This window comes from Aegilops tauschii, chromosome 2, assembly GCF_002575655.3.
Source record: "Aegilops tauschii subsp. strangulata cultivar AL8/78 chromosome 2, Aet v6.0, whole genome shotgun sequence".
NCBI classification, from domain to species: domain Eukaryota; kingdom Viridiplantae; phylum Streptophyta; class Magnoliopsida; order Poales; family Poaceae; genus Aegilops; species Aegilops tauschii.
This window is the reverse complement of record NC_053036.3, coordinates 156,383,466-156,455,069: the sequence shown is the minus strand read 5'-3', so window position 1 is coordinate 156,455,069 and position 71,604 is coordinate 156,383,466. Positions and strand designations below refer to the sequence as shown.

The window sequence follows — 71,604 nt, the reverse complement described above, 5'->3', positions numbered from 1 at the left end:
CATGATAAGATAGATCTTCTTGGAGGTCAATCTCTTCGAAGTTGATAGTGCGCTCAGGCGTCTTGAAGCACTTGCGGAGCTGTGACACGTGGAACACATCATGCACGTTCGCGAAGTTGGAAGGAAGCTCAAGTTGATAGGCGAGGCCGCCTCTTTTGCCAATGATCTTGAAAGGACCCACGTATCTAGGGGCAAGCTTCCCTTTGATACCAAAGCGACGAGTGCCTTTCATTGGAGAGACGCGGAGGTTGACATGGTCTCCGATCTCGAAAGCCACATCACAGTGCTTACTATCATAGTAACTCTTCTGGCGCGATTGCGCGGCTTTGAGATTTTCACGGATGACTTTACACATTTCTTCAGTCTCTGTGATTAAGTCATTGCCAAGAAGTTGGCGTTCACCAGTCTCTGACCAATTGAGAGGAGTACGGCACTTTCTGCCATAGAGAATCTCGAATGGGGCCTTGCCCGAACTTGCTTGGAAGCTGTTGTTATAGGAGAATTCGGCATATGGAAGACAATCTTCCCATTTAATGCCAAAGGAAATTACACAAGCCTTGAGCATATCTTCAAGAATTTGATTGACTCGCTCGACTTGGCCACTAGTTTGAGGATGGAAAGCTGTGCTGAAACGAATGTTGGTGCCCATGGCCTTCTGGAAGGAGTCCCAGAACTTAGAAGTGAAGATGCTTCCATGATCTGAAGAAATCAATTGTGGAATGCCGTGCAAGGAGGCAATTCTGGAGGTGTATAGCTCTGCCAACTGAGCTGCTGTGATAGATTCTTTGATTGGAAGGAAATGAGCCACTTTAGAAAGCTTGTCGATGACAACGAAGATAGCATCATTTCCGCGCTTGGACTTTGGAAATCCAGTCACGAAGTCCATTACGATATGATCAAACTTCCATTCTGGGATAGCAAGAGGTTGGAGGAGACCAGCTGGTCGTTGGTGTTCTGCTTTCACTCTTCGACAGACATCACATTCGTTCACGAATTGAGCAATTTCTCGCTTCATTCGAGTCCACCAATACGACTGCTTGAGGTCATGGTACATCTTCGTACTTCCAGGATGAATGGAAAGAAGAGAATTGTGCCCCTCGTTCATAATGACTTTCCTTAGATCACCTTTAGGAACCACAATCCGGTCCTCGAAGAATAAAGTATCTCTGTCATCAATGTGATAGCACTTGTATTTGGAAAGACCCTTGTCGATACCACGTTTCACCTTCTTCACCATGGTATCCAGGAGTTGTGCCTCACGAATTTGATCTTCCAAAGTAGGAGAGACTATGAGGTTGGCAAGAAAGCCTTGAGGAACAACTTGGAGATTCAGCTTGCGGAAAGCTTCACAAAGATCCGGTTGGAATGGCTTGAGAATTAGGCTGTTGCAATAAGCCTTCCTGCTTAAAGCATCTGCAATGACATTGGCTTTGCCTGGAGTATATTCAATACTCGGATTGTACTCTTGAATAATTTCGACCCATCGAGTCTGCCTGAGGTTGAGGTTGGGCTGAGTGAAGATGTACTTGAGACTCTTGTGATCGGTGAAAATGTCCACTTGTTTTCCCAACAAGAGATGTCTCCACGTTATTAATGCATGGACAACTGCCGCCAACTCAAGATCATGAGTGGGGTAGTTCTTTTCATTAGGCTTCAACTGACGAGAGGTATAGGCCACAACTTTCTTATCTTGCATTAACACAGCACCGAGACCTTGGAGAGAAGCATCACAGAAAACTTCACATGGCTTGGATTCATCAGGAGGAGTTAAGACAGGAGCTGTGACGAGTTTCTCTTTGAGAGTGTTGAAAGCAACGTAACACTCAGGAGACCAGACATACTTCACATGCTTCTGTAGGAGGTTGGGAAGAGGCTTTGCAATCTTAGAGAAATTCTCAACGAATCTTCGGCAATAGCTTGCAAGACCAAGAAAACTGCGAAGCTGCTTGACATTCTGAGGAGGTTCCCAATTCACAATTGCGGACACCTTCTCGGGATTAACAGCGATGCCCATGGCAGAGATGATGTGACCAAGGTAAAGAACTTCATCAAGCCAAAACTCACATTTAGAGAACTTCGCATAGAATTGATACTCTCTGAGCTTGTCGAGCACCAATCGCAAATGTTTGGCATGATCCTTCTTATTCTTGGAGAAGACCAAGATATCATCGAGATACACCACGACGAATTCATTGGTATAGGGGTTGAAGATGAAATTCATCATCCGAGAGAATGTTGGAGGAGCATTGACAAGGCCGAAAGACATGACAGTATATTCATAAGAACCAAAGCTTGTTCTGAATGCTGTCTTGGGAATATCTTCTTCACGAATGTGAATCTGATGATAACCCATACGAAGGTCAAGCTTGGAGAATACTTTAGCACCTTTCAGTTGCTCGAATAGCTCATTGATGTTGGGAAGTGGATACTTGTTCTTGATTGTCTTCTTGTTCAATGGATGGTAGTCGACACAAAGTCGGTCCGTGCCATCCTTCTTCTGGACAAAAAGAACAACACAACCCCATGGTGATGAACTCGGTCTGATCAAACCCAGATGCTCTTGTTCATCGAGCTATTTCTTCAATTCCTTCAGCTCCTTGGGTCCAAGCTTGTATGGACGCTTGCAAACGGGTTTAGTGTCGGGCTCAAGATCGACAACGAACTCAACTGGCCGGTAAGGAGGCATACCCGGAAGATCTTCTGGAAAGACATCTTGGTACTCACAAACGACTGGAATTTGAGAGATGGCATTCAATTCGCCCTTCTCATTGAGAGAAAATAACCGAATGGTTTCATCACGAGCGGCATAAATGATCACATCCTCAGAAGAGTGTGTCAAATGAATTTCCCGGGCAGCACAATCAAGTTGAACCTTGTGCTTAGAAAGCCAGTCCATCCCGAGAATAAGATCAATATCCGAGTCACCAAGAACAATTGGAGAAGACAGAAATTTATAGTTTCCCATCTTGATGGAAACATCCGGAACCATCATGCTGGAGCTCAAACGCTTAGCCAGAGAAATAACTTGCATTGCTCTAGATAATTCCTCTGTGTCAAAATTGTGCTTCGATGGAAAAGGGTATGACATGAAAGAATGCGATGCACCAATATCAAATAAAACTTTTGAAGGGATATCATTAACTGGAAGATTACCCATTATCACATCAGTAGATTCCTCCGCTTGAGCTGCATTCATCATGTTCACCTTTGCAGACTTGGGATTATGCTTGACCACTGCATTGCTGGAAGATCTCACAGGAGGAGGAGGCGGAAGGCGCCTTTGATTGAAGCACTTGTTTGCATAGTGACCTTTCTGCTGACACTTGTTGCAAGTCACCTCTGAGAGTGGACGATGATAAGGAGCATTGGACTTTGAAGCTAGATTCTGAGACTTGTTCTGATAGCCAGAGTTGGAAGAGTGGGAAGATCCATGGCCACCTTTGTTCTTCTGTTGGTAAGGCTGACGAAACGGAGGAGGAGGAGGCAACCAGAACTTCTGTTGCTTAGCAGCCACTATTGAGGAAGAAGAAGACTGAACTGCGTCCCTGACTCTCTTCTTAGAAGCCTCACACTTGAGCTGAGCAGCCTCTTGCTTCAGTGCCATATTGTAGAATTGATCAAACTGAGTAGGCTCAACAAGAACGAGAGCTAACTGCAGATCCTCTCTAAGGCCACCTCTGAAGTGATAGATCATGCTCTTTTCATCAGGAACGTCTTGTTTAGTGTTTAGCGAAGCGAGCAAGTTTCTGAAACTGAATGTTGAATTGATACACAGACATGTTGCCTTGCTTGAGATTGCGGAACTCCTCACGCTTGCTCTCAACAACACTTTGTGGAATGTGGTGCGCTTTGAAGTCCCGACAGAAGTCAGTCCAAGTGATCACACGACCTCCTCTGGAATCTTTGTATTGTTGATACCAATCAGTAGCTTGGTCCTTGAGCTGAAAAGAAGCGAACTTGACATAGTCCTCAGGCTTGACATTGCTACATTCAAAATGCTTGTTGATGTCCACGAGCCAATCATCGGCATCCGTGGCCTCGGCACAATAGCTGAAAGACTTGGGCTGATTTGCGAGAAACTGGTTGAGGGTAGCGAAGTGAGACTGATTGTTGCCTTGACCTTGATTTCCTTGATTGCCTTGCCCTTGGGTGCGTTCTTGCAAGAGTTGCAGAATCATCTGAGCATTGGCGTTGGTGGCTGCCATGATAGCTTGCCATGCCTCCGGAGGCGGAGGTGGTGGAGGAGGGTTCGCCTGACTCCCTTCATTGCGATCCGGATTCTGACGCGTTGGCGGAGCCATCCTGAAGAGGGTGACATCCGTTAGCATCTTGATAGACAAATAGGCAAGTAGAATCAACGGATAGAAATTGCAACATATAGTCTTCACAATAAACATTCGAACGAAGATGAACAAATGAATTCCATAGTAAATCATCACACTTCCATTAAGTTGAGAAGCCACTTAGAAAAAGGTATGGAATCAACATTTGACTTCGAAGCAACTCGAATACCACAATTCAAAACAAAACAAAGTATTGCCTTGCAGAATAAGCCGGAACAAACATATGATAGAGATTTCGTCCGAAGTTTTCGTGGTGGGGCCCACACGGGCTCAATCGTACAGCACCATCATGTACAAGGCAGTGCACATGACATACGAAGCGTCCCCGAGCCGGCATAGCCAAGGACTCTTTAAGACACTACGAGACCACTGTAAAACCAACCGTGGAAAGGTGGACCACTAGACGTCGAACCCCAATCTCATATCATGCGTCTGTAGGAAAGATATCCTAAGAGATACTTGAATTCCCACTTATAAACTCCCGAAACTTTCTAGTTATGCAATCTGGTGTTGGGGATACAAGGGACACAAAATATATCACCCAAACTAGCAATCCCTAGATCAGTTGTATCCATCCGTCAACACATAACCAAGAAACCTTCGGAAACCGTGTACCTCAACCTTCGAAAAACATCCGTTATACGAGTTATGGCAATACTCCCAAACTCCCGCCCCAGTACTGGGTGGCGTCGAGGTGATCTCACCAACAACTTCATAAAAGAGATTTTCGATGTCGGAAAAAAACTCAGGTATTCTAGAACTGCAACGATAAAATTGTGACGACAACACCTCGGAGCTCAACTCCCGGGGACACTGCCACAACCCCTAAATGTCAGGAGGCACCAAGAACAATGTTCTCGTCACAAAACCATCGGAACGATTCTAAGATACCCGCGTGATCCTAAAAAAAATTTAGTGAAATTTGAGGAGAGAAGAGTCAAAACTTCTACATCAGGAGACCTCACCAGAGCGACGAAGAGACTGAGGAGTAAAAAGAATCCTACTCTCTGATATTTATATAATCCTAAGACTCAAAACATTTTTGTTCTAGACTCAACAACGCCAACGATTCGATCAAGCAGGGGGCTCCTAAGTCGGGGATGGCTCTGATTACCAACTTGTTACGCCCACGATGCGGCTATATCTCCCACGTGTCGAGGCACGACTTAGAGGCATAACCGCATTGTGGTTTTGTCGCAAGAACGGTCATCTTCACACAATCCCATGTAATGAACAAGAATGGGATAACGAGAGTTGGCTTACAATCGCCACTTCACACAATACATAAATATAATTCATACATCATCCAAAATCCACACATGGACCGACTACGGTCAAATCTAAATGAAAAATAAGATAACCCCAAATTCTAGATCCCCGATCGACCCAACTGGGCTCCACTACTGATCATCAGGAAAAGACACATAGTAACGACCACGTTCCTCGTCGAACTCCCACTTGAGGTCGATCCCATCATCTGCACTGGCATCGTCGGCACCTGCAACTGTTTTGGTAGAATCTATGAGTCACGAGGACTCAGCAATCTCACACCCGCGAGATCAAGACTATTTAAGCTTATAGGTAAGGATGGTAAAATGGGGTGGAGCTGCAGCATGCACTAAGCATATATGGTGGCTAACATACGCAAAAGAGAGCGAGAAGAGAAGCAACGGAACGGTCGTCATCTAGTAATGACCAAGAAGTGATCCTGAACTCCTACTTACGTCATTCAAAACTCAAACCGTGTTCACTTCCCGGACTCCACCGAGAAGAGACAATCACGGCTACACACGCAGTTGATGTATTTTAATTAAGTCAAGTGACAAGTTCTCTACAACCGGACATTAACAAATTCCCATATGCCTCATAACCGCGGGCACGGCTTTCGAAAGATAATACCCTGCAGGGGTGTCCCAACTTAGCCCATCATAAGCTCTCACGGTCAACGAAGGATAAACCTTCTCCCGGAAAGACCCGATCAGTCTCGGAATCCCGGTTTACAAGACATTTCGACAATGGTAAAACAAGACCAGCAAAGCCGCCCGAATGTGCCGACAAATCCCGATAGGAGCTGCACATATCTCGTTCTCAGGGCACAACGGATGAGCTAGACGTCAGGTTGGCATAGACCCTGGTTGCCCAGGGGGCGCCGGACATCGCTCGATTTGGGCCAGCACTTGAAGGAGCACTGGTCCGGGGGTTTAAATAAAGATGACCCTCGGGCTCGCGAAAACCCGGGGGAAAAAGGCTTAGGTGGCAAATGGTAAAACCAAAGTTGGGCCTTGCTGGAGGAGTTTTATTCAAGGCGAACTGTCAAGGGGGTCCCATAAATCACCCAACCGCGTAAGGAACGCAAACTCAAGGAACATAATACCGGTATGACAGAAACTAGGGCGGCAAGAGTGGAACAAAACACCAGGCATAAGGCCGAGCCTTCCACCCTTTACCAAATATATAGATGCATTAATTATATAAGAGATATTGTGATATCCCAACATATCCATGTTCCAACATGGAACAAACTTCATCTTCACCTGCAACTAGCAACGCTATAAGAAGGGTTGAGCAAAAGCGGTAACTTAGCCAAACAACGGTTTGCTAGGAAAAGGTGGTTAGGGGCTTGACATGGCAATATGGGAGGTGTCGTGGAATTGTCACGGCAGATGTCCTCGAGCTAGGACTTAGTCGTGGAGCCATCGCAGCTAGGAAGTTTGAAGGGGTTAAGCGGGACAAGGAACACGAGGGTTTATACTGGTTCGGCCCCTTATGGTGAAGGTAAAAGCCTACGTCCAGTTTGAGGTGGTATTGATCAGGGTTTCGATAACCAGGGAGCTGAACCGCTATGCCTGGCTCTCGATCAGATTGTTCCCGTCCTTAAACCGCTGCCGGGTCGTCCCTTTATATAGGGAGGCGGATGCCCTGCAGCTCTCAGAGTCCCGGCCGGCTCATAAGAGTGTCCGGCTCGGACTCTCAACTATTCTTGCCTTACACTACAAGTTCTACCATAATAATGATTGCAACTACGAGCCTTAAGCCATATCCGGGTCGTAAGCCCATCTTTGGCCCACCGTCTTCAAGCTTGGCGCCGGGCTTCTGGCAATGACCATATGAGTAACCCGGCCCCTCCTGGCAGGTGACACTAAGATCTATATCCTCAACATTAGGCCCCAGATTGATTTGAGCCGGCTCATGTCAATCTTCCATTCCTTCGACAGAAAACCTCCGGCTTACAATTGTGTGAAGGCCATAACCCGGCATGACATCATCCTCTGGACTCCGGGTAATCCGCTGTGACGTCATCTTCCATTAAGCCCGTTTTTTACTCCGCCAGATTCGCAACGGATCTTTACCTTTACTGTCATCCTGAAAATCGAGGCGTTTCGTGGGGAGATAACCACGCCATGGTCTCCTTGATTCTCGCGCCCACTTATGAGCTCGCCTTATAAATAGGCCGGCCCGATGGGCTTTCAGCCACTTCTCTCTCCTTTGTCTTCTTCCTCGCGCCACTGCTCCCCTGCCCGAGCTCTGCTACTGCCGCCGCTGTCGCACCCCCGGTCTTCGTCAACCTTGGCCGCTGCATCACCCTGACTCGGTCCAGACAAACGGCGGCAACCTCCGCTCCTCTTCAGCTCCGGTGAGTCCTCGCTACTCCATAGGGCAGATCCGCACTAGGGCTTCATAGTTCTTCCTCTGTTCTTGGTAGTTCATCGCGGCCCTCAGTAGATTTGAATTTTACTGCCCCTTTTTGATCTTAGCTCTGTATAGACTCACTGCGATAGATGTTTAAGACCCATTTCACATGCAAATAGCCCTCTTTTTACTGCATAAGAGCCTTGTTCGAGCTCAAGAACTTCCCCGCGTCTGTTTCTAGGTCTAGAAACTTTTCTTTTGCCCGACCATTTTGATCCAAAATATTTACTGCCATGTGTGAAACTTGTTTTACCACACTTAGTAAAAAAAACTGCAATCATTGAATCTCGGCGGTTTACATTTCCGGTAAAGAAACCACGCGCCGTAGAACCTTCCGGCTTAAATAAAACCATGCGCCATAAAAATTTCCGACTTAGCTGTGATAAGGCCTGTAGACAATCAAATTACTCTCAATCCCTCGGCGGCTTAAATAGCCCGATGCACTTAGGTGTATACCATTAGTCCCCTTCATAAGCCGCCACCTTGACATTGAACTGTAGATTTCTTCCGGCTTATAATTAACCCGGACGTTTTTCCTTTTATCATAGACCGCCGACTTTCACCATGCCTCCCAAAGCTCCCAAAGCCTCCATTACTTGCAACTGGATGAGGTCCAATGTCACCAATGAGACCCTAGCGGATTTTGTTAAGTCTGGATATCTGCCCAAGAAGGACATCATGTCCTACCGTGCCCATGACCCATCAGAAGAGAGACCACAGCCAAAGGACGGGGAGGTAGTGATTTTTGCGGATCATATGAGCCGGGGCTTCGCACCGCCCGGTTCAAAGTTTTCAGAGACGTTCTGAATTTCTTCGATCTGCGGCCTCAGGACATAGGACCCAACTCAGTGTCCAATATCTGCAACTTCCAAGTGTTCTGCGAGGTTTACCTTGGAGAAGAACCTAGTCTGCTGCTCTTCAGAGAGCTTTTTTACTTGAACCGTCAGAATGAGTGCGCCAATGGGCCAAGTCTAGAGCTAGGTGGCATCTCCATTCAGCGGCGAAGGGACTGCCTTTTCCCTTACGCAGAGCCGCCCAGCCACCCCAAGGACTGGAATCTGACGTGGTTTTACTGCCAAGACACGTCGCCGGCTGATGAAAGTCCGTTGCCCGGCTTTCTCCCCTCACGTCTGGAGCCGACTCACCCACTATCAGACAAGCTGACTCAAGCGGAGCGCCAACCTCTGCTCCCCACTATCAACAAGATCAAGGCTCTCCTGGGCAATGGTCTGAATGGAATCGATCTGGTCCGGGTCTGGATCTCGTGGCGGGTGATCCCATTGAGCCGCCGCCCCGGCTTAATGTGTGAGTACACGGGCCGAAAGGACGACCCTCAGAGACACAGCCGCAATGATCTTCCTGAAGACGTTGCAGAGGAGATGACCAAGGCTCTCTTGAACGAGAGCCTGGCAGACTGCGGAAGGACCGGGTTAGCCCCCTTCTGCAAGACCAACCCAGCCCCGGCGGTAAGCTGCTGATCTGAACATCTTATCTGTACATAACTTTCATCTGAATCATTTTAAGAAAACCTCATTATATTCTTTCAGGCTGATGACAAGTTCTGGCGGGTCAAATATGACCACGAAGCGGCCAAGAAGGCCAGAAAGGCGAAGAAAGCCGCCAAGAAAGCCGCTCCCCGCAAGAAGGGGAGTAGGCCAACTGCTTCGGAGCTGATGCAATTAAGCGACAGCTCCGAGTCAGAGGTAACCCCTGAACCTGTAAGCTCTTTGTTGTGTTTATTGTTTATTTCTTGTCCGCCTTACCAACACTTGTTCATCAACAGGATGACACCGGAGCCAGTAACCCGGTGGTTGAAGAGGTAATGTCACTTTCCTCCGACTCGGAGCCCTTGCCAAGGCTGAAAGTCCGAAGGGTAACCCGGAAAGTAAGCTTTTCACATCCTTTAGCTTATCAAGATCCTCAATTTATTTTGAAGCGACAGGTTCATGAGAGCCGGCGTCACACCCGGACCAACAAGGACACCGACCTCTCCTCTGGGTTACCTGACGCATCGAGTAAGCGCCGAACTGAGGTTATTTCCCACTTGTACCCTTTTCATCCGTTAGCGGGTGTTATCCGTCAGCCACTCAATTCTTCTGACTCAAATTATCAGGAGACCTCCCCCTCTTCGGGCGACTATGCAGTCGAGTCTTCCGGATTTCAAGACCGCGCCCGGGTAATGATAACCATCTCATGTTATACTTGTCTTTACTTACCCTTTTGTGCTTAACGTTTCTGTCCTTTCAGTGCCCAAGCCAAACTCACCAAGAGGGCGAAGAAAGCCAAGCCAATCGAAGAGCCGGAGTTGTTTGAGCCGGAGGCAGCAGATCAAGAACCGCCAGCTGCCTCCGCTCCCGAAGCCGCCGCTCCAACTAACAAGGCAGCTGCCGAAGCTTCTGCTAACCCGGAGACCTCCGGCTCGGCTCAACCAGCAAATGATCCGGACGTGGTAATCACCCGGACGGAATTTGTTGAGCCGGGGAGACCTACCGCACTGGCCAAGTGCTCCGCTAAGGGGGAGTTGCTGCAGCCCCACCGGGTGAACCTGGACCTCTCCGACTACGCCAACCTGAGCATTGGAGAGCTCGTCTCTGGCTACATCAGCCAAGTGCACAAGAGCCGGGACGCAGAGGTTGCCATGGTGAACCAGATCCAGCAGAAATCTGAGGTATCATTCTGCTGTCCTCGTACTTACTGCATAGTTACCTTTACCATGCTAGCCCCCAAGTCGACGACTTATGATTGAATATGTTGTAGACTTAGGTTCCGGCTTACCCAATTGAACCGGCCATTTGTAGATAGAAACGTTCAATATGCATTAGCCCGCAAGTGCCAAGTGTCTTTGCTTGGAAAACGCTTGGGACTTGAAATTTATATAGTAACTGTTCATGTCATAACCCGGAAATGTATGTAGGCTGCTGGCAAGAAGCTAGAGGCTGACATGGCTGATCTCAAGAGCCGGCTGAAGATGCAAGAGATGGAGACCCGGAAGGCAAATGCCAAATTTGTGTCTAGCATCGCCGCTCAAGAGAAGCTGAAGACGGAGTTTGACGCTGAGTGGAAGGCGTGGGCCGAAGAGAAGGCCGCATTGGTGAACCGGGCTGAACAGGCGGAGAAGGCTCTCTCCGAGAAGACCGCCGAGCTCTCCGGCCTAAAGCGCCAGGTGTCCCAGATGGTGGCCGCAATCTTCGGTAAGTCGCCTCACCGGCTTTCATCAAGTTTAGAATTTTTATATCTCATAATTCATCCTTGTCGGCGGCTTATCTGATTCTGTTAAACTGGTCCCAGAAGTGCCAACCTCAACCAAAGCGTCGTAACCAAGCTGAAGGCCGTGTATACCCTAGTGGAGCAGCTCTACACCGGGTCACAGCATGCCTTAGCTGTGGTGGCCCTATCCAACGAGGTGTCGACTCACCTGGCAGAAGTCCTTCGCCGGCTCGCTGTTCTGCCTCAACGGATCCAAGAGCTACGACGGGCCTCTGCAAGAGCCGGAGCGATCGCCGCGCTGAGCCGGGCCAAGGCGTTCCTGCCGGAGTTAGACCCAGCGGACATCGCCCTTGGCTATCCAAGCCTGAAGATTGACCCGGAGATTGACCCGGCCGGGTTAATTGACGAGGAAGCCCAATTCAAAGCTCTCAGCGGCATCGACTGGAAGTCATCAACTTTCCAGGTCTTGGGATCAGCCGGAGGAGAAGATAGGAACGAGCCGGAGACTTCAACTCAACAAGCGTTGTAACTCGGCTGGCGGCTTAGCAAACAATGCCTCTTGAATGATAAAGATAAAGTATTGGTCTTGAATGAGTCTTGTAATAGAGTAGGACCAATACTTTATCTTTTTCGTGCCATCGTGCACGCCTTGAATGCTGAAGTCTGCTGAAATTGTCCCCTTTATGTTTCTCCGGGTCATAATTAATCATTTGTTTTCCTTACTCTCAAAATAGTTACCTGTAACTATCCTGCAGAGAAAGACAAATCACAAGCCTAGAGGCGGCTTACCGCCCTGAGAATCATAGGTTTTAGATAACCCGGAATATGAATCAAGAAAGGACTGGTCTTCAATAATATCCTAAATATAGCCGTAATAACATACTTAGCGGCCTGCAAGCATACTTCCGGCTTAGATAACCCGGGTAGGAAGGTTGGTACCGCAATTCCGGTTTACCTGTCTTAATAACACCCATTGTGTTCAGCTAATACTGTAAACCAAAGTTAAGCCGGCAAAGTGAGACCTGGCCGTACACACTTGGAAATAAACAGACGGAACTTGCTATAAAGCAGAGGAACTTAGGGGCTCCGGTTCGAATACGACCAGAGACCCGGCCCAAAGGGGTTATGCTAGGATTCGAATGCGATCATATAGCCCCCAGTGGGTGTGGCGATGCCAATCAAGAGGGTACCGAGAGCTATGTTCTCTTCGGTTCGAATACGACCCATGTTTGAACAGGAAGCCCCCAAGTGATTTTAAGAATTGTTTAACGACGCTGATTCGAATACGATCCACGTCGGTTCTCAAAGGGGTTAAACTATGATTCAAATATGACCAAAGAAAACCTCCCAATGAGCTCGGCACTTTGCCAATCAAATGGGTATCGACAGCTATGTTCTCTTTGCTTCGAATACGACCCATGTTTGAACAGGAAGCCCCCAAGTGACCTTATTGCTTACAGCTAGATTCGAACACGATCATAAGCTGGATCCTCCTTCAAGTTATCATGTAATCTTGTAATGAAAAACAACACGTACATATTTGGAGGAGGAAAAATGACAGAGGTCCTGCTTTATTGGTTATCATAATATATACATGGCTGAGAGAAATATGTACATTACGAGAGCCGGGGGCTCAAGTGTAGTAAGGCCGAAGCTGAGCTATGTTCCACGGCCGACGGGTCTCTTCCTCCGACTTACGTGAATCTTTGCGCTCCCGAATGTCAATGAGGTAATATGACCCGTTGTGCAAGTTCATGCTGACCACAAAGGGCCCTTCCCAAGGCGGGGACAGCTTGTGTGTATCTGTTTGATCCTGGATGAGCCGGAGCACGAGATCGCCTTCCTGGAAGACCCGGGATTTAACCCGGCGGCTATGATAACGGCGCAGGTCTTGTTGGTAAATTGCCGAACGGGCTGCTGCCACATCACGCTGTTCGTCCAACAAGTCAAGAGCATCTTGGCGCGCCTGTTCATTATCCGTCTCAACATAAGCCGCCACTCGAGGTGAGTCATGACGGATGTCACTGGGGAGGACTGCTTCTGCCCCATAAACCATGAAGAAAGGCGTAAAACCTGTAGACCTGTTAGGAGTAGTGTTGATGCTCCATAACACGGAGGGCAACTCCTCCACCCAACAACCCGGCGTCCGTTGCAAAGGGACCAAAAGCCAGGGCTTGATGCCCTTCAGAATCTCCTGATTAGCTCTCTCAGCTTGACCATTGGATTGAGGATGAGCTACTGAGGAAACATCAAGTCGGATATGCTCTCGTTGACAAAACTCTTCCATGGCGCCTTTGGAGAGATTGGTGCATCAGTGATAATGCTGTGCGGAAAACCAAAGCGAAAGATCACCTTTTTCATAAACTGAACCGCCGTGGCTGCATCGCACTTGCTAACTGGCTCCGCTTCAACCCACTTGGTAAACTTGTCAACTGCCACCAAAAGGTGGGTCTTCTTATCCTTGGACCTTTTGAAAGGCCCAACCATATCAAGCCCCCAGACCGCAAAGGGCCAAGTAATTGGGATCATCCTCAGCTCTTGAGCCGGTATATGAGCCCGTCGCGAGAACCTTTGGCAACCGTCACACTTACTGACCAAGTCCTCTGCATCAGCATGAGCCGTCAACCAATAAAACCATGACGAAAAGCCTTGGCCACAAGAGACTTTGAGCCAGCGTGATGGCCGCAATCCCCTTCATGGATCTCACGCAAGATCTCTTGACCTTCCTCAGGGGAAACACAACGCTGAAACGCTCCCGTAACACTGCGGTGGTGCAACTCACCATTGATAACGATCATTGACTTAGCCCGCCGGGTTATTTGCCTGGCCAAAGTTTCATCCTCAGGTAACTCGCCCCGGGTCATGTAAGCCAGATAGGGCATTGTCCAGTCTGGTATGATATGGAGAGCCGCCACCAGTCGTGCCTCCGGGTCGGGGACAGCCAGGTTTTCCTCTGTAGGCAGCTTAACAGAAGGATTATACAGGACATCTAGGAAAGTATTAGGCGGCACCGACTTTCGCTGAGAGCCTAGCCGGCTTAAAGCATCAGCCGCCTCGTTCTTCCTGCGATCAATGTGCTCTACTTGGTAGCCCTGAAAGTGCCCAGCAATGGCATCAACTTCACGGCGATAAGCCGCCATGAGAGGGTCCTTAGAGTCCCACTTGCCTGATACTTGTTGAGCCACCAAGTCTGAGTCACCGAAACACCTTACCCGGCTCAAGCTCATCTCCTTAGCCATCCGAAGACCGTGGAGCAAGGCCTCGTACTCAGCCGCATTGTTAGTGCAAGGAAACATCAATTGTAGCACATAATGGAACTTGTCACCTTTAGGGGAAGCCAATACAACTCCAGCCCCCGAGCCCTCCAACTGCCTGGACCCATCGAAGTGAATAGTCCAATATGTGTTATCCGGCTTTTTCTTGGGCACTTGTCACTCTGTCCAATCATTGATGAAATCCACCAAGGCCTGAGATTTAACAGCAGTGCGTGGCACATATTTGAGACCATGAGGTCCGAGCTCGATAGCCCACTTAGCCACTCTCCCTGTGGCCTCTCTGTTTTGAATGATATCACCAAGAGGAGCAGAACTGACCACGGTTATGGGATGGCCCTGGAAATAATGCTTAAGCTTCCGGCTTGCCATGAACACACCATAAACAAGCTTCTGCCAATGTGGATACCGCTGTTCGGACTTGATAAGCACTTCGCTGACATAATAAACCGGCCGCTGAACCGGATGCTCCTTACCCTCTTCCTTGCGTTCCACCACCACAGCCACACTGATGGCTCGTGTGTTCGCCACCACGTACAGTAATAAGGGCTCCTTATCAACCGGAGCAGCAAGGACTGGGGGCTCTGCCAGCTGCTTCTTCAAATCCTCAAAAGCGGTATTAGCTGCATCATTCCAGACAAAGTTATCAGTTTTCTTCATCAACTGATATAATGGCATGGCCTTCTCACCCAAACGGCTTATAAACCGGCTTAAAGCAGCGATGCGACCCGCCAAGCGCTGAACATCATTTATACACGCCGGCTTAGCTAGGGAGGTGATGGCTTTGATCTTCTCCGGGTTAGCTTCAATGCCTCTGTCAGAAACCAAGAAACCCAAAAGTTTGCCTGCAGGAACACCAAAAACACACTTGGCCGGGTTAAGCATCATCTTGTAGACCCGGAGATTATCAAAGGTTTCCCTTAAATCATCTATCAGGGTTTCCTCTTTTATGGACTTAACCACAATATCGTCCACATAAGCGTGAACATTGCGCCCAATCTGTTTATGAAGACAGTTCTGTACACAACGCTGGTAAGTCGCCTGTGCACACTTGAGTCCAAAGGGCATAGACACATAGCAGAAGGCTCCAAAGGGAGTGATGAATGCCGTCTTCTCCTGGTCCTTAACTGCCATTTTAATCTGATGATATCCGGAATAAGCATCCAAGAAACTTAAGCGCGCACAACCTGCCGTCGCGTCAATAATTTGATCAATATGGGGGAGGGCAAAAGGATCAGCCGGACACGCCTTATTTAAGTCCGTATAATCCACACACATCCGCCAAGTGCCGTTCTTCTTGAGCACGAGCACCGGGTTAGCCAACCACTCTGGGTGAAAGACTTCAAGAATAAACCCGGCCGCCAAGAGCCGGGCCACCTCTTCACCAATAGCTTTCCGCCGCTCCTCATTGAACCGCCGAAGGAACTGCCTGACCGGCTTAAATTTCGGATCAACATTGAGAGTGTGCTCAGCGAGTTCTCTAGGTACACCTGGCATGTCCGAAGGTTTCCATGCGAAGATGTCCCTATTCTCACGGATGAACTCGATGAGCGTGCTTTCCTATTTTGGATCCAGGTTGGCACTGATGCTAAAATGCTAAGATGAATCTCCTGGAATGAAATCAACGAGTTTAGTCTCATCAGCCGATTTAAATTTCATTGCCGGCTCATGCTCCGTAGTCGGCTTTTTCAGAGAGGTCATATCAGTGGGGTCAACATTGTCCTTGTAAAATTTCAACTCCTCTGTTGCGCAAACAGATTCTGCATAAGCTGCATCGCCTTCCTCACATTCCAAGGCCACCTTCCGGCTGCCGTGAACCGTAATGGTCCCATTATGACCCGGCATCTTGAGTTGTAAGTAAACATAACACGGCCGTGCCATGAATTTGGCGTAAGCCGGCCGCCCAAATATAGCGTGGTACGGACTTCTTATCTTGACCACCTCAAAGGTCAATTTTTCCACCCTGTAGTTGTTTTCATCTCCGAAGGCCACTTCCAACTCGATCTTGCCGACTGGATAAGCCGACTTACCAGGTACCACACCATGGAAGATAGTGTTTGACTGGCTGAGGTTCTTATCAACCAACCCCTTACGGCGAAAAGTCTCATAATAGAGGATGTTGATGCTGCTGCCTCCATCCATGAGCACCTTAGTGAACTTATATCCTCCCACCTGAGGAGCCACCACTAAGGCCAAGTGACCCGGATTGTCTACCCGGGGAGGGTGATCCTCTCTACTCCACACTATAGGCTGCTCAGACCACCGCAAGTAGCGTGGAACCGCCGGCTCAACAGCATTCACGGCCCTCTTATGAAGCTTCTGGTCTCGCTTACACAGACTGGTGGTGAATACATGGTATTGTCCACCGCTAAGCTGCTTGGGATTGGTCTGATAACCCCCTGCTGCTGTTGATGACCCTGGCCAGACTGCTGATTAAAGCCCCCTTGACCGTTCGGAGGATTGGAATTTGAGCCGCCGCCCGGGCCATGAAAACCGCCGGCGCCTGAGCCGCCGCCCGGGCCATTGTAATTCTTAAAGGCCTTCATGATTGCACAGTCCTTCCATAGATGAGTCGCTGGCTTCTCTCTAGAGCCATGCCTTGGACAAGGCTCATTCAACAGCTGCTCCAGCGTCGGGCCTGACCCGCCGCCTCGGGGAGGGGGCCTCCCCTTACATCGCTGGTTATTCCCTTGTGAGCTGGCGTTGGCCACAAACTCTACGCTGCCGTCGGCCTTGCGCTTGCCTCCTCCTTGGTTCCTCGGGTTATGCTGAGGACCCTTGCCATTGCCGTTCTTCTTTCCCTTCCCTGTCCTTTCATCATCTGAAGCGGGGTCCTTGGTACCATCAGAATCGGCGTACTTGACAAGAGCCGCCATCATTGTACCCATATCATTGCAGTCGCGCTTAAGCCGCCCGAGTTTCATCTTTAGGGGCACAAAACAACAATTCTGCTCCAACATTAAGACTGCAGAGCCGACGTCCATCTTATCCGAGGAATGTATTATCTCCTTAACCCGGCGAACCCAATGTGTCGTAGACTCACCCTCCTGCTGCTTGCAGTTAGTCAAATCCACAATTGGCATAGATTGCCTACAGGTATCCTTGAAGTTTTGGATGAACCGGGCTTTCAGCTCAGCCCAAGACCCAATGGAATTCGGTGGTAGCCCTTTCAACCAAGTGCGGGCAGTCCCATCTAACATCATGGTGAAATACTTAGCCATGGCCGCCTCACTGACCTCTAGCAGCTCCATAGCCATTTCATAACTCTCGATCCAGGCTGCGGGTTGTAAGTCTGCTGTGTAATTAGGCACCTTCCTAGGGCCTTTGAAGTCCTTGGGTAGACGCTCATTGCGGATAGCTGGCACTAAACAAGGGACACCCCCAGTCCTGGTAGGGATACCCACGTCGACGGAAGTCGTCGGATAAGCCGGGGGGGTCTGGTAAGCCGTCAATTGAGGCACCTGCTCCGCCTCTTGCCGCGCTCTGTCCTGGTATGCTGCGTGAAAGGCTCCGTTATGAACCGGGCCATGGCCAGGGGGCGGGTCATGGCGTCGGACGTTACTTGAGCCGGTCGCTGAGACCATGTGTCTGCTGTAACTCGGGCTCCGGCCTGGACGAGGGGTCGAGTGGATCCTGTCTCGGCTATAGGAATACGCCTCTTGTTGCGCCAGTGCTGTCTGAAGGAGTTCCCTGACCCGGCGGGTTTCAATAGCCGTCGGAGAGTCGCCGTCAACTGGGAGAGCCGCCTGCCGTGTCGCCGCGGCGACCATGTTCTCTAGCGGGTTATTATAATGACCCGGGGGTATTGGCACATACTGAGGTGGGGCAGGGGGCACCTGGGGAGGCCCCATCACTTGTGGCTGAATAGGGGTCCCAGACCCGGGCACTATGACCCCTGGCGGGTTACTAGACCCTGCACCTGGCGTGTTGAAGAGGTTTCGCGGATCGTAAACCGGAGGGAGTCGAGATTGGGCCTTTTGATGCCTCCTTCTCAGGACCTCATTGGACGCGTTTTGATCCATCGTGAGCCAGAAGGACTGCGCTTGAATCAACTGGGTTTGGGCGTCGAGAGCCGCCCTTTCCGCAGCCATCCTGATCCCCTCTGCTGCCAGATCCTCCTTAGCTTTCACTAGATCCAATTTTAACTGCGCCACCTCCGCATCATGCTGAGCTTGATCTGCCGGGTCAACCGTAGCGGTTAACAGAGCCGTCATCTTGTCCGTGAGATCCATTAGTACCTGAGCCGGAGAAGGCACCGGGTTTCCCGCTCCAGCAGCGGGGTTCTAAACAGGCTGCGCACCGGCCATAAAGACTCCAACCTGACTTGGCGGCTCAAACGAGTCCAGAATACTGTCACCATCGGAACAACCCATGAGCCTGCCATCTTGAAGTTGATACAACGAGTATGACTCATCGGTGGACGACTCGCTGTCAGAGCCGGCGGCCGCCTCATCACCAGATCCAGATTGATCAAAGGGCCCTCCATGGATACATCCCACAAAAGCGTGCCGTAAGGCAGGCCGGGCCCGGGCGGGTCGTGCACGCTGAGCCGTCTCGATGAGATCGGCGCAGAGGTCCGGCTCAGGGCCCGGCTCACCAATCTTGCCAATGAAAACATGAATTCCGCCGAAGGGGACCCGGTACCCGTACTCAATTGAGCCGGCGTCGGAGCCCCAGCTTGCATCGTCGATGTAGAGCTTGCCGCGACGACTCTTGGTCATCCGGCCCACAGCGTATCCCTCGAGCACTTCGAAGCTGCCCTTCAAGAACTCAAATCCACCGTGCGCTGGCCCCACGGTGGGCGCCAACTGTCGTGGAATTGTCACGGCAGATGTCCTCGAGCTAGGACTTAGTCGTGGAGCCATCGCAGCTAGGAAGCTTGAAGGGGTTAAGCGGGACGAGGAACACGAGGGTTTATACTGGTTCGACCCCTTACGGTGAAGGTAAAAGCCTACGTCCAGTTTGAGGTGGTATTGATCAGGGTTTCGATAACCAGGGAGCTGAACCGCTATGCCTGGCTCTCGATCAGATTGTTCCCGTCCTTAAACCGCTGCCGGGTCGTCCCTTTATATAGGGAGGCGGACGCCCTGCAGCTCTCAGAGTCCCGGCCGGCTCATAAGAGTGTCCGGCTCGGACTCTCAACTATTCTTGCCTTACACTACAAGTTCTACCATAATAATGATTGCAACTACGGGCCTTAAGCCATATCCGGGTCTTAAGCCCATCTTTGGCCCACCGTCTTCAAGCTTGGCGCCGGGCTTCTGGCAATGACCATACGAGTAACCCGGCCCCTCCTGGCAGGTGACTCTAAGGTCTATATCCTCAACAGGAGGCATGATATAGCAAGTGGTAGGTAGCGCAGCATGGCAAAAGAACGAACAACTAACAAAGCAAAGATAGAAGTGATTTCGAGGGTGTGGTCATCTTGCCTGCAAGGTTCTCAGAGTTGTCGAAAGCTTGATCCTCGTAAGCGTACTGAACAGGTTCCTCGTTCACGAACTCGTCTCCCGGCTCTACCCAAAACAAGAACACAAGCAATGGAACCACAATCAATCACGGGAAATGCACAAGCAACATGACGCAAAATATGAATGATATGCAAGATATGATATGCGATGCATATGCGTGCTCCGGAAGGAAAATGATGAACAAGGCAGTAACTTGGCAAACCAAGCATGCCACTGGAAAGGTGAGATGATTTCGGTCAAAATCGATATAAAGATCACCGGAAACGGATGCACAGTTTGCAAATGGCGAGCAAAACAAGAATGACACGAATCTGCGATTGACAGCATGATAGCACTTATAATGGAACAAGTAACAATGCTACATCACTTCAACATAGCAACAAAGCATATGGCAGTAATCTACAGGAGATGATTGACAAAAGATGAACACTGAGCTACGGCTAGATCACACGACAGCAGGTTCAAACAAGCATGGCAAAAGTGCAAAAGATAACAGGTTCACAGACTTGGAGAAATTACTGGACATGGCAGAAACAGCATCAGGTAGCAATGTTCAGAGCACGAAATCAACATGCTACGGGAAGTTAACATGGCAGAACAAGGCATTACAGTATTCTACTAAATGCATATGACAAAAGTACCTTACTGACCATAAGCCAAAAAGGAACAGAAGATATGATGGCAACCATGTAAACATAGCAAGTTTCGTTAACAGGTTTCAGACTTAGCGGAAAACAGAGCATGGCAGAAACAATAATAAGAAGGCATCTTGGTGAGCTTGATGCACTCACCACAAAGCAATGCATGACCAAACAAGCATACCTACAGCAATATGGCATGTTTATGAAGCTACCCAAGGCAAGAGCAAGTACATAGCATGAATGAAAACAACTACAACAAGCTTGGCAAAATTGAATAACATGTAAACAATCTGCCAGAAATGTTTTATAGCAAAAGTAGAGCAATATTGAGTCATGCTATGTCACTCCATAATTGGAAACAAGGGCAGGAATGGATCAATTACAACAATATCTACACAACATCCTTACTGAATATCCTTAAAATAAGCATGGATCTCTCTGTAGACACATGGATACATCGCAACAAAATAAAAGCAGACAAAGACTTAGAAAAACTACTCTCTGAAATCAGAAACATCACGATGCCTAGTTTGCATGCTTGTGCTAGTCACCACAGAGATCAAACAACTACATGGCATATACCTCTGTAAAGATGGCATGGCATACAACAAAACACATGTAGAGCTCATGCCCATAAGATGCACAGATTAAATGCAACAAAAATAACAAATCCACAAGTTCTGATAAGTAACAGCAGATAACAGCAACTAGCACTCTTGCACCTGAGATTTGGGCATCAAGATGGCCCCAAATAAACATGGTGCAATGGAACAAAATGAAGAGCATCATGAGGCAAACAATTTGATATATTACACGCGCGAAACGGAGCTATATGCAGAGAGTTGTGATGCGATGAACAGGTGCACGTATTGTAAAAATAAAAGACAGAAAATCGGGGGAGGCACAAAGTCAACCTCCCGTTTGACTGGATCCAGATCTGGCCGAGGGAGCTCGTCGCCGGCGACGGGAGAGGAGAAGGAGACGGCGGCCAGCGTCGGGGGAAGCTCGAGAGGAGGCCGGGGACGCGGGTCCGGCGAGGGGAGACGGCGGCGCGGGCGTCGGAGGGAGTGGAGGCCGCGGGCGGAGCGGCGGACGGCGGTGAGGTAGCCGGCGCGCGGACGCCGACGCGGCGGAGCGGCGAGGCGGCGGCGGAGGTGGCGGGGTGCGGCGGCGCCGGCGCGGGAGGGCGCGCGCGCGGGGACGGAGGGCGGCGGCGAGGCACGGGCCCGGCGGGCTCGCGATGGGCTTCGCGGCCGGCGCGGTGGAGGCGGCGGCGCTGGACACGTGGCGGCTTCGTACTGGTGCGAGCGCGGCGGCGGGTTCATCCGGCGGCGGCGGACACGTCCGGCCGCGGAGAGGGCGATTTTTAGGGTTTTATCTGCGAAAATGCTTCGGGAGGGGAGGTGTATATATAGGTAGAGGGAGCTAGGAGACTCCAAATGAGGTGCGGTTTTCGCCCACACGATCGTGATCGGACGACCTAGAGCATGGAAGAGACTTGGCGTAGTTTTGGGCTGTTTAGAGAGGGGTTTTTGCTGCACACACAAACGGACTTTGCGGTTACCCGGTTAACCGTTGGAGTACCAAACGACCTCCAAATGGAACGAAACTTGACCGGTGGTCTCCCGGTGGTATACCAAGGCCACTTGACAAGCCTCGGTCCATTTCGAGAACGCTCAACACCCGCACACGAAAAGAAACAAGAGGGGTGCGCCGGAGGAGGTGGGAGTGCCGGATTGCAAAACGGACAACGGGGAAATGCTCGGATGCATGAGACGAACACGTATGCAAATGCAATGCACATGATGACGTGATATGAGATGCATGACATGAACAAAAGGCAAAACGAAAGGCAAAACCCGACCACGAAGGGAATATCATAACACATAGCCGAAAATGGCAAGAGTTGGAGTTACAAATATGAAAAGTTACATCCGGGATGTTACAGCTTGCTTGACAAAACAACAGGTTGTCATCTGCAAACAAATAGTTGGTTAACCGACGGAACTGATTGAGCTACTTTTAAACCTGTAAGATGTGATGACTGATCACTAATTTTTAGAAGGCACGGAAGGCCCTCTACTACTAGCAAGAAAAGGTAGGGTGAAAGAGGATCTCCCTGATGAATCCTTCTTGAAGGTTTAAATTCTTTTGACATTGAAATAAACTGCAAAATATACCGAGCTTGTCGGGGATATACCCCGCGGTATGACCCAGCCGGACTTGGCGCTTCACCGTGACCCGCCGGAGGACTGGCGACTCACGGGTCTGGCGGCTCACTGTCAGACGACTCACGAGCCTGACGACTCACGGATGACCCCGACGGCGGGTCAGATAGAAGACTAGGCCCAAGGCCCAGAAGGCCGGCTCATGTTATGGTGGGCCGGCTTAAAAGGAAAGGGATGACGAATATTTCCTTTACGAGGAAGCAAGACCCGGACTTGTAATCAACTTGTAAGAGAAGATAGACTAGTCGTAGTCCTACTGGGACTCCACATGTAACCCGCCCCTCTAACTTATATAAGGAGGGGCAGGGCTCCCCAAGAGGGACAGGCAACAAGAAATAATCTCTAGGGCTAAACACCGAGAGCCGGAGCCGGCAACTTTCCCATGATCATAATGAGACCTAGCCTCAAACAGCATGTAGGGTTGTTACCGGATGATGTTTCCCGGGGCCCGAAGCTGTCTAAACCCTTGTCTTGTGCGTTGATCCGCCCTGCGTCTCTCATCCCAATCAACCCCTCTCAAGCTACTACATAGATGCGCTGGCCTCACGACTAAGTCCTCACGCTAAGGACATCTGCCGTGACAATTCCACGACAGTTGGCGCCCACCATGGGGCTTGCGCACGGTGGTGTTGAGTTCTTGGAGGGATCTCTTTTAGCGACGAGGAGTTCACAATTTTTTGGATGAAACAAGAGCCGGTGTGAAGAGGATCTACGCCATCAACGAGTAGTCGGATCAGCATGTACGAGATTGAGATTGTTTTAGGGTTGCATATTGTACGGCCGCCAGACGCGCCGTGGTGATCCGCAGAGTCCGAGACTGACTCAGAGTATTCCGTTGTTTAATTGCCATTCTCTACTGCGAGAGCCAGTGCACGTGAAGCAGATTACATCCATGGCAGGCAACGTACGCGGATTTGTTTCAAGTCCCAAGGATTGTCTGATTGATGGAAGTCGCAGCTGGTGCACGCGACCTCCGCGTCAAATCCTTCTGAAAGAAAAAGAAAAAGTAATATGCCAGGCCAGTACATCGCCACGTACATACACAAGCTCCCAGGAGAACTTATTTGTGGACTATTTTACGAATCTTTACTAAAGCAAACCTGTGCACAAGGAGGTGCTTTGTCAGTCAAACCTAGTGGTCAAAATCAACTGCCGTTGTTTACATCACAGCAAGCCGGCCGCAATTGACGTGAAGACAGATTACTGAACCAGTTATTATTGTACTAGTACGGGCTATACAAGGAACAGGCGTTTTGGTGCTTTCTGCTCATTGCATGTTCGATTGGGAGTCGAGAAACTAGCAATAATGTGACAGGGCTGAGGTGTGGAAGGCTCACGCATTGAGCATACACAAGGATGAACAGGATACGGAGTTGAGAAGGAAGAAGAAGAAAAAGACAAAGCAATCACGACCCGGAAAGGACGTGGAGGGAGGTTTGAATTCGGACTCTGCCGCTTGCGGCCGCGTCGGATCGCCCCGTCGCAGCGTTTCCGTTGATCGGCTATCGCTTCATCGACCTGTCACCCGCTGCCAAAGAGCCGCCGATCCTATGGCCGTCTGATCCGCCACCCCTGCCGACCATGGCTCTGGCTTTGTCGAGCCGCCCAGATTTTTCCTCGTCGGTGTCGACCTCGTGCAAACTAAGCCGTGTCCGCAGCCCTCACCTCAACAGTAATCTGTGGCTGCTCCCGCCTTGAGCCGCCCGGATTGGGCCCTGCTGTGACCCGCCTCGCCTGCGGTGAGCCGTCTCCGCCACCTCGAGCCACCTGCGAGCCAATTCGGATTCAAGTCAAGCTGAAAGCTGCAAATCAAGTAGCAGACCGTCGCCTTCGTAAAGCTACCTCTGCCACTGGAGAGCCTCCCCGCGTTGATCCGTAGCCGGAGAGCCGCCGTCACACGATGAGCCGCCGCCTGCCCCCGGGTCGACTCGCGTCCGTTTCAAGCTGTTCAAGTCGCCGCTTCCTCCGTCTCAAACGCGCTGCTGCTGCAGTTTCTGAGCCACCGCCATGGTGATGCCTCCGTTTCGCTGCTGTGTTGAGCCGCCTCTGCCGTGTTGAGCCGCCCGGGCTATATTGAGACGTCGGTCTGCCTGAGCCGCCTCTGCTGTGTTGAACGGATCATCCGTCATCCGAACAATCAGGTGATATCTATCCGTTTAAGTTTATCAGCATATATTGCTTTTTGTCAAAGAACAATTACTCCGGCTTGCGATGTTTTTGATGCAGGACAATTGTTCACTACATCAACACGACGTGGTTGACTCGCCCATCCGCGCGGCTTACCGCGCCTGCGATTGACTTGCCCGTTCGCGCCGGCTTACAACGCCGCGACCGACTCATCTGTCTGTACCGCCTCTGATGCTACGGTCGTCTTTACTGTCTGTCTCTCGCGGCTTGGTCTACATCGACACACCAGGACTGCACCTGTCTGCATGAGCGGATTATTGAATATGAGCAAGTCACTGCTTGGGAAGCCCGGTTTTTCTTCCAACAGCTTGGAGGAAAATTGTCATGTGTTATCAGCCGCCATCGGCATTGGACAGCTCAATGGGCATGCGCACAAGTCGCCGCCACTACAGTTTGCTTAACTTCAAAACATCCAGTTGGAAGGAACCATTGGTCGAGTTGCTGACACGGCTCATACGGGATCATTTATAACCCGCCACAGTCACCTCAACCTTCTGTGGATTCACATCGCGCTATCAACATCAATGATGTACACCTTATGCTATGGTCAATATGGAGAATCTCAAGGCCAACTCCTCGAGTCGTCTTGAGACTCGGGGGCTACAATGATATGACTTGGCAGCATTGGTCGGTTTCAATGCATTCAAGAACTCCGGGTCATTGGAGGAAAAAATAACCCAGTCCCGGAGGCTACCGCCATGTTGGTGAAAAAATTTAAAGGTCGTCAGAAAATTTCCGGCTTAAAAAGAAGGATTCCGGTTTAGATCCGGCTCAAGAGACTTGACATCTCCCACAAAGCACTGAAGCTCTTAATATCCGGTTTAAAATCCGGTTCAAGGTAAATTTGTCTATCGCAAAACTTTGAAACTCTTAATATCTGGTTTAAGAACTTCCGGTTCAAAAAGAATTTATCTCTTGCAAAGTTTGAGTTCTCAGGGAAAATTAAAGGGACCAAAGAGTCTGTTACAAAGCACAACTCAAACATAGGTACCCTACTTTAAGGACCATTGGGAGTTGATCGTATTCGAATTTAGCTTAACCCTTTTGGTGTGACCCTGATCGTATTCGAATCAGAGTCGTTAAATATTCTCATGATCACTAGGGGGCTTCCTGTTCAAACATAGGTCGTATTCAAACCAAAGAGAACATAGATGTCGGTACCCTTTTGATTGGCACACTGCCGAGCTCACTAGGGGGCTTCTTGATCGTATTCGAATCATAGCTCAACCCCTCTTGGGAACCGACGTGGATCGTATTCGAATCAGCGTCGTTAAACAACTCTCAAGGTCATTTGGGGGCTTCCTATTCAAACATAGGTCGTATTCGAACCAAAGAGAACATAGCTGTCGGTACCCTCTTGATCGGCAACACCAAAGCCACTGGGGGCTATATGATCGTATTCGAATTTAGCCTAACCCCTTTGGAACGGTTTTCTGATCGTATTCGAATCAGAAGCCTCAAGATTTTTTGAAGTTTCTTTTTGCAAATAATTTTTGGGATTTTATTTGAAGCTCTTTTGAACACATCTAAAGTGTATATGAGTGGTTTCTATTTAAACCCGGCTTGATTTTCGATGATAAGTCGCCGGCTTATGACAATCATCATCTATGTGGAAGCGTTGGCTTCTAAGGATTGGGTTATCACACTTACTGCACAGGTATCATAAGCCGGCAGTACAGTTCAATATCACAGGTATGATATTGTTTATACATAATTATGTTTAAACTAGACCTGGCTATGGACTTTAAGCCGCCGGTATGTTTTGAATTGCGCCATTGGAATCATGCGCGTATCAAAGATTGGGTTATCACCCTTATTGTGCAGGTCATATAAACCGACAAATGCAAATTCAATATCACAAGTATGATATTATTGTTATGATTCATAAAAGGCTTATCTGTGACTCCTTTTTTACACATCAGTGGTCATATGTAAGATATTATGACCCGCCCTGCGGTAAACCGCCAAGGTTTCTTGTGATCTACTTGTGTGCAGGATAAGACTACATTTGGGTAGTTACCCGCCCTGGCTTTTGACATTAAGTCGCCAGGGCTTATGTTGTTTAAACTCTGTGCAGGATTTGCAGAACTATGACTTATATAAATGTTTAAGTCCAAGCCCATCATCGAAAGATTGACATTGGTGTCTCAAAAGGGTTATCAATTCTTGATTTTCTCAAAGGCTATAAATAGCCGGGTTATAAAAATTCCGGCTTACAATGGAGGCGTAATAAATCGCCATCGGCCAAGAGTCGCCGGGTATTTAAACTCCGGATTTACTTGTCAACAGATAAGGTATTTTAAATCTTTAAATAGCCAAACTTGGCTGGGTTTTATTATGATTTGAATGATTGAGGTTTTCAAACCGGGTTAGTCAAATCTTTAATAGCCAACATGGCTGGATTTTTATTATGGTTATCAGAAACTAATATTATGATTGAGGTTTTCAAAGTCGCTTCAGCGCAATGGCTATTATTTTATCAATGGATATGATTTATTCTACAACGGAAGGAATAGTCCCGAGTCGCTGCAGGCTTACAACCTGGCACTTGGGGGCTACATTATTCAAGTTGAGATTACATAAAATATGCAAGTCCCATGTCACTGTCAGCATGCACCATGGCACTTGGGGGCTAATGCAAAGTCATATTTTGCTCACCTCATTGAAGACCCGACTCATCACATCGTAATGAGCCGGCCCTTGGGGGCTATAGGTAATATGGATATAAGGGAGAAATATCTTCAAATTCTCTGCAAAAATCATAAACCGGCGTCGGCGACAATTATGACTTGGCATCATCTATTTATAACCCGGCAATTTTGGTACTCATAAACTAGCAAGTTTTATATCTTTAAGCCGGCTGAATATAAGTTGAATATTTGAAGACCATTTTTGTCAAGTCAGAGCATTGAAAGCCGATTCAAGTGGATTATCTCTTACAATATTTCTCAACAAGAGACCAATGTCAACAAATTGACTCTGAAGCTGGCTTGTTGACCCGGATTTTCAAAGGAAGTACCTGGATTTTTTGCATTGGCAAAATTTGAACATATCTGCTAAAGAGATTTGCTATGAGATTATGGATACATATCAAGAAGGAAGATGACAAGGACTTAAGGATGATCAAGTGTCGGCTTACAAAGAATATTTAACCCGGAACACAACCTGTCAAATTTGTTCTTGTGTTTATATCGCAGATTAGTTTAACATGGATAAATCCAAATTAAACTGGGGGGTAATGTCGGGGATATACCCCGCGGTATGACCTGGCCGGACTTGGCGCTTCACCGTGACACGCCGGAGAACTGGCGACTCACGGGTCTGGCGGCTCACTGTCAGACGACTCACGAGCCTGACGACTCACGGATGACCCCGACGGCGGGTCAGATAGAAGACTAGGCCCAAGGCCCAGAAGGCCGGCTCATGTTATGGTGGGCCGGCTTAAAAGCAAAGGGATGACGAATATTTCCTTTACGAGGAAGCAAGACCCGGATTTGTAATCAACTTGTAAGAGAAGATAGACTAGTCGTAGTCCTACTGGGACTCCACATGTAACCCGCCCCTCTAACTTATATAAGGAGGGGCAGGGCTCCCCAAGAGGGACAGGAAACAAGAAATAATCTCTAGGGCTAAACACCGAGAGCCGGAGCCGGCAACTTTCCCATGATCATAATGAGACCTAGCCTCAAACAGCATGTAGGGTTGTTACCGGATGATGTTTCCCGGGGCCCGAAGCTGTCTAAACCCTTGTCTTGTGCGTTGATCCGCCCTGTGTCTCTCATCCCAATCAACCCCTCTCAAGCTACTACATAGATGCGCTGGCCTCACAACTAAGTCGTCACGCTAAGGACATCTGCCGTGACAATTCCACGACAGAGCTGACCATGCCCATCACCATAGAAATCCACTAGGGGTAAAGCCCTACTTTTCCATGACATCTTGAAGGTACGACTACTCAACACCATCGTAGGCTTTCATTATGTCCAAACTCAGAGTGCAAAATCGATGTTTCTTTGCTTTATTTATCTTCATAAAATGCAGACACTCATAAGCAGAATAATATTGTCGGTGATCAATCGGTCATGAACAAATGCAGACTACAACGAACGCCACGAGCAGCAGCAGTGAGGAACCCTGCTAAGTGGGCTGGCCCGCTAGTCGTCGCCTCCTCGATTGTGCGCCACACGTCCTCTGTGGCCACCACCACGTCTTTTGCAACAACGTGGTACCTTATTCCCATCTCTGTCAATCCTTTCGTCCCCAATCAGCACCACAAGAGACGCTCGCCACACACCAGTGCTCGCCGCCGGCCTGCTCCAGCAGCCGTCGTTCACCGGCGAGTCTGGCCTTCGCCGCCTCACTTGTCGTGGCTGAGCAGTCGGCTACTCCGCCGTTCCCCTGCATCTAGATCGGGCGAGCACCGCCCGACGTCGGTGACTGAGATCTGCAAGGCCCGGTCGTCGTTCCAGCGGTGCGTGGCGCAACGCACGGCCTCTCCTTCGCCGCCATCAGTGTCGGGGAGCCCTTCCTGCTGGATCCGTCCTAGCCTTGCGCGTCATGTTTTCGAAACAAAGATCTTGTTGCAATAGTCATTGTTGTTTCTGAAACAAGACTCTTGTTGCAAAGATTTTTTAAAAAGATTCGCTGGCTGACGCGTAGCACGCCGGTGTCTTGAACGGGTGGGCCTGGTATTGGACAGCGGACTTCACTGAACATTATCCGTGCAGAAGAATAAACAACTTGGGCCGGGCCGGCACAGCAAATCACGTAAGAAAAACGTGCAGCGGGCGGCCCGCCCCGACCGCGCGCCCGTGGCCGTGGAATCCAGCGGCAGCGGCAGAGGCAGAGAGATGGCCGCGCAGTGAGCGTGGGACACGGCGGCACGACAGCACGAGGAGGCGGGGATGATAAAAAATGCAGTGTCCTCGCTGATGGTGCGCTTCCTCCACCTGCCCCGCGCCGCCCCCACCCTCACCTACCGCCCCCTCCTCCCGCTCCCTCCCCCGCGCCTGCGAGTGGCCGCGTCGGCCTCGGCACCCCTCGCCGCCATGTCGACGGCGGCGCAGCAGGCGGTCGCTGACCAGAAGCGCGCGGTGCGGTCCGACGTGCGCAGGGCGCTCAAGGCCCTCTCCCTCGATCAGCGCACCAGCGAAGGTCCCTACTCCCCGCCTGGCTGGGAACAGTGTTGCCCACAAGCTGCTTGTCGATTTGCCTACTGATCTTTCGTCTGCTGCAATTCGCGAATCTAGTGAGCGTGTGGTGTTAGTGCGGGACAGAAAAGAGTGGTGAAATTTTTAACAAGCAACAGGTCAATTTCTCGAGTAGTACGTACTTAGCATTAAAGCGTGTGCCTAGGGGTATGTTGATCTGATGACAAGTGTTCGGGCTAGTAAGTAAAAGGCTCTAGTGGCATTGGAGTACATATCATGATGCCGAGAGAAACAAAGATTAGTCTACTTACCTTTGCACTTCTATCACCATGACAAAGCGGATTTATGCTGTGCTAATTATCTTTTTAATCTTTGGAGACCTCAAGTGAAATGAGGGCTAGTGTAGTATGCTTCTGTGTTTTAACATAATTAGTTCTCTTTAAGTTACTTTTGTTGATCTATTTATTAACAAGTACAAAAACTCTTGTTTTTCCAGATCTGGCTATTCAAAACAATATTTTGAACTCTTCTTGGTTCAAAGCAAGCAAACGGTTGTGTGCCTATATAAGCTGTGCGCAATTGCGAGAAGTTGATACATCAAAAATAATAGCAGAAGTTCTATCCTTGGATCCTGGTGAGTCAACTGGGCCCTATATACAAATATGCTCTGTGTTATTTCCTCTGTCTGACGACTTTCTTGGTTCTAAGAACATGATGGACAAGCAAAGGATATCTATGTTCCTCGAGTGGAAGATAAAAACCGCAATATGCGCATGTTCAAAATCACGACCATGGATGATTTAGTTAAAAATTCAATGAACATTCTGGAGCCATCACCATTGGATGCTAGTGGGAATGCTCGTGAAGATGGTATGAAGTTTATTTCCATGTGGAAACTTTCCCCTATTTTATTTATTAAGCTATTTCATCTGTAACGGCAGTTGATTTATGTGTTAACAACTGAGCCACTTTTAATCCTTACAGTGTTGTCAGCCTCATCCCCTGTTGATCTTTTTGTGTTGCCTGGTAAGCTCTTCATCCTTTGCTACATTCATTTCTTTCATTTATCTTTCTTGAGGTCGCTCATGCTTGACATTAGAATTTCAATTGGATCGTATTTGTTATTCATGCAGGACAAGCTTTTGACAGAACTGGTCGAAGACTAGGACGTGGTGGAGGGTAGGACTACATGTTACCCTATCATGATATTAACAATAATGCCTTGTATTGAAGTTGACAATGTACATCTATCGCAAGAAAAAAAAGGTTCTCGATGTGCAGTGACATCTTTATCCAACGCCCGACTATGAAATTATTCCATTTCAAACTTGCAGTGCCAGCTAAAAACGGATTCATGCAGTCTGCTCTGAAACAAATAATATCATGATTTAGAAGCACTAAATGTCATTACTATATTTTGTTTCACAGGCATATTTTCCATAATGCAGTTCAATAATGCTGAGATTTCAATGCCTTCCGATTTCTGGTGTCAGAGGGGCCTGTTTGTTGGAATGACAGTTACCACTTACCACATAGGAAATCATATGTATGTTTTAGATGCAGAAACTCCTCGCTAGGGTGATCCACACACATAAAAGCTCTTGGTCTAGCAAACAAATCAATGCTTATCAATCAGTAGACCATCTGAAATCTATAAGCTTGTGGTTTTCGCCCAGGCTGTGGTGTGTGGATTTAGAACTAATGCACATCAATATGAATCTTGTAGAAAATTCGGATTAATGGGATTGGATATTTGACCTTACTTCCTGTTTTAGTTAAGAGTAAAACTCTATGTGCAAACCTTACTTAGCATCGATCTTTTCTTTGTGTATTCTCTAGCTCTGTACAACTCCATCATGCATACTTCTGTTTATTTGTTGGGTGCTTCATATATTATTTATGCTGAGTTTCACTTGATTTCTTCATTGAATTTTTTCCCTTTATCTAAATTTATTTTGCATGTTTGCCCAATTTTACAGTTACTATGACACTTTCTTGATGAGATACCAAGAACTTGCTAAAGAGAAAGGGTGGAGTCAGCCTCTTCTAGGTATGGCATGCATATTTTCAGAAGTTTAGTTTTACTTTATTTACTTTTCACGCACAACTTTGCAGGAAGTTGTGGCATTTTAGTTTATTATATTATATTTGTGTAAAATATACTTTTGTTTGCGCTAGATTTTGCCTTGGGGCCATTTTAGTTCCTCTGCCTCGAAAATAAAATCAAATTAAATGTTGAGTAGACTCTGTGGGGGTAGGAGTAGGGCAAAGTGGACAATTTAGAAAATGAGACCATAGAATAGATAGAGGTATTGGGACCGTTGTTAGTTTCTCAAAGCTAACATGTTTCACAAACAACGTCACTTATTTCCGAACGGAGAGAGTATGTTGTATTTAATACATTACCATACTGAAACGGATTTAGGAATTATATTCCAGTACCATCTACGCTAAGCTACTTAAAACCCAACGGGCGATCTCTTACCATCTACTGAAACCTTTTGCTTTACATCCTATAATCATCTACTAAAACCCTTAAATTTTACTTTCATGGTCCAATTCATATGTTGGAGTTGCGAGTCGTTAATTTGATACTCATTTGTGTAGGACTGACAGGCAAATATCTCAGCTTGAATTATAATACTTCTTAGATCAAGTTCGTAAAAGGTTAATTTGAGTAGTCATATTTTTGGTCTGGGATGGGTTGTGCCTCTCTTATTAACTTCAAAATGCCCATAGGAACGGGTTTGGGATCCATAAGAGACATCGAGGGAGCACACATCAGTGAGATACCATTGAATTGTATTCGGAAAATGTTTCCAGTGATTATGACACATGACTCATGTATTATTGATCAAGTTGATGGTCAAGTAATCACTAAATACGAGGGCGCCATGTAAATTGCGACGGAGGGAGTCAGTTCTCAAGGGTTCTAGGCACCACAAATTCTGTTAGGTTGAATATTCGTTCCTACAATAGTAGGTGCCACTCTGCAAATACTGCACATATATGGTTATACTTCCGTCATAGCAATGCAAATTAGATCTCAGTTTGGATTGAAAATTTTGGCTTATCTTAATATGTTTCTTAGTCCAGTGCTTTTGCTCAGTGAGCCACATATGGTGGTTGCGTAGCGGTTGTGCTATTTCGGTGCGGACTAATACAGCTGACACACATTTGAAGCGTGTTTGAATGAGTGGCAGTTCTCGTATCTCCCTGTTTTAAGCCACAATTCAGCTGATGTAGCAAGTGGTGTTTTTTTTGTATGTGTGCCAACTAGAAGTTTCATACTCACCTTAATTTAACATAACCTTTTTCATTACATATTTCCGTGAACTATGTCTAGCAAAATGAGAACATATCTGTTGTTCTGCATTGCATAGTTATATTTGATGGTGAGGTCTATCTGTCATTCTCTTTACTAATGATTCATGCTAATGGTTTGCTTATTTTTGAAGTTGCACTTTCGTACTCGGTGCAAATTTTGGAGGAAGGCATCATCCCGGTTAACTCAACAGATGTTCCTATTGATGCTCTGGTCACATCCTCTGGCATCATTCCAATCAGTCCTGCCGCATCGGAGAGGGTGTAAATGAAGCTGATTATTTTCCGCTTTGGCCGTGAGTTCCTGACAGCGGACACCCTTTCCTGAACTCCGATTACCAGAGCTGGGAATTGTGTGTTTTGCTCGTGATTTTGTGTTTCTTTGTCGACCGAGTGAATTCCAGTTGGACAGTAGCATCTGTACTCAAAACAAGAGCAAAGTTTAGCTGCCATTGTAATGACGCCTTTGATCAAACAATTGACAGCTCGGTACAATATTCTGAAATTGTGTGATTGTTTCATATATGTAACATTTTGCATCGTTGGTGTGTTACATTTTACAGTCTCAGGTACCATTGCTCTAAAAAAAATCACTATGCCTCGTGTCGGGTTTCACCTGTAAATTTACTGGTGCCTCGTGTGTGCTATGTTTGTATACGAACTCACCACCTAGCAAACCGGCGTGGACTCAACTGAGCAGAAACTGAGTACAGCATGGCGTGCAAGCCAAACTTTATTTTTACACGTTGCATGCCTACTACAACTAATCCGGTTCAAACACAGCCAGTCAACACAAACTTTGCTTTTGCAAGACTGGACATGACAAGGACCCGAAATACAAACCTAATCAAGTTATTTCTAACATGAGAATAGATTGGGTTCTCATGCAGTTTACATGTTTCCATAGCATGCTGTTTCCATGTTTTCCTCATGGTTTTTGTACTGAATTCGGTGCTGACCAAATTTGCTGAAGTTCTAATGACTGTTCCACTCACTAGGGTTTAGGCTTTTAGGTCAAACTGAGAACACTTTTCAAGAGACTCACGCCAAGTAATGTCAATATCGACGATGCACAAAATATGTACTCTTTTGGAATTACATTATTTAAGTTCAAAATAGGCAACTATACATCTGATGTTATTAGTCTCATTTTCTATAGAAACATCAACAACACAGTTTAACAAAGACAAGAATGTCTCTGTTTTTAAGACAGAGGAATTCACAACTTCATTGATTTGTATAGTATATGATGGTTACAGCTCCTCACATCGAGGGTGGCCCTAAGCCAGAAATGCTTAATGGATCCATTGCCTCGCAACAAAAATGCCACTGATTGATCCTATTACAGAATTCCCGGCCATGACATCCATGATCAGGGAGGGATGGTGATCATGGGTTTGAGCACCTAAAGCTCTAGCAAGAACTAGAAAAATCTCAGCATGAACCGATCAGGGCTTGGGCCTTGAGCACATTCTCTAGAGTCATGGAAGGGTCGTTGAAGTAGACGGTCTGCACCATCTTGTCCCTCTCTTGGCGAGCCTCCTCCCGCTGCCGCCGGACTAGGACTTGGCGAGCCGCCGCAATGGCCGCGCGAAACGCATTGTCCGCTTCAAAGGGGTCCTTTGGTTTCGACGGCGGCACCGGGTGAGCTAGCTGCGGGATGCTTGCCGGTGCGGTCGCTTGGACCCGCTCGCCGGACTCCTGCTGCTTCTTGGTCACGCCGTGCGGTCCGGGGCGGACGACGCTTTCGCCGCTGCTGAACTTGATGGCTTCACTGGGGCCCGACGCCTGCACCGCCGGCCTGGTCCTGGTGCATGAAGTTCCCTGGCCGGCCTTCTGCTTGTTGATCACGTTGTCTGCGACTGCGACGGCGCGGGCTCGGACCTGGGTCGATGCCTCTGTGGGGCGCGGCGCCTGCACCGCCGCCATGTTCCCTCCGATGCAAGAGGTGCGCTTGTCGGCGTTCTGCTTCGTAATCACGACTTGGGAGTTGCCGCCGGCGATGACCTGGGTCTGCTCCTCCTTGGGGCGCGACGCACGCACGTACGGCCTGATCCTGGCGCAGGAAAGTTGCGGGACGGCAGAAGCGGCCGCCTGCTTCTTGCTTGCGCGGAAGTCGTGGTCACCACCGTCGCGGCGACGCTTGCCGGGCGGCGACGCCGGATGCCCCGCCCCCGCATCATGGAGGCGTAGCCGCTTGCCATCCATGACCGCCTCCACTGGCATCAAGAGTTGAAGCGGACGCGATCCGAACACGACGGTGCCGGCGCGTGGCAGACGGACGAGCCGACGCCGCTGGAGTCGCGCGGGCACAGAGGAAACGCGGAGTCACCAGAGCTCGTCTAGGGCTTGAGGGGGAAGGAGGTCAGGCTTGAGAAGAGAAGGCTGCAGAATCGATCGCCGTGAATTGACTTATAGCTCGGCACCGCTGCATGGTTGGCTCCGTTTCATGTTCAGGCCAGGACCCGGGGAGGAGTCGGAACCGCGTGCGTCGGGAGAAGAAACACTTGCGCGCCACGGTTTGCAAAACCATCCATCATTCAAATTCGGGAAGTAATCGGAGGCTCAATGCAGCAAGGGTGTCCGAGAGCACCGCGGCGCGTCCGTTCCACGCCGTGGGTGTTCAGTCTGCGTCCTCTCTCGCTCCGATCCATATTGGGTTTCAAATAAAATTGAGAGTGCCTAGAACTAATTTAGATGGGATATAATTTGGTCTCATTCATCTTGAAAACAAAAACAGATATAACCCACGTCAGCACACACGTATCTTATAGCATCATATCCAATGGCTATAAAAGGTGAATTAGACCAAACTATATCTCATCTACATGAGTTCTAGCAAAACTGAATAAAATTCAGACGTCAATGATACAAACGAAAATGGTACAAAGAATTTAATGACATTTCAAAGTTTTCGTTTTAAATTTTAAAATATGAGCTCAAATCCAACAAATGGTTCAAATGAATCAAATAATCTAAATAAATGGTTCGAATGATTATAGATAAAATGAGTAATTTCCTGACAACGTGCCATTGGAGCACGATGAGATCTTTCCGCTGCTGCACATGAGCTTGCCGATCTTGGATGCGTCCATGCATTTCAAGAAACATACAAGAAGACTGTATTACCATTGTGTTGAGTGACAAGCTCTCCAAAGACCTCAAAATCCATGTTGAGTTATTGCCCTCTTTCATTCTCTATGATTATCTTGCGCAAGATAACATAACATGTCTGTCGGATTCAGGGTTCCGCAGACCCTTGAGAGGTTCGAACTCTGGGGTGCGCACGAAGGACTCTTTCTCCCCAGCCTGCCTACCCAACGATTCCACGGCCTAGCTCGACGAACCCAAAAAACATGAGACACAGCGGTTTATATTGGTTCGGACCACCGTTGTGGTGTAATACCCTACTCCAGTATGGTGGTGGTGGATTGACTTGAGGGCTAAGGATGAACTAGTACAGTGGATGAACAGCCTCAGGAGGAGAGGTGTTCTTGAGTTCGATGAGCTGGTGAGATGGCCTTGGTGGAATGGATCCAATCCAAGATCCGTCCGTCTCCCCTCTCGTCCGTCCAATCCAAGATCAGTCTGTCTCCTTTCTATGGTGTTAGCTAGTCCTATTTATAGAAGCCTCGGTCCTCTTCTCAAATGTAGGCGGGAAGGGATCCCACAACGGCCAATTTTGAAGGGAGACAACCAGTACAAGATATCCGGACAAAAGTGGTCTTCGCCTGCCAAAGGCTCTGGTGGTGATGCTGCTGTGGGCTCCGCGATGACCTCCGTCCTGCCGTCCTGTTGGTCTTGGTCTTGTTGCACCGATATGGAAACCTTTGCCTGATGCCTTGGGACTCCTCGCTTGCGCTTGCCTCTTTAGCACCAAAGAGGGAACTGATACACTGCGCCCGCTGGTGCCCGCCTGGCCTTGGGCGTCACGGCTCACGTCATGCGAACCTCGCGAGGTGCCCCTTGCATAGATATCTCCGCTCCTCGGGAGCAAGCCTAGCGAGGCCGCCCCCAGGGAGGTCTTGGCATCGTCCGCCCTCGCGAGGCTTGGCCCCTCGCGAGGGTCTTGAGTCGTTGTCGCCGAAGCTGGGCCGTACCGGGCCGTTGGTGGAGCCACGCTCACGGGCCGCAGGCAGGCAAGTCTGGGTACCCCCATTCCCAGGACGTTGACAGTAGCCCCCGGGCCCAAGGCACGCTCGAACTTGGCTTCGAGGCGAAGCCAAAAGGCATGTGCGGAGTGCCGCGGGCCCCAACTGCCTGCGGCCTTTGTCGACGCGTGGTGATTGATGGGACATGGGCGCCTCCGCTTCCCCACGTTGCCTCGGCAACCGTCCTCGACTGACAAAAGGCTGGCGCGTGCCGCAGAGCTTTCATTGCCTTCCTTTGCCTTGCTCCAGATCCCCTTTCTCCTTCTTGCCCCAAGAGACTCCCGATCTGCCGAAAATTCTCCCCGAGCTCGCATCCGATGGCGCCTGACAAGGTTAAGGCCTCGCGCTCACCCGCCTGGTACGAGCCGGCCTTGAGCGCGCCCACGGTCTCGGAGGAGAAGCTTGCCAGTGCGTGCCGAATGGCGGTGGGCGACGACGACGAGGGAAGAGAGGCAGCGCTTCGGGCCGGCTCCGCCAAGCCTGAGGCTCCGGGTAGTACCTTTCATCCCTTCTTCCTGAATAGTGTCTTCGCGGGGCTGGTCCCTCCTTTTTCCGATTTCTTCTATGCCGTGCTCAGCCACTACAATCTCCACGCTCTCCATATTCATCCCAATTCCGCTCTCCTCCAGTCGATCTTCGCCTTTTACTGCGAGGCATTCGTGGGGGTGATGCCGTTCGTGGCGCTGCTTCGCCACTTCTTCTACCTCCGAAACAAGGAGGGCCATTGCTCGGGATGCGCCAACTTTGTCACGGCTAACGGGACCAACACAATCTCGAAGGCTGGGAAGAAGGACGAGGGCTTCAGGAACAAGTGGGTCCTCATGGACGCCAAGTGCTCCTACCCTCGGCTGACGCTGCCGACGGGGATGCCTTCGCCCCACGAGGGTTGGTTCAGCATGAAGCTCGCCGACCCCCGGGCGAAGCATGTGCTAGAGAAGATGGCTGCCGACCTGAAGCCCGACGACCCGAAGGCGGAGAAGCTGACGGGGGCCATGATAGTCAAGGAGTTCCTGGCGCAGCGCCTGGCCCTGCTCTAGGCACACTCGCGCCCCCTGTGGAAGCTTGAGGACGAGGGGGCGACCTCCGCTTGCGCTCGGACCCCTTGTCCGACGAGGAGCTGGGCACGGCTCTCCGCCTCTTGGTTGGGGAGGATCAGGGGTACCCGCCGGACACCCATCTTCCGTTGTACCGCCGCCCTGACGGGGCAGAGATCGCTGCCGCCATGCCTGTCTTCAACGAGCACGGGCTCGTGCCGCCGGTGCCCGCCGAGGTCCCGGTGGTGCTGTCCTTCGGTGACTCTGGCAAGGAGAAGGAGCCGGACTCAGAGGCGACCCAGGAGGGGGCAGGGGAGACTTCCCCTCCGCGCATGACCGATCTCCTCCGCGCCTTCCCCGACGATGACGACGCCGATGACCATCCGGTGAGGGAGTCCCTGCCCCCGGTGGGGTCACCACGAGGTCCAAGGTCACTCCCCCGAAGAAGCTGCTGGCTGGGGTCCCGACGAAGAGCAGGTCGACGCTGATCTCCCGAGGCAGCGCCCCTGCTTTGATGCCGACAGGTGCTACCGCAGGGCCAGCTGCCGCACCCTCATTCGCTCCTGGGACTCGCACGCCGGCGCCCCAGGCCGCGAATCCTTCGAGCTTCCTGCTTCAGAAGAGGCCGAGGGACTACGCCGCCGTAGATCAGTAAGTGCTTTGCCCCGATTTCGTTCCTGCTTCTGCCGCCGCTTCTTGATGCTTTTCCCTTGCACCGTCAGGCCAACGCTGGCGGCGAAGAAGAAGAGGGGGGAGCGGTCGTACCCTTCGGGACCCAACAGCCTGCCACGGCCGCACCTCCTCCGGCGCTGAAGGGCGGCGACGGCCCTCGTGCCTCTCCGGCCCGGTCATCCTCGCGAGGTCCGGAGGACCGACCCCAGGAGAAAGTGACCTCCACAGCCAAGTCGGCTCCAGAGGCGCCCGCTCCCAGCTCGCCTGCCGAGGTCCCAAAGGTCCAAGAGCCCCCAGTTTCTTCTGCTGCTACCAACTCACAGGCCTTGGCGATGACGCTGTCTCCTCCTCCTCCCATCATGCCGCTGGGCCGTGATCCTTCTGCTTCGCCCGACGCTCTGGAGGAGGCTCTTTCCGCGCTGACCCAGCTTCGGGACGACCTTCAAGGCGCCGGCCATCACCTGGCGTCAGGGCGCCTGGAGTTGATCTCGGGGTGGCTGCGATCTGACGTGTCCATCAGGGCGGCGTGGGGCCAGGCCATAGCAACTTCCAAGGAGGGCGAGCGGGCCACTGGCCTGGCCGCTGCCGCCCGTGACGCAGCGCTGAAGGAAGCTGAGGTCGCCAAGGAGCGCTGCCGGTTGGTGGAGGCCGAGCTGGAGACCATGCGCAACGAGCGTGCGGTCGAGGCTCATAATCGCAAGGCGTGGGAGGAGAAGATGAGGGCCCGAAGATGCGGTGGCCGGCTGTGACACCGAACTGGAGGAGCGAGGGCGCAGGCCGTAGAACGCAACCACCTGGAGGAGCTGGAGAAGAAGGTGGAAGCGGAGAAGGTCCAGCTGGATGCCAAGGCGAAGGTTCTTGCCGAGGATCGCGTGGCCTTCAAATCTCTTGAGCTGAGGTCCCGCGAGGCACTGCAGGAGCTCTACGAGAAGGGCTTGGAGAAGCCGTTGGTGACTGATGATGAGGGCCCCGCCCAGCTACTCCCCCAGCTTGTCATGGCGCTCGAGGGCGTCATCAACGGGATCGGCCTTATGGTGGAGGGGGAAGCCCGCGCGCTCTCCTCATCAGCCCTGACGCGCGTCTTCAGCCACCTTCATCTTCGCGACCCTGATGCCGACCTTGGTGTCCTGCTCAAGCCCGTGGACGAAGAGCGCGGCACAGCTGCTGCCGAAGCAGTGGAGGGCCAGGTGGAGGCCCTGTTGAAGAAGTTCCTTGCCGTCGACCCTGCACCCCCGACTGGCGGTGCCGCTGGCCCTGTGGCTCCAGCGGACGGCACGGATGGCGGCAACACCGTCAACGAAGGGGCGCTCCTCGCGGGCGATGGCAGCGCCCAAGGCTGACGAGGGGGCTTGCTGACGGTGCCTCTTCCCACTTCATCTCTTGCAACATGTACCATGCCTCGTGGAGGCATTTGAAACTTGTGTCTAGTATTTGAAGAATAGTATGTTTTGTAATAACTTATTAGGATTCTGCAATTTCCTTTCCGTTTGCTTTAATCTTCTGCGTCGGCAGAGCCCGGCCCCGCGCATACCTCAGCCGCCGCTGGCTCGTCTGGATTGTCAGGACAAGGCCAGAGGGTGAGGGGCTACGTGACCAGTTAGGCTCCTGAGGCGCGATGCCCAGAAGTCCTCCTTGACGTACGAACAACCTTCGGGAGGAAAACGCGAAACTAGTCCTTAGCATTCTGCGTCGGCAGGGCCCAGCGCCACGCATGTCTCAGCCGCCATTGGGTCGTCCAGATCACCAGGACGAGACCAAGGGGTGAGGGGCCACGTGGCTAGTTAGGCTCCTGAGTCGCGATGCTCAGGAGTCCCCCTTGACGTATGAACAGACCTCCATACCTGTCGTCGCCGAGGTCCCGCTCGGGAGGGGCACGCGACGACCAGGTTCGAGGGACCTGGCAGGGTGGCGTACACTTGGGTGTGACCCGAGCGTAGCCCCCGTGCCCGGCCCCCTCGCGCGACTCTCCCGAGGCGAAGTGTTGCGACGAGGCTGGACACTGAGCCCGGAGGCTCTCTGAGGTTGGTACGGTCATGGGGCCGCCCTCAGTTGTTTATCACCAGCGCGGACCATAGCGCTTCAGCACTTGCACGGGCATAGTCGCTCCTCGACCGTGTCGACTGCCAGCACGGAGCATGGTGCTTCCACTAGTGCGTGGGTGAGGGCTCCCTCTGAGTGGAGCTCCCGGGGCGTGTACAGCCCCGCCCTGACACGTGGCTTACACGACAGGGCTAGACGAGGTGTGTCCGGGCACTCGTGAGCCAGCGTGGGACTCACGAGGCCCTACCTCAAGGCGGGGTGCGCCTGGTCTTGATTCTTGATAGCTGCGGTGGCCCTGCGAGATGGTTAGGCAACCCGTGTCGGATGAATCTCCTAAGGTGATCACATGAGAAGGCCAAACACCAACGACCCGAGGAGGTCACGTGAAAGGGGCCGGCCCGCCAGACAGAGCTCGGTCGTTGGGTTCATCGACGCTGTAGGGACGGACCCGAGCACAGACGTCGTGCCTAGTCTTCTCATGCGAAAAATCCTGAAGAAAGACGACCGGTGCGCGGCTCCCGTGGTGGCGAGGCACTGGGTAGCGCGCCCTGGCTTGTCTGTCCGCGATTAGCTCATGCGAGAACAAGGCACCAAGGGCCATGGAAGGTGACATACACGGGAGCTGGCCCGCCAGCCAGAGCTCAGCCTCTTGGGTTTAGCGACGTTGTAGGGATGGACCCGAGCACAAACGCCGTGCTAGTCCTTAATCATGTGGCGGTCGTGGGTGGGCTTGCAAGGGTGCACGACGTTCATGGTATCGAAGTACCAGATAGGCAGATGATAATCATAAGATGACTCAAGCAATGCTAGCTCAGATAAATGCAAGGATGATACATGCCACAGGGACAGACCCGTGCGGCCTCGGGATGATGCAGCCCGAGGGGCGCCCCCAATAGAGTAAGTTAAAGATGCAAAAGGATACATGTCGCGGGGACAGGCCTGTGCGACCTAGGAATGATGCAGCCCGAGGGGCGCTCCCAGCTGAATAAACCAGAAAATGTCACCTGGAACCGTTGTCGACGAGGTGTTGGGGTAGCTAAAGACGCGTGCTGAAGAAGTTGTCCCTCATGAGCCGCTAGGATCCTGAGCCTCAGGAGGCTCTGGGGGCCCGGGAGGCTCGTGAAGGACTGTCGCCATCTCCGCTAGGACCGCCTGGTGCCTGGCTTCCTGGGCCGCCAGGATGCTCTGTAGGTGGCGCTGGAAGGTGACAGCCGCGTTCGGCAGGCCGAAGGGCATGCGAACGTAGCTGTGAGGTGGACCTTCACACCAGCCTAAGCAGGATGGCCAGAAGCGCTCCTGAGATGCGGCTCTGTTGAGCTCGAGGTAGTCGACGCAGGCACGCAGCTCGTCGTCCTCGCCAGGACAAGGAGCTGTGCCGGGTGGTGGGCGGCGGTCGCCGCACATGACTCTTGCTTCTTGAAGCTCCTTGGTGGTCTTGGTGATGAACTCCTGAGCACCAGGCACCCCGTGCCTCGTGCCCTGATGCGGGAAGCGTGCGGTGAAGCATGCCTCCACGTGGTGCCCGAGCGCCTCCCTCGTGACGTTGGCTAGGTCTGAGGCCCTACAGAAGAGAGCCCCCGAGCCCAGCCTGAGGAGGGCGCCGGGCGCGCATTCGTATGCGAGGGAGGGAGGCACCCCATCTGCGGGCGCAGGCCCTGAGGTGGTGCCGTTGGAGACGCCGCTCTCCTGGGGCCCTTGGTGGAGCAGTTGCTTTTTCTTCTTGGGGACAGCCTCAGGAGGGTAGATGGTGCCTTTGTTGTCTGGGTCCTCAACCGCCGCAGCCTGGTAGGCGCGCTCGAGAGAGCACACCGCGTCCTTTTCTTCGCAGGCGACTGTGATGACACCGCAGCTCCCTGGCATCTTGAGGACGTTGTAACCATGGTGAGTCACCGCCATGAACTTGGCCAGGGCCGGATACCCGAGGATGGCGTTGTACGGTAGGCAAATGTGGGCGACGTCGAAGTTAATGAGCTCAGTGCGGTAGTTGTCGCGCTAGCCGAAGGTGATAGGGAGGCGGATCTGCCCTATTGGGGTGGTGGAGCCGTCAGTCACTCCTGAGAAGGGCTTGGTCGGCTGCAGCTGATCATATGGCACTTGGAGGCGGTCGAACGTATCGATGGAGAGGACGTTGAGCCCTGCACCGCCATCGATGAGGGTCTTGGTGACAAGGACGTTGCTGATGATGGGCGAGGAGAGCATCGGGAGGGCATCGACAGTTGCCGCGCACTTGAGCTGGTCGGATGACCTGAAGGTGATGGTGCACTTGGACCACCTAAGCGGGCACGTGGCCTCGAGCCTAGGGAGGGCCGCGTTCACCTCACAAGCAAACTGCTTGAAGATGCGCTGGGAGGCTGGGGCCTGAGTGCCACCCAGGATGCAGGCGATGGCGCGCGGCTCCTGGAAGCCCCCAACCCCCTCGTCCTGGTGATGGTCGTCGTTCCTCGTTGGTGGCGGTGGCAGTGGAGGGAGGCCAGCCTTGCCTTGAGGACGGTCCTCACGAGGCTGATCCCTCCAGGCGCCCTCGCGAAGCTGGTCCTGCCAGCGGTCCTCACGAGGCTGGTCACGCCACTCCTGGCGAGGGCCGCGGTCGTCCCAGCATTATCCACTTCATCCTCCTCATCGGCCGTAGCCTCGGTCGTTGCGCTCGGGGCGCGAGAGAAGCGCCCATCACAGATGGCCCTGAGCTCCTGACAGTCGCTGGTGCTGTGGCTGTGTATGTTGTGGAAGGCGCAAAACGGGCGGCTGCCCTTGGATGACTCCGGGTGGTCGCGGCTGCGCTTCATCTGTGGCTCAGCCGCGAGCACGGCCGCTCCCTTGCGCTTCACATCCTTGGCCTTGGCCTTCTTGTCTTCTGGGTTGGCAGCTGGAAGCTCGAGGAGGGAGAGGCGCCCCTCCTCAGCTCTCGCACACTTGGTCGCCATGTTGAACATCTCCAGGGCCGTGCACATGTCCTCGTGGATGGCGAGCTCCTCCTTCATCTTGACGTCGCGGACGCCATCAGAGAACGCGTAGATGATGGCCTCATCCGTCACCTTGGGGATCTTGAGGCGAACGTTGTTGAAGCGATGGATGTACTTTTGTAGAGTTTCCTCTAGCTGCTGCTTGATGCGCCGCAGGTCTCCCGGGCCTGTGGGCGGTCGCGAGTGCCCTGGAAGTTGGCGACAAAACGCTCGCGCATCTCGCCACAGGAGGAGATCGATCCCGCGGGCAAGTTGAGGAGCCACGAGCGTGCACCATCTTTGAGGGCCATGGGAAACCAGTTCGCCATGACTTTCTCGTCGCCGTTGGCTGCTTCGATGCTCAGCTCGTAGAGCTGCAGGAACTTTCCAGGGTCGGGGGTGTCGTCATAGCGTGGAGGCAGTTCGGGCTTGAACTTCCCGGGCCAGACGACGCTACGCAGCTCGGGAGTGAAGGCGCGACAACCTGTTGTAGTCACTGGGGCCCGTCGTGGAGGCAGAGCCTGGTCTTGGTGCCCACGCGCCGCCACCGCAGGCGGCGCACGGTCTTGACGTGGCGGTGCTGGGAGTGCAGGAGCATCTTGTTGCGGCCGAGGGACCTCCTGGCAGCTTCCTTCTTCACGCGCGGGCGCCCTTCGCGGTGGGTTGCGCCACGGGGCCGCGCGTCTTGGTGCGAGGGCGACGTCTTGACGTAAAGGTGGTGGAGGCGCTCCATGGGCCACATTGCCCGCAGCGGGAGGCGGACGAGGCAGCAAGAGGGACGGTGCAGGAGAGCCCCTGGCGGCGCTGACGAGCTCGGCGATGCGGTCCAGCCAGTCCTCGTAGAGGTCGTCGACTGGGCGGTAGCGCAGGAGCTCGCGCGCCGTGAGCAACGCGGCCTGCGCGTCCATGGGCCCACGGCAAGCGTGAGATGACGAGCCGGCCGGAGTCAGCGACGGGGTTGCGGTGCGTCCATCCCGCCGCACGGAGGGGTGCAGCGACGAAGCCTGCTGCTCGTTCCTCGCCGGGCCGGTGGCGGCATTGGCAGCAGGTGACGGAGAGCGATGGGGAGGCCCGCCGACAGGCGCCATTTGGGCGAAGCGAGCGTTCAGAGCGGCCTGGCGCTCAGCGCAGGCTCGACGAGCATCAGCCATGGAACTGGCGGAGCGGTGGAGCGTGGATCGACGGAGGCAAAGCTTCGGCGCACCCCTACCTGGCGCGCCAAATGTCGGATTCAGGGTTCCGCAGACCCTTGAGAGGTTCGAACTCTGGGATGCGCACAAAGGACTCTTTGTCCCCAGCCGGCCTACCCAACGATTCCACGGCCTAGCTCGACGAACCCAAAGAACACGAGACATAGAGGTTTATACTGGTTCGGGCCACTGTTGTGGTGTAATACCCTACTCCAGTGTGGTGGTGGTGGATTGCCTCGAGGGCTAAGGATGAACTAGTACAATGGATGAACAGCCTCAGGAGGAGAGGTGTTCTTGAGCTCGATGAGCTGGTGAGATGGCCTTGGTGGAATGGATCCAATCCAAGATCCGTCCGTCTCCCTTCTCGTCCGTCCAATCCAAGATCAGTCTGTCTCCTTTCTGTGGTGGTGGCTAGTCCTATTTATAGATGCCCCGGTCCTCTTCCCAAATGTTGGCGGGAAGGGATCCCACAACGGCCAATTTTGAAGGGAGACAACTAGTACAAGCTATCCTGACAAAAGTGGTCTTCGCCTGCCAAAGGCTCTGGCGGTGATGTTGCTGTGGGCTCCGCGATGACCTCCGTCCTACTAGTCATTGTCTTGTTGCACCGATATGGAAACCTTTGCCTGATGCCTTGGGACTCCTTGCCTGCGCTTGCCTCTTTAGCACCAAAGAGAAAACTGGTACACTGCGCCCGCTGGCGCCCGCCTGACCTTGGTCGCCACGGCTCATATCACGCGAACCTCGTGAGGTGCCCCTTGCGTAGATATCTCCGCTCCTCGGGAGCCAGCCTAGCGAGGCCGCCCCTAGGGAGGTTTTTGCGTCGTCCGCCTCGCGAGGCTTGGCCCCTCGTGAGGGTCTTGAGTCGTTGTCGCCGAAGCTGGGCCGTACCGGGCCGTTGGTGGAGCCACGCTCACGGGCCGCAGGCAGGCAAGTCTGGGTACCCCCGTTCCTAGGACGCCGACAATGCCTTGATACTCCATAATATGTGTAGGCCCACGGACAATGGTAAAGCGAGGTTGCTACGCACTGTTGACACCAAATTTTAGCACGGAAGAAAACATTATTAAGACGGCTTCAAAACTGAAGAAGTGCTCTACATGAAAAAGTTTCGTATTGTCAACATAAACAACTTGGATGTTTGAGTCATCGCCATCCGATCTCATCGTGAGGGCCGAAGCTATACACGAAGTGATAATATTGGTCATTCAGAGTATTGTTCGGCTAATTACGCCTCAAAGATGACCCCAAATGAAGGAGTCACGTCGAGGCGAGAGATTTTGATATATAGATCATCCCAATCCAATCTCATATAAAAAGTTAGAGCCAATGCACCGCAGACCGACCATGAGTAAGAAGTGGCCTCAGATGAAAAAGTGTTCAACACGAAATTTATTCGTAACATCAAAACATTCAACTTTGCTTTTGAGGTCATCATCATCAGAGATAGTATGAGACCTACAAAGCTATCATAAGTAACGAATAGTCTAGTTAGTTGCATTACCGATTCCGACCAGAAGTTAAAGATGGTCCTGTAGAGTGCTGGATATGGCCTTATTTGAAAAAGTGATCAACATAAGGATCAGCGCACCACACGCCCCCTCCCTCCTCCACCGGCACCTCCTCAAAACCATGCAGTCGCAAGACTCAGAGGTGACGACCCTAGAGATCATGTCTTGAAGGGCCACCAGTTCCCCCGCAGCCACATGGGTCAGGCGCGGGACGAGCACGCACGATAACGCTCACCAACACCTCCGGCATGGTAGTATGCGAGAAGAGGGCCGGCATGCGCGGGAAAAGGGCACCTGCACCGGCCCAGTGATCATGCCAGAAGGCCATCCGCTTCCCATCGTCAAGTTGCACAGAGGAGATCGCCCGATACAGGGGCATGAGCGCGCCACAAGGGCACACGAGTGCACCCCCACGGTAGTCGTCTTTGTGGCAACAACCGGACCACCGAGCAACCCCCACACCCAGTAAGGCTACGACACGTCTCGTCTAGCAAAATTAATCACAGAATACGGGCTCAAACACAACAGATGGTCCGAATGAATCAAATAGTCTAAACAAATAGTTTGAATGGTAATTAATTAGCCTCATTTTCTGTAGAAACATCAACGACACAGATTAACAAAGACAAGAATGTCTCTTGTTTTCCATTCGCACAAAAAAGACACATTGTCTCTGTTTATAAGACAAAGGTGGAAATCACAAATTTATTGATTTGTATCGTACTTATATGATGGTTACAACTCACATGAAGGTTGGCCATAAGCCAGGAATGCTTAATGGACCCATTGCCTCGCAACAAAAATTCCGCTGATTCAAGATCCTATTACAAAATTCCCGATCATGGAGCGATATGATCAGGATGACGATAACGCCCACGCGTGTGGGCGTTAAGGAGTCTGCCCACACGTTTTGTGTGGTGTCTAAGAGGATCAGCCCACACATTTATGTATGGGCAAAACAAGTAATGCCCACGCGCCTCTTTTTTTCCTCACGGTCCCTCTCGCAGGCCTACATGTGGGCAAAATAGATAACGCCCACACGCCCGTACGTCAGGCCTCCTGCCTCATGGTCCCGCACGCCCCGCGTGACAGTCACCACGCGCCCCGCAGTTGCCATGGTCCGGACCCTCTTCATGTTCGTTTAACTTTAGTTGCAATGTCGCTGAACTACAGTTGCCATGTCGGACAACTACAGTTGCCATGGTTGCTCAACTGCAGTTGCCATCTCAGGTCAACTGCCGGATGCCATTTTTGGACAACTGCAGCTGTTGCCATGTATGGTCTGGTTTACTATATAATTTCCATGATTTGAAAACTTTAGGGGTTGCCACCTACTAACACTAGGCAGTTGCCATGTATGGTCTGATTTACTACAGTTGCCAGGATTTGAAAACTTTAGGAGTTGCCACCTACTAACACTAGGTAGTTGCCGTGTAGCGCTACAAAGAGACATGGCAAAATAACATGTTCGGGTAAAGAGAGAGTTTCCATTTGCTTACAAGCACACTAGGGCAGTTGCTATGTACCCTGCAAAACACATGGCACCTGACATGTTCGGATAAAAGAGAGAGTTGCCATCTACTTACAAGCACACTAGGGCAGTTGCCATGTACCCTGCAAAACACATGGCAACTGACAGCTTTGGGTGTGGGAGAGGAGACGAGCATGTGGGTGAACTGATAAATGCCCACACACCAGCCCCTGTGTGTGAGTGAAAACTGACGTGTGGGCGAACTGCTAAACGCCCACACACCGGTCCCTCCGTGTGGTGAAAACGGGCGTGTGGGCGACCGGATGAATGCCCACATACCAGCCCAGTCCTATGTGGCACCACAAACATGCCAAGATTCGGGCAACCATAAATGAACGTGGATCCACGCGTGTGGGCGAGATGTGGGCGTTTGCATTTTCGTATGATGATGGGTCTGAGCATGTAGCAAGAAGTACAAAAATCTCAGCATGAACCGATCAGGGCCTGTGCTTTGAGCAGGTTCTCGAGAGTCATGTTATGGTCGTTGAAGGAGCTTCCTCCCGCCGCCGCCTGACTATGGCTTGGCGAGCCGCCGCAAGGGCCGCGCAGAACTCATTGTCCGGGTCAATGGGATCCTTTGGTATCGACGGCGGCGTCGGGCAAGCTAGCCGCGGGATGCTTGCCGTTGCGATTGCTTGGGCCCGCTCGCCGGACTCCTGCCGCTTCTCGTTCTTGGTCACGCCTTGCGCGCCGTAGCTGAGAACACTGACGCCGCCACTGATGAACATGATCTCTCCGTTCAGGCGCGACGCCTGCACTGCCGGCCTGCTCCTGGTGATTGAAGTTCCCTGGTCGGACTTTTGCGTCACGTCGTCTGCGACAGCGCGGGCTCTGACCTGGGTCGATGCCTCTGTGGGGCGCGGCACCTGCACTGCCGCCCTGTTCCCTCCGATGCAAGAGATGCGCTTGCCAGTGTTCTGCTTCTTAATCACGAGCTCGGCATTGTCGCCGGCGCTGACCTCGGTCTTCTCCTCCTTGGGGCGCGACGCACGCACATATGGCCTGATCCTGGAGCAAGAAAGTTGCGCGACGGCAGAAGCGACAGAGGAGCGCATGTCCACCTGCTTCTTGCTTGCGCGGGAGTCGTGGTGACCACCGTCGCGGCGACGCTTGCTGGGCGGTGACACCGGATGCCCCGCCCCCGCATCATGGAGGCGTCGCCGCTTGCCTTCCATGGCCGCCTCCATTGGCATCAAGTGTTGAAGTCGACGCGACCCGAGGGGGCTGGAGTCACGCGGATTTGAGGGGGAAGGAGGTCAGGCTTGAGAAGGGAACGCTGCAGAATCGATCGCCGTGAATTGACGTATAGCTCGGAACCGCTGCATGGTTGGCTCCGTTTCATGTTCAGGCCCGGACCCGGGGAGGAGTCGGAACCACGTGCGCCGGGAGAAGAAAGGGAGCGTCTAGCGGGTGGCCGGCCGCCCTGGGATCGCTAGCCAGCGCCCACCAAAAAAGGAAACCGCCTGGTCCCCCCGAAGCAAAAAAGGAAATGCACCCACCCGCCTGCGCGAAAACCGCCTCAGACCCAAACCGCGCGCACGAAAACCGCCAGGACCCGCCGCAGGAACAGGTAAGCTTGAGAAAACAACCCCGCGAGGACAGCTGGCCGCGGGATCACGTGCACCTGCCTCCGAACCCCACCCTCCTCACCAAACCGCGCGAGACCAACTGCCCCCAGGCCATCTTCTTCTTCCGCACGAAAGAAGGATCTGCCCAGGGGGCAAAATCCTCCTTCATCGCCAGGAGAGAAGAACGAACATGGCGGCTCCCAGAGACAAATAAGAGAAGAGAAGAGAAGAGGGCTTAGAAGTCAGAAAAGAAGACCAAGAGAAAAGCAGATCAAAGGGAGGAGGGCGAAAAAAGAACCCACCTGGAGATCCACAGGTGATAAGACTTTCCCATCTTCTTCCTGATTCTCTCTTGTCTACTTGCCCTTGTAATGATTTCCTTGCACGCGTCTTTTACTCGTGCTTTGCTCATGTATTTGATTGTCAAAAATCAAATGAAATCCTGCATAATGTGTTTGTAGAAAAACTGTGCACCCAGTAGTTTCCTTTTCATGCAACTAAGTCAAATGAAGTAGCCAACTGAAGGAGTATTGTGTGCCAACTCAGCAGATTATGCAGCATTAACGCTATTTTGTGCAACTAACCCAGTTGTGGCATCCAACTATAAGCACAAAATGTGCAACTGAAAAAATTGTGCAAATATAGGTCTTAGGAAAAACTGTGCAACCAGTAGGTTACTTCCCTGCAACTAAGCCAAATAAAGTAGGCAACTGAAGGAGTGTTGTGTGCCAACTCAGTAGATTATGCAACTCTGAAACCATTTTGTGCAACTAACCCAGTTGTAGCATCCAACTATACCCACAAACTGTGCAACTGGAAAAAATAAAAAAGGCACAAAACTATGCAACCTTCGTAGGAACTTGAAAAGATATGGAAGAAAACAACCAATATACGATGACGAGCAATATACGATATGTTCTGATAAAAAACAGTCTGCAAATATAGGTCTTAGGAAATAGCTTTCACACGCTGCCATCATAAATCTAAAAAACACACCCATCAAAATGTTGTTCTAGCTGTGCAAATCTAACTAAGATAGTTATAGACAAATATAGTTCAAATCTGAATTTGCTTCTATCTTTGAAGTTGCTGTAGCAGACCTTGCTTGATATGTTCACTTGCATTGATCTGCAGTAAATCATGCCCTCCCTTTCATGTCAGACCTGCACATTGTAGATACAATAATGGTCAATAAAAATGTAGCTACTACCTGAAACATGTTCTTATATTGTCCAACTACTATGATGCTTGTTCCAACTTTGATACTACTTGTGTGCAACTGGTATGCTACATTTTTATCCAGTTTGTATCATAAAAAAAAAGTCAAAAAATGTGTTTCTGTGACTGGAAATGCTCACAATTTGACCAACTGGTATGAAAAATTTGTGCAATTCTATGGCACTTTTGTGCAAATGTTGTGCTGCCTTTGTGCGACTACTATTAAAAAGCTGTATCTGGAGAAAAGCTTACTAAGTTCTTTTACTAAACCACTTGCATTCATCTGCAGAAAATCATGCCCTCCCTTTCTTCTTAGAACTGCACATTGTCAATAAAAATGTAACTACTGCCTGAATATTCTTATATTGTCCAACTAGAATGATGCTTGTTCCAACTTTTAAAGTACTTGTGTGCAACTGGTATGCTACATTTTTATCCAGCTTGTATCATAAAAAATTGTGTTTGTTTGACTGGAAATGCTCACAATTTGTGCCAACTGGTATGAAAAAATTGTGCAATTCTATGACACTTTCGTGCAAAATGTTGTGCTGCCTTTGTGCAACTACTATGAAAAAAAGCTTTATCTGGAGAAAAAAGCTATGTAAAAAACTGACTACTTGCAGTTTTCGAAACAATGAAAATGATTGTAACGGTGTTAAATTTATGCCTTCAAATGGCTAGCAACTATGCCCCAATACAGCTTGTTAATGACTTTTTTGTTGAAACAAAATGCAGGTTGAAGCAGCTTTCAAGGATGATAGACCTCAATGTGTTGCCTCCCGATCTCAATGAGTTGCCAAATGATGATGTCGAGTTTGTACATTCAGGGGTTTTCACACAGCCTCATCAAGATCATGGCTTGTTGCACTTTTTTGTTGAAACAAAGTGCAGCCTGAATTGCCACCTGTCCTAGATCCTATACCAGACCCCAAACCTTTGGGTGAAGAAGAAGAAATTGAAGAAGTGCCAATATTCGATGGAGAGGATAGTGGAAAAAAGAAGAATAAGAAGAAGCGCAAGAGAGAAAGGATAAAGCAAACACAATGTAAGGCAAAAATGCTGGTTAAATTGAAGGATGGGCGGTGGGAAGTAACCCACTTTGTCCGTGATCATAATCATCCTTTGGTCCCCAAGCCTTCGCTCTCCAAATACTTGCGATCTCACATGGGTATACCGCCGGAGGAAAAGAAGTTCCTAGAGATACTCTACAACTGCAACCTAACTTCAGGTGTGTTCTCATTCACCTCCCAAAAACTCCAAACTTCACACTACATTGTTGTTTAATTCTGATATGTCAAGTTTGCAACTAGCAGCAGGGGGTTGTGCAATTACAAACACTGTGTTGTGCAACCAGGATTGAGTATTTATGAAAAAAAGCACTACCACAAACAAAACAAACAAGTTGGAACTACTTGCTGATTGAATAATGTATAGATTTACAAAATGGTCATAGTTTTGATGGCAACTCCATATGTATTTGTTCTGCAAACTAGTGTTCCTTATCGATGCAATTGAACGTTGTTTCCTGCAACTAGTGTTCATATCTCTGCAACTAATGCTAGACAAAAATTTCTAAATTATTTTGCATCATGCAATAAAAAAGGGGGAAACAATGAAAAAAAGTTCTATGTCAACCACATGTCAACAGTTGTGCAACTATTGTTCTTTAGTCTGCAACTGTTATTTGTAAAGTGTTCAACTATCTAACATCAACTTTCTTCCCTGTAGGCTGTATGATGACTATCATGTCAGAGTTTTATGGCTCGGAGCTAAATGTACCATATGGGCCTAAAGCAATAACAAACTTATGTGCTGGCTTCTCCAAAGACTCAACGAAAGAGGGGGGCATTATTGAGACAATTGAACATTTTAAAGAGTTGCAAAAAGATGATCCAGACTTTTTCTATAAGATAAAATATGATCCCGAAGGAAGGGCAGAAAACATTTTTTGGGTGAATGGCTTGGCATGGAAAGCTTATACGGAGGCATATCATGATTGTGTCTCCTTTGACACAACCTACATGACCAATATGTACAACATGCCTTTTGCTCCGTTCATTGGAATCAATTGTCATGGGTAATCTTTCATGTTGGGCTGCGTGTTTGTGAGGCAAGAAATGGAGACCAGCTTTGATTGAGTTTTTGGAGCTTTCCTAGAGGCTATGAATGGAAGGGCACCAGATAACATCATTACTGATCAGGATGTGGCAATGAAAGAGTCCATAAAGAATATATTTCCCACAAGTGTGCACCGATGTTGTCGGTGGCACATCATGAAAAAAGCTCAAGAGAAAGTTGGATGGTTGCTAGGCCGGAACCCGGGATTGTCTAAAGATTTCAACCATTGCGTTGATTTCAGTTTCACACCAGATGAGTTTGAACAGAATTTGGCTGTGTTGATGATGAAATATGAGGCAATTACACACACCCATTTTGAGAAGCTATACAAATATAGGAACACTTGGGTGCCATGTTACTTCAAGCATAGATTTCTTCCCATTCTTGCAGTCTACACAACGAAGTGAGGGGTTCAATGCAGTCTTGAAGCGGTATGTCAACCCTCACAAGTCAATTCTGAACTTTGTGAAGGAGTACCACAAAATACAGACGCACATCCTCATCAAGGAAGGGTGCAATGACTACAGGACAGAACATCTGGATCTTGACATGTGGTCACAATTCCCAATAGAGAAGCAGGCATACAAGACATATACTAGAGATCTTTACTGCAAGTTCCGTGATGAGTTTTCGATGATTGGACGCTATAATGCATTCCAAATTGGTGTGGAAACGTTTGAGCTGAGACCAAATACAGAATGGGTTGTGAAGTATGGTTACAGGAACTACTTGGTGTTGGCAAAAATACCCGAGGGACAATTTTCGTGTGAGTGTACCAAAATGGAGAGGGATGGCATCCTTTGTTGCCACATACTAAAAGTGTTCACACATATTGGGCTTGATGTCATCCCGGAGCAGTACATGTTGACGCGTTGGACGCCAATTGCTATCCCAAGTGTGCCAAGTGCCACTAGCCAGCAATCTGATGTAATGCCTCCTGCCTCTCTAAAGGAAATTAGGCATGCTAACATGACCTCAGACTTCCAAAAACTAGCAAAGTTTGCTTGTGGTTCTGATGCAGCAAAAGGCATTGTCGATAAACACATGCGTGCAACGCGGACAGAGATTGTGCAGCTGAACAAGTCTAGAAGGAAAAAAGGCTGCAAGAGAGGCAGGTCCGTCCGCTGGTGATAACAACCAGGATCCTCCCGTGCCGCCTACATCTACAGGGTCTGCTCCAGCAACTACCCCTACTGGACGTGCTCCACCGCCTACTCCCATGGGCCATGGTGGACCACCTCCTCCCATGGAACGTGTTGGTCATGGTCCACCATGTCCTCCCATGGGTCGTGCTGCTCATGCTCCAGTGCCTCCTCCCATGGGTCGTGCTGAACAACCTCCTCCGATGGGTCATGGTGGGCCACGTGTGAGTAATGCTTCGGCACCTCTTCCTATGGGTAACACAACACAAGGCCATACTAACTGCACTGAGCGGATGTCGCCTACGAGCAACGACGATGAGGTTGCAACTCCCAGGGATCCGCCAAAGTCAACTACAGAAGGGAGGGCAAGGAGTAGACGCTATCATTCAGCTCTTGAACTGCACCTGAAAAGGAAAAACAGGTGCAGCAACTGCAACTCAGATAAGCACAATGCTGCTAGCTGCCCTACGAAGTTGGCATGACAACTTGGTGACATATAAGCAATAGATAAAATGAGGGAAGCATAAAAAAAAGTTCTGGCTTTGCACTGTTAGGACATGGATGGAGCTATGAAGATCCAGCAACAAAAAACTTCTTTGGAAACTTCTTCTTTATGTTGTTTAAACTTAGCATCTGGCCCATTTGTATTTCATGTTAAAAAAGTCATGTATACTATCACTTTGCTATGTGTGAGGCTACCTATTTACCTATTTATGCCTCTGTTGGCAAATTTACACATTTACGCATGCAACATAGTAAAAAGAAAAAATGTTACTATGTGTGTTGTCCTTTAGTGATTGGTTGTTTGATGGTTTACCAGAACCAAAAAGGGTTGTGCAAGTTAATTAGTATCAATGTGCAAGTATCTTCCCTGTATGTGCAACTGTAACATCTCCAAGTACTATGCCATGTAAAAAAGAAAAAAGGAAAAGGAACAAAATTGTATCATTCTTAGGGTTAAACAAAGCACCAAACAGCGGTTCAAGAAACAGAATGTGCAACCTGGGGCAAAAAAACCCAGGTGAAATTGTGCAACTAAACATGTATTAGGTGTGCAACTGAATGGGTACCATTGTGCAACTATCATGCAGATCAATGGTAGCAGATAAAAGAAGGAGCAAAAACAAAACTTACTCATTGTACCGTAGAATGTCCTTCCATGGGGCTTTGTTGAGAGTAGAGTCAACCATCTTGTAGGTCATTATCCTCCTCATGCTTAGGCACTCTTTTGGTTCGTAGTTTGGCAATTGTATCCCATTCCAAATGCTAGTATTGAACAACATGAACACACCACATTCATTGCTGTGCAAGAAAAAAAGAAGAAAAAAGACATTTGTTATTCGACGTGAGTTGGGGCCATAATCGTAAAAAGAAAACTAACAACCTTGCTATTGCAAGACCGTGTTCTTGACCATGCAACTTTGTCCCCCTAAAAATGTGCAACTACCCATTGATCTGTGTGCACCTGTATGAATACTGTGTGCAACTAGATGGTTTGGTTGGTGCCAAAAAATGTGCAACTACCTATTGATCTGTGTGCAACTGCATGAATACTTTGTGCAACTAGATGGTTTGGTTGGTGCCAAAAAATGTGCAACTACCCATTAATCTGTGTGCAACTGTATGAATACTTTGTGCAACTAGATGGTTTGGAAGCAGCACTACCCAACTATAAAAAAATGAAAGAGGAAAATGGCGTGCATGCATGACTTACTTCCCGAGTTGCTTGGGTACATCAATGTCGACGACCTGAAAGTGACTGATGTTATGCTTTGGGTAGTGCTGCTTCCATAAACACCTCACCGCCCCCGCTATAGTTGAAGCACAGTGCATTTTGGGGTTGTCGAGCTTCCTCCAAGAATCTAGCACCTCGAAACGCTGATCCCTTAAGTTCATGTTAAACACCAGCAGTGTCTGCCTCCTTCTTGATCATTGGGATCAGCGAACTCGAGCACAGGAAGCATCACCTGCACATATTGACAGCACAGGAAAAAAGAAGGTAAAAAGTTGTCAAGAACTGACCAGTGAAAAACCAAGAGCTATGCAACACGAAAAGTTGAAAAAACACAAAGTTGTGTGGCCAGAAAAAACTGACCATATCTTGACGGTATAGGTGATTAATCTTCTCAAATTTAGAATGTATCTCAGCAGCATTGTATATTCCTTGCTGCAAGCGTGTCTGCATTTGAAGAAATGAGTCTTAGGAAACATACTGTAAAAAAGGAAGGGACAAAGGGATGTTGTGTGAAACAAGAACAACAGTTCTCATTCAACTTACAGCAACCCTCAGTGGCATGATGACCTTCTTTGAGTCCTTAGGTAAGTTTTCCCTGATTTGGATAAGAGCAGCTTCGACAACACCATTAGATAGCCATTTGGTAGGCTTCATTGAGTCAGCCAACTCCTTTAGGCTCAGAAAGAACCCATCATAGTTAATGATTTCAGGGCTGTTCGGAAAACAATACGAGTGCAAAGAAAAAGAACAAAAAACAGGATTAACTGGTTGCCGTAAATGCGTGAAAAAGTGAATGAAAAAATGAGTAACTGTTGTTAAGGTGTGCAGGGCCTGATGTGCCAACTGTATAAGTACTGTTGTGCAAGTGATGTTGAATGGAACTGCAAGTACAAAAGATGACTTCTGCAACTACAAAAAAATTGAATTACTATTGTAGTGCTACTATTACATATGTCTATGACAATAATAAAATATGTTCAGCTATATTACCATTTTTGTGCAAAAAATCAATAAACATGAAGATGCAAACGTAACAGACTGATTGGCCAAACTAAAGATAGAAGAGGGGATACAGATTTACCACAAAATGCATTAGTTTTACCTTGTTTCTATGACGTTTGCTCCAGGTAGATTCCTTACATAATAGAGAACTGCCGCATAAAGCCTGTTCACTTGTTCATTGCAAGTGAACGTCTTTGTTTTATTGTAGTCGATGTAGGGAGACCTCTGGACAGCAGCTGGCTTGATTATCCTCCTTGTGTGTTTTTGCACTGGTGGGCCAGATGTGGTACTGCCGGACCCACTTGCACCCCCTAGAACACCTGTCACATCTGGGGTGTGAAACTCGTCTGGTGAATCCGAAATGATGATATGAATTGGTGCCTTCCCAGTGACCACCTTATCTGCAGCAGCACAAACCTCTCTCACAGTTTCCGAATCCCAATCATCTAGCTCGTTGCTCTTAGATAACCCTGCCTCTTGTGGTGTCACTTGTGATTTGTTAGGCTCGTCCACTGTGGCAACTGGGGGGTCATCATCCAACCCCAAGTCAAATGGTGGAGCGTCGCAGAACCCATCGCCATGATATGATCTTGTTGATGATGCTCTACGAATGGGTTGCACATTGTTGTTCTCTCCTTGGACATCCTTGGGTGCATCACCCGCTGACTTGGTTCGTGCAATTATGCTTGGCGGTGGTCTTGGCGGTATACACCTCGAAACAAGGTCGTAAACTTGCTCTTGTGTAAGGGTGTCCTGTTGATCAAGAGCACGAAAAGTAGGCGAATGTTGTTTCTGAGCCTGCACAACATTACTGACAGCTGAGGGTTCCATGGTGACTGAATGGGTTTGGGTTGGGGTTGGAGTTGGCACACTGACTGTTGTGGTTGGCACAGTGACTGCTTGAGTTGGCAATGCTGTCTCTGGGATTGGCACATTGACAGCTTGGGGTTCTGTGGTGACTGATGGGGGTAGGACAGACACAACTCCAGATGCCTCACTTCCTCTTGCTATTGGCACAATGGTGGTTTCACTTTCCTTGATTGCCGGTGTACTGTGCGCACTTGATGCTGTAGTTGGCTTATTTGGACAAACAGTTGGCTCACTTGAAGCTGGAGTTGCCACATCAGCTGTTGGGGTTGCCGACTTCCTACACTTCATACTAACAACTTTCTCTTGACTGTTTGATCCACTCTTAATAGCATGGCTTGGCAACTCTATTCCCATTTCTGCAAAGTTTGTGTCCTTGGCAAAAGACACTATTTTGTTGCTTTTTTTACCAGGGAGTTTGCATGTTGTAGAGATGAGCTTGGCATCTACATGCGCAACGGTTGGCACCTGTATGACAGTGCTTGCCTTCTTGGGCTCTGGAGTTGGCACCTCCTTTCCCTTTGATTTACTTCCGTTCTTCAAATTTTTCTCTCCCATACCAGGAATCTTATCTTTTGGTTGACCCAACACCAGGTTCTTGCTAAGTGTCACGAGCTTCTTGCGCTTTGGGACAGTGGGTGGGCGCGGTGGGGATGCTGCCATCCTCTTGCTACCACCTGACGATGAAGCATCTTCAAATACAGGACCTCCCCTCAATATCTTGTCAAGCATGGTTTTTGAGCCAACCCAGTCCAAACCCTTTCCTGCCTCTTCCATTTCTTCCACAGTGCTTTGTACTTCAACGTTTATGATTTTTTTCAAATGTATTATCCTTCTCTTTCATGTCAAAGATTGCATGAGTTTCCAGCAAGGGGATATCAAATCTATTGGGGATTGCTGGCTCTGATCTACACAAGTCAAACAATGAGAAACTTTCCTCTGGCACAGCTGCTTTGGTTCCAACTGATTCCGGATCTTCACCCTTCCGACGCATGTCCTTTTGGATGAAAAACTGTAGAGTTACACTATCATTAATTGAGCTGCTGCTGCTGTTTCCTCCATCTCCAGAAGTGTTTGCCCTCTTTGAACTACTGTCACCGCCACCCATACCATCATCATCATCATCATCATCCTTCCCAGTGTCACTACCTCCATCAAAGGCCCCCTATCATCGTCGTGTGTTTCCTCACTGTCATCATCACTGCCCCATCCTTTCCTTGCTCATCTCTGTCAACGTTCTCGACATCCTCACCTTCCCCCTTGCCTGTTCCATCTTTTTTCCTCTTCCTCTTCCACTTCATCATTACCGGATTCTTCATTGTCTTCATTGTTGTCACCATCATCGTCACTGTCATCATCATCATCATAGTTGTCACTGTCATCATCATATTCTTCATCATTCCTTCCCTCTTGATCCTCCTCTTCTTCTTCAGAATCATCACTTTCTTCAGAATCATTGCCAACTCCCGGGTCAACATCTTCTTCCTCTGACTCACTTTCCTCTACAAATTCTTCTTCTTCACTTCCCTCCACCTCTTCTGATTGCTTGGTAGTAGATTGACGCTTTCGTCGCCTAGTGTGTGAGCTTTGACCCTTTGTTTGACCACTTAGCGGGCCCTTGAGAGGAGACAAATCTGGTTCCTCTTCATCAAGCTTGGAAAAACCTTCGATGAAGTTGCCAAGATTGTCTGATATTTCTTTACATAGATCATGAACCATACCTGCTAACTTGAACTTCTTCTGCATAACATTAGAAAAAAACAAAATTTAAAATTTAAAATAGAAAAATTAAGATAATGAAAAGTATATCAAAGTATATTTCTGCGCAACTGCAAACCTAAGTTTGGTGCAAGTATATGAAAGTAGTGTGCAACTGAGATGCTGAAAGTGTGCAACTGAAGAGGGGTAAGTTAGCAGGAAGTAAAAAAGAAGCATATTTTGTAGCTAGGAGTTGTGGAATCTGTGTAAGTGAAAACATAAGTTTGATTTCAATTAGAAAAAAGGTGGGATAATAATTCTATGCAACTCATGCATGCATTTGGCACGGAAAAAGTAAAACCAACAAAAAAACATGATTTTTGTTCTAATAAAAAAGTGTGGGTGAGCAAAAAGGATAACTCACGTGGGGACTGTAACTCATTGGAACCTTTGATGCCACAACGCTTCTGCCTGCAGTAATCCTCCGAAGAGTGTTGAATCATCTTTGCTTCTATACTGCTCCTTGAGCTGTTCACAGAAAGATTTACAACAATAACTTCAACAATAACAAGTCTATATTGTCTGGATCTAAAAAGGAAAAAAGACTTTATATATGGGGAACTACCACATGCCCTAGAAGCACAAAAAGTAAGTGAAAAAACTATGTGAAGTCACAAATGAGAAGTGGGACTTTAAAGGAATATATGAAACAAGCATGTGTGCAACTGTCACAAGTCTGTATGCCACCTATCAACATAGACTTGTGCAACTACTACATGCCCTAGAAACAAAAAAAGTAACTAAAAATACTATGTGAAGTCAAAATGATAAGTGGGACTTTAAAGGAAAATATGAAACAAGCATGTGTGCAAACTGTTCATAAAGTCTGTGTGCCAACTATCAACATCGACTTGTGCAACTACCACATGCCCTCAGAAGCAAAAAACTGACTGAAATTGCTATGGAAAGTACAACTGGAAGTGGTACTGTAAACAGGAAATATGAAACAAGCATGTGTGCAACTCTATTTAGTCTGTGTGCCAACTATCAATATAGACTTGTGCAACTACTTACAGGTATGTGAAAGAATCATGTGCAATTACAGACTTTGAGCAGAATTTCCAAGTCACTTGAAGTTTCCCAAAGACACCGGGCAAAATCAAGTCCTTTTTCATGATATTGTTGATTAGATTCTTATCATAGGCATTGGCTCGAACTTCACAGTGGCTTATTCGCACATCAACCTCGAGTGCGTCAATGTAGAGAATCTGTACATGCACCATCCCCAAGAGACAAACAAAAAAGGGAAATAACACGTATAAGAACATTGGTGATAAAAAGCACAAAAACATCTAGAAAAGGTATGTCTAACAGAATACAATTAATTAGAGCTCACCATCAAATGATACAGGCAGCAACAGACTGTTTGCTTGTCCTCACCCATGTTGCGGAATGCTTCATTTATGTGGTCAGCAACAAATAAGCTCACATTGCTCTTCAACAGAACATCGGGTTCTAGCACATCGCTGTAGCAACGTGGGCTCAGAGAGAGACTTGTTTTAGGAGCTAAAAAGGTGCTGAAAGCAACTGCAAGCTACCCAGTGAGGAACTTGTTATCAGTTGTACCCTTCATAGCTTTCATCGTCTTGGTGAATTCGGTAACCGTGGGGTGTTTGGGTGGCCCGGTGTGGTTGAACATCTCATTGAAAGCCTTAACAAACTCCTTTTCAACAATGTATTTCAGCCGCGGCCCTCTGTTTGGTAAACCAAAGTTCCTATGCACACTAGCAGCATCTACTGGAATAGTTCCCCTGCCTGGGAATACCAAAGCTGAACTGGCTGGGTCGTATGACTGGACTAGGAACTTCGTCAAGTCAGAAAGCAGTGTGTCTGCTAGGTTTACCAAACCTCCTAACATCTTCTCATATAAGAAAGATCTCTGAACAGGTGCCAAATCGTTGTTCACCTTCACAAACTTCCCTGGTGATGCCCTAATTCTTCCAGCTTGTGAACGCCGCTGAGGAACGTTTCCTTCGTTCCCTTCAACTCCAACTTCACCCACCTGAGACAAAAAAAGGGAAATGAATACAGACAAATTGTTCAACTAGTGTACATACATCTGCAACTGACCACATAGTTCATTGTTGTGCAACCACAGGTTGATTGTTGTGCAACTATTATACCTTATTGTGCAACTGACATGTACACACTGAAATTAAAAAACTTGTCCAAAAATGTATCATGATTTGGTGCAGCTGTGTGCTCAATTGGTGCCAACTTTCAAATTTAACAAGGTAGGTAAGGAGATTCCAAAATCTATCATAAAAGAAAGACTAAAACACTAAACAACGCTTTTCAGATTTGACATGGTAGTATACAACACTTTCAAATTTGCACCACAAAAAATGTAAGGCAAAAAAATGATGGTTAAACACAACAGCCGAGTGTATGCTTTTCATATGCAACACTGAACAGCACAAGTGCCAACTAGTACCAACATACTGTGCAACTGAAAAAGAAAATTGTACAAAAAAGGTACCTCATCAGCTTCTGCAGAGGTTGGGCCACCCCCATCAGATGACTTGCCTTTTCCTTTTGTTCTGGCTCACTTTATAGCACGGGATGCAGTAGCATCCTCCACCTACAAAATAACCAAATGATGCCTCATGTTAAAAAATCATGAAAAAACCCAGAGAAAACAAAAATAAAATATTGAATTTCTTTTACATAAATTCAAAATTGTTCATTTCATATTCAAAACTTGCCCCTACTTCATTACCATCATCGGGGTCGGTACGAGCACCCCGCCGAGCAGGCCTTTTCCTGTTCCGCCGTATATACTTTGATGCAATCCTCTGCATGGCAAAAAGAAACAAAAACCAAAAATAAAAAAAAACAGAAAAGGAAAAATAAAAATAAAAAGAAAACAAGCACATATATCCGACCATATTTGCTCCCTTTTGAGCTTATAGAAAACAACCTCTTCCCCACTTCCACCGGCATCTCCCTCTTCGACCATTGTCACTGCAAAAAAAACCAGGCCCCGACAAAATTATTCTAATTGCACACACAAAAAAATTGTAGCTCAAAGCACTAACAAAACTTGTTAAACAAATGCATAAAAAACCAGCATCCCACCACTAAGACATTTCAAAAAATCCTGTGCCAACTGGACCTTGGTTTTGCCAAACATTGACCCTGGTTCTGCCAACTCAGATATGGTAATGCCAAGTGAAAAATTCAAGAACACATATCCCAGCTGTGTGCGATTATTGAATCTAGATCTGCCAGCTGGGAACTGGTCCAATGCCAAGTATAAAACCTGCAGAACATAGATACCCGAATATGTGCAACTATTGTACCTATAACTGCTAAAAATGTGTTTATGGTAGCTGGTGCGTGCAACTGATGCAGCTGGAACTGCCAATTGGGATGGACAAACGTCAAGTTTAAGCACAAACTCGATGTGCAACTTCTATTTGTGCAACTGCCAACTACAAGATACTCGTTGTGCAACTGAGTAATGAAAACATTCCCTGTGCAACTACTATAGTGCAGTTGCGAACTGCAAACAAATCTTTGTGCAACTGGGCATGAAAAAAATAAAATATCAAACGGATTCAATTGCCATGGTGAAATATCTACCAACTAAAGTACCAACTAAAATGCAACGGTACCTAGGGTTTCAATTCACTTGGGCAAAAGAGAAACGGACACTAGATCTACTATCGGCTAGGCCTCCCCCCTATAGGCACTGCGGAGCGAGTCTAGCGGGCGCGGCCTCCTGGGCTACAGACGGGGCGAGAGCGCTGCGGTCGCGGCCTCTGCGGCTACAAGCGCGGCGGGAGTAGTACGAGCACCACTTCCCCCGCTATGGGCGCGGTGAGAGCGCTATGGGCGTGGCCTCTCCTACAACGAGCGCGGCGGGAGCACTACGGGGCGCGGCAAGAGCATTACGGCCATGGCCTCCATCTGTACGGCATGCAGCGAGATCGGTAAGGCACGCGGGGAGAAGGAGTGAGCGGTTGAGCAGCGAGCGTACCTCAGCCAGCGACAAGCAGCGGGTGCCTCCCCCTGCTGTGCCTCCGCCTCCTGCGCACCTTTCAACGGCGTCGACGGCGAGATCCAGCGGCGAACCCGGCAACGACCGGCAAATCGGGAGGCAGGAAATTCGAAACTGCCCACCGCCCACTACTTTGTCTACGCTCACTAACAGACGTACTCTACGCAGTCAATGACATGGCGGGCCCACGGGAGGGGGGGGGTTACGCGATGCCGCCTCGGCACAACCGGGCCAGGTGTGCGGGAGTTGCGGTGCGCCCGAAAACCAACAAAAAACACCTGGCCACGCACGACCGCACGATCCCACGCCATCGCACATTGTGACGCGTGCCGCTCGAGGAGCGCTGCGAGCGCACGCGCACTAATATGTATTTAGGGAGAAGAAAACACTTGCGCGCCACGGTTTGCACATCCATTCATCATTCAAATTCGGGAAGTAATCGGAGGCTCAATGTTGTCTGGTCGAGTCCGACTACCCTGTGATCATCGCGACGCGTCTGTTCCACGCCGTGGGTGTCCTCACTCCAATCCATATTGGGTTGGGATTTGAACTCTTACTATGAACTCACAAGGGATCGGGATCATAACTAGTAGGCAAGATCGTTCATATATGTTAGACTTTGTAACGTAGCCCAACTGTGTAACCTGTACATTGTATAACCTTTATATATGTGTGTGTGTGTGTGTGTGTGTGTGTGTGTGTGTGTGTGTGTGTGTGATAGGCCACCCCATAGAGGGTTGAGCCAGTTCCCACAAATCCTTTGTTTTACATGGTATCAGCCTAACCCTAGGTCCTACTCCACCTCAGCCGCCGCCGCTGCCATGTCCGCTTCCGCCTCAGGCGCCGCCAGCTCCGGGGCCATCCCCGCGTCGCTTGCCGCCCTCCTCAATCTCCCCGATCACGCCGGTGCTTTGTCGAGGCCCCAATTCTTCGGCACTACCACCGTCGGCTCGATGTTCTCGGCTCCGATCCCGCCATCTCCCGCGACATCGACGGTGGCGATCTCCACCGTCGCGATGATGGCGCCACCCGCGGCCTTTGCTGGTTCGTCCCCGACACTCGCCATCCTACTGGCGGCCTCGGGGGCCTCCGATGCCCCGCTCGCGGGTGTGGCACCCGCCACCACTGCGGCGTCCGCTGCCCCTGCCGCCGACACCGTCATGCCCTCCGGGCCGTTTCACTTCGACAACCTGATCACCATCCGCCTCACACCGGACAACTACCTGTTTTGGCGCACCAAGGTTCTACCGCTGCTCCGCAGCCGCTCCCTCCTTGGCTTTGTCGATGGTTCCCTGCCGTGTCCGCCACAGGTTATCCCCACTGTCCACGGCCCGACCATCAACCCGGCGCACCGTGTGTGGGTGCAACAAGACCAAGCGATCCTCTCCGCCATCTAGGGCTCCCTCGGAGACGGGGTCACTGGCCTTTGCCTCTTTGCTGTCTCCTCCTTGGATGCATGGACGACTCTGGAGCATGCTTTTGCCCAGACCTCCACCGCCCACTCGATGGCTCTTCGCAGCAAGCTTGATGACATCAAGAAACTGGACTCCTCTGCCACAACCTACTTCAACAAAATCAAGGTCTTGGCGGACACACTGACCTCTATTAGTCGACCGCTGAGTGATGAGGAGTTCGCCGGCTACGTCATCAAGGGCCTCGACGCCGAGTACGACAATCTTGCCGAGGCCGTCCACAACGCCAAGCCGCCGCTCCCTCTGCACGAGCTTTTCTCCCGCCTGCTCTTCACTGAGCAACGCGTCGAGGCTCGCCGCTCCGCCACCACCATCGCCGACCAGCCGGCAGCCTTTTGGGCATCGCGCGGCCAGCGCCTGCCTGCTTCTTCTTCGGCTGTCCGGGTTGCCAACCCCCCTGCGCCGACCCTGGGTGGGGGCCCAGTGAGGTGCCAGCTTTGCGGTCGTGAAAAGCACATCACATCCAAGTGCCACAAACGCTTTCAGTGGAGCTTCCTGGGCATCGGTAATGATGGCAAAGGTAATGAGCGCCAATTTGCCATGGCGGATTTTGGCCCTCCTGCTGCTCATGTTGCCGCCAAGGGCAAGGACACACGCGTCGACCAAGGTTCTATGCCGTCGTACCCCATTGATCCCGCGTGGTATATGGACACCGGCGCCACGAATCATATGACGAACGAGCTCGCCAAGCTGTCCACTCACCAGCCCTACTACGGCTACGACAAGGTTCACACCGCCAACGGTGTAGGTATGCCCATCTCTCACGTTGGCCAAGCATCTCTCTTAACTACTCATCCATCTAGGCAGCTTCATCTTCGTAATATTTTACGGGTCCCTTCGGTGACTCTTAATCTGTTATCTGTTCCAAAGCTCACTCTTGATAATAATGTCCTATTTGAATTTCACCCGTTTGATCTTTTTGTTAAGGACCGAGCCACCCGGGAAATTCTGCTTAGTGGCCGCCTGAGCCATGGCTTATACCGCTTGGAGGATCCATCCGCCCCGCGCGTCTTCAGCGGTGTTCGTGTGTCGCCGTCTCAGTGGCACTCTCGCCTTGGTCACCCTGCCACTCCCATAGTTCGCCATATACTTCACCGCCATGAGCTGCCTATCGAGTCTAGCAATAAGGAGATGTCTGTATGTGATGCCTGTCAACAAGGCAAGAGTCATCAGCTACCATTTGTTGCCTCTACTCGGGAAGTAACGAGTCCTCTTGGACTTGTGTTTTCTGATGTGTGGGGTCCCGCACAAACATCTGTTAGTGGTCACAACTACTATGTTAGCTTTATTGATGCCTATAGTCGCTTTACCTAGCTTTATCTTCTTAAGCGCAAATCTGATATGTTTGATATATTCATTCAGTTTCAAGTGCATGTTGAACGTCTTCTCCAGCATAAAATTATTCATGTTCAGTCCGATTGGGGGGGCGAATATCGCAACCTCAACACTTTCTTTAATAAGCTTGGGATCTCTCATTGTTTATCATGTCCTCACACACATCAGCAAAATGGCGCTGTTGAGCGCAAGCATCAACATGTAGTTGAGACCGGACTCACACTCCTGGCTCACGCCTCTGTACCTTTTCGCTTTCGGAGTGATGCCTTTGCTAGAGTGTGTTTTCTTATTAACAGATTACCTACGCGTGTTCTTAATATGAAAACTCCTATTGAGCTTCTTTTACATGAAACTCCTGACTATACCTTTTTTAAGGTGTTCGGGTGTGCCTGTTGGCCCCATCTTCGTCCATATAATCATAGAAAGCTTGAGTTTCGGTCGAAGAAATGTGTGTCCCTGGGATATAGTTCTCTCCATAAAGGCTAAAAGTGCCTTCATGTGCCAACAAATCGTGTCTACATATCTCGTGATGTTGTCTTTGATGAGAACGGCTTCCCCTTTTTAGCCATGTCGCAGCAACCCACCACACCTCCATCTATGCATTCATCCCTATTATGCTTGGCAAATTTGAAGATGTTGCATATTCCCCTGTGTTGTTACCTAATCATGGTGCAGGAATTGGACGTGGTGCTCGCCTGGAACTACTTCCCGATGCATCTCCTGTGATGCACGTCAATCGGCCGGTGCATGTGCATGCACCGCCTCCCGCTTTCGACCCCGTCTCCGGAACCACGCCTGCCCTTGCAACCGGACCGACGCCAGCGACGGCCTAAGTACCTGGGCCGGCGTCAGTCACGGCTGCTCCTGCGCGGCCCATGTCACCGACGGCCTCATCCGAGCGGCTCGAGCAGTCTTCATCACCACCTCCACGCCCGGCATCGCCTCCATCATCACCTACGTCGCCCACACGTACTTCTCTGCCGCCCCTCTCACCTGGGTCGGCCGAGCATATCTTCGCCTCGCCTGGGCCCCCGTCGCCCGATCCTCCTTCGCCGACGTCTCCAGGATTGGTGCCGCCTACTCCTGTACTCGTTGCACCGCAGCGTCCGCATACTCGCAGCCGCAGCGGTATCGTTCTTCCCAAGCAGCGTACTGATGGTACTGTCACATACTTGGCTGCATGTCTTGCTCATGCTGTTGCAGATCCCACTGCTGAACCACGCAGCTATGAGGCCGCTATGAGTATCCCTCACTAGAGGGCTGCTATGGAGCAAGAGTACCACACCCTTATGCATAATGAGACCTGGACACTGGTTCCCCCTCCGCCTCGCGTCAACATCATTGATTCGAAGTGGGTTTTCAAAGTCAAGAGACATGCAGATGGGTCTATTGAGTGCTACAAGGCGCGTCTTGTGGCTAAGGGGTTTAAACAGCGTCATGGTCTAGACTATGAGGATACATTCAGCCCAGTTGTTAAGCCTACTACTATTCGGCTTCTCCTGTCTCTTGCATTCTCTCGTGGATGGTCTCTTCGACAGCTTGATGTGCAGAATGCTTTTCTCCATGGGCTGCTTGAAGAGGAGGTTTACATGCGGCAGCCACCCGGATTTGTTGATCACGCTCAGCCTCATCATCTCTGTCGTCTGACGAAGGCTCTCTATGGACTGAAGCAGGCGCCCCGTGCCTGGCATGCCCACTGTTTCTCGCAGCAGCACAGAAGCCGAGTACAAAGCAGTTGCCAATGCGACTGCCGAGCTTATATGGATCGAGTCTCTACTTCGAGAGCTGGGAATCTCCCAGCCACATCCTCCAGTTCTTTGGCGTGACAACATCGGTGCTACGTTTCTTTCGACAAACCCGGTGTTCTATGCACGGACCAAACACATTGAAATTGACTATCATTTTGTGAGGGAACGTGTTGTACAGAAGCTACTACAGATCAAGTTTATCTCCTCAAAGGATCAACTTGTAGACATCTTCACCAAGCCTCTACCTTCTCCTATGTTGTAGGCGCAATCTCAACCTCCTAGATGCATCAGGAGTGAGTTGAGATTGAGGGAGGGTGTTAGACTTTGTAACGTAGGCCAACTGTGTAACCTGTACATTGTATAACCTTTTATATATATATATATATATATATATATATATATATATATATATATATATATATATATATATATATATATATATATATATATAGGTGTGTGTGTGTGTGTGTGATAGGCCACCCCATAGAGGGTTGAGCCATTTCCCACAAATCCTTTGTTTTACAATATAAAGTAGTGTGATGTTCCACTGATCCCCCCTCACGGCATACAGAGTCACGACATCCGTATTTTGGTTTGCATTCCACTAACCTACCAATCCCCGAAACTTTAATCTCTGTAACTTTTCTCCTGCTACTTCCTATTACAAATTTAAACCTCATTTCGCCTAGTTTCTGACATCATATTACTTCAAATCTTGACTTCATTGATACAAACAATTTTTAATGATATTTCAAAGTTTTTGTTTCAAAATTTTGAAATACGAGCTCAAACACGACCAATGGTCGGAATGAATCAAATAGTCTAAACAAATGGTTTGAATGATATATTTTTTCGCGAATACGCAGAGGGTACGTATCTTTTCATTAATAATGGTTCGAATGATAATTAACAAAGAGTAATTTAAGGTGCCATTGGACCTCGATGAGATCTTCGTGTAGTTTTTTTTGCCATCAAGATCTTCCTGTAGTTGCACATGAGCTTGCTGATCTTGGAGCTGCCGATGCACTCCAAGAAACATTTGGATTGTATTGCCATGGCGTTGAGGACTTACAAGCTCTCTGGGAGCAAAAAATCCAGTCTCTTATCTTGCGGAAGATAACACAACATGTCATGATCCTCCATAATATTTCCATGTCCCAATATGTAGTAGGCCCACGTACAAGCCAGAGCGGGCTTGCGACTTACCAAGAGGTCTCTCAATATCTGTTTTCAATGTTTCTCGAGCTATGATGAAATGAGGTCTCTTGTTGCCTTTAGGGCTTGGAATTGTCTTCACAAATATGGAGCATAGGGGTACATGACATCTTCAAGGTAGTAGCCATTATCATGCTGATGACCACTGACTTCAAAATTGCAAGTTGGAGTTTCCGCGATAGAAAGCCTTGCAAAAAGATGAGATCTTCATAGGATATTGAGATCATTGTAAGATCCATGCATCCCAAAGTAACAATGCCAAAACTCATAGATGATTCGATGATGGCAATGGCCGGCGTACTGCTCAGACCATTCGATGGGGGCAATTATTCTGTTTCTGATGCATGCAGTCGATGCGCTCAAGCATCCTAGAAAACCCTCTCGCCACACTAATCTCTATCAATCTTGCCATGTCGTCTACACTGGGTGCTCATAGATAATATCCTCCAATGATATCAAAAATAGCTTCTACAAATCTCTTTATACAAATCATGACTAGGTCCTCGGCCAAGCGGGTATGTTCATCAACCAAGTCATACGGGGATTCCATATTCAAGCACATTCATTGTCGTAGTATATTTCAGAACAACAATTTCACTATATTGTCTAGTATGATCCCTCCTATGAGTGAACCAAGGACTATGCGCTTTGACCATAACTGCAATGCATAGAAAGAGCTCCATCGACATTTTGAAATATCGTTTGAACAGATTATCAAGTCCCATGAAATGTCGATGCAATAATCATCATCATCTTGGCATGCCATTCTGTCCTATTGGGCCAAATGTACCTACGACCTGCTAAGAACCTGATAAGGTCCTTCTTCCTTTTTCTTCTTCCATTACTATCAACATGGCATGTCAAAACCATCATCATCTTACTCCTCCTCTAACGACGAGTCATGAAAAAACTCTTTAGCAAGCATGGTCATCTATCAATTTACACCACTTTTTTTTTACAAAGTGACATATTAAAAGAAAAAAATACCCCTTGGTCCTTGTGTTGAACATGTTGTGGGCATGGGACAAGATGTCGCTACACGGAGAGTTTAGAGAGTAGTCTGGTACAAGGATGTCAGGGGAGAGAGAGAGAGAGAGAGAGAGAGAGAGAGAGAGAGATGACAAGAAGGCTCATGCATGAATCGCCACCCTTGCTAAGTCTCCCTAGCATGGCCGAAGCGCGACTTGGAAGGCAACGATATAGATGATGGTGCGGTTGCGGACGATCTCTTGGTCGAGCTTCATTGTCCACGTACGTTGAGTTTGGGTTGGCGGGGCGGTGTCGTATGGGAGGCTGGGAGATGTGTCCATGCCCGGAGGCGGTTCGCAGGGCGGTTTGATAGTGAGAGAGGGATGTGGCAACGGGGTGGACTAGCGCGGATGTTCTGATGCACACAAAATTATAGAGTGGGTCGATGTGTTTAGCATGATCGAAAAGGGGTGCAGCAGGCGGTGGTGTGACCGGGTGGAGACCATTGGTGATTATGAACAGAACTCTTCTCCCGCCAAAATTTCTGGGATCGAGATGGGTTTTGCGTGGGCGTGCTTTCGACAAATATTTTTGGTGCAGAGAGGGCGTTTTTGGCTCGTCCCAATATTTTGGTGTTAAAACACATTTTGGGGATCAATTAAACGATATTACCTACCATTTTGGGGCATTAGAGATTTATTTTGGGTTCAATTAGTGAGTTTCCTTGTATCCATCCAGATTGAAGTATCCATTCCATCCAGTCCGACCTGAACACTAGCACACATACTCGTATGTATAGCAATAGGTTTCAGGGCTTAGCCATGCCCATTCCTCACCTACAAGCCATCTAGGAACATGCTTATCTTGTACTAGCTG

At 49.5% G+C, this 71,604-nt stretch overlaps 2 protein-coding genes, 1 long non-coding RNA gene and 1 pseudogene across 3 annotated transcripts; 3 read left to right on the top strand and 1 right to left on the bottom strand.

The window, feature by feature from the left end:
* The first annotated feature begins 29,844 nt into the window (after positions 1–29,844).
* LOC109736636 (5-formyltetrahydrofolate cyclo-ligase, mitochondrial) lies at positions 29,845–34,063 on the top strand. Its single transcript, XM_020295849.3, has 7 exons — positions 29,845–30,190; positions 30,683–30,820; positions 30,895–31,056; positions 31,171–31,212; positions 31,320–31,365; positions 32,166–32,236; positions 33,645–34,063. The coding sequence occupies exons 1-7, from the start codon at positions 29,941–29,943 to the stop codon at positions 33,776–33,778; spliced, it is 843 nt and encodes a 280-aa protein (XP_020151438.1). The 5' UTR covers positions 29,845–29,940; the 3' UTR covers positions 33,779–34,063.
* A 16,115-nt stretch (positions 34,064–50,178) lies between these two features.
* LOC120973193 (uncharacterized) lies at positions 50,179–55,417 on the top strand. Its single transcript, XR_005767342.3, has 3 exons — positions 50,179–50,462; positions 52,100–52,592; positions 53,093–55,417. It is a non-coding gene; the product is annotated as an uncharacterized lncRNA (long non-coding RNA).
* A 3,610-nt stretch (positions 55,418–59,027) lies between these two features.
* LOC141040845 (uncharacterized) lies at positions 59,028–62,929 on the bottom strand (annotated as a pseudogene).
* Positions 62,930–65,494: 2,565 nt separating this feature from the next.
* LOC141040844 (uncharacterized) lies at positions 65,495–67,522 on the top strand. Its single transcript, XM_073506961.1, has 3 exons — positions 65,495–65,845; positions 65,948–66,187; positions 67,472–67,522. Exons 1-3 carry the CDS (start codon positions 65,495–65,497, stop codon positions 67,520–67,522), a joined length of 642 nt encoding a protein of 213 aa, XP_073363062.1.
* Positions 67,523–71,604: the final 4,082 nt, after the last annotated feature.

Coding starts and splice junctions, on each gene's coding strand:
- LOC109736636 (XM_020295849.3), top strand. CDS start 29,941: ATGATAAAAAATGCAGTGTCCTCGCTGATGGTGCGCTTCCTCCACCTG. Junction 30,191..30,682: donor CGATCAGCGCACCAGCGAAG/GTCCCTACTCCC, acceptor TTGTTTTTCCAG/ATCTGGCTATTCAAAACAAT. Junction 31,366..32,165: donor AGACTAGGACGTGGTGGAGG/GTAGGACTACAT, acceptor CCAATTTTACAG/TTACTATGACACTTTCTTGA.
- LOC141040844 (XM_073506961.1), top strand. CDS start 65,495: ATGGCTCTTCGCAGCAAGCTTGATGACATCAAGAAACTGGACTCCTCT. Junction 65,846..65,947: donor CTTCTTCTTCGGCTGTCCGG/GTTGCCAACCCC, acceptor AAACGCTTTCAG/TGGAGCTTCCTGGGCATCGG. Junction 66,188..67,471: donor CCTACTACGGCTACGACAAG/GTTCACACCGCC, acceptor ATCATGGTGCAG/GAATTGGACGTGGTGCTCGC.